We start from the raw sequence: 72,089 nt of genomic DNA, 5'->3' as shown, positions 1-72,089 counted from the left end.
GTAGATCAACTCTTGTAATACTCATATCATCAAGAATAAATCAAGCAGGACGTAGGGTCTTACCTCCATCAAGAGGGCCCGAACCTGGGTAAAACATCGTGTCCCCTGCCTCCTATTACCATCCGCCTTAGACGCACAGTTCGGGACCCCTTACCCGAGATCCACCGGTTTTGACACCGACAAAGACCTTCTCACCCGTAGCAATGCTTAAGTCTGTTCGAATCATGTTAGCAATTGCCACATTTTGTGATTATGAAATCTAGCAAATGGACGTCAAAACTGCATTCCTTAATGGATTTCTTAAAGAAGAGTTGTATATGATGCAACTAGAAGGTTTTGTCAATCCTAAAGGTGCTAACAAAGTGTGCAAGCTCCAGCAATCCATTTATGGACTAGTGCAAGCATCTCGGAGTTGGAATATACGCTTTAATGAGGTGATCAAAGCATATGGTTTTATACAGACTTTCCGAGAAGCATGTATTTACAAGAAAGTGAGTGTGAGCTCTGTAGCATTTCCGATAGTATATGTGGATGACATATTGTTGATCAGAAATGATATGGAATTTCTGGATAGCATAAAAGGATACTTGAATAAGAATTTTTCAATGAAAGACCTTGGTGAAACTACTTAAATATTGGGCATCAAGATCTATAGGGATAGATCGAGATACTTAATAGGACTTTCACAAAGCAATACCTTGGCAAAAAAATTTGAAGAAGTTCAAAATAGATCAGTCAAAGAAAGGGTTCTTGTCTGTGTTGCAAGGTGTGAAGTTGAGTAAGACTCAAAACCCGACCACGGCAGAAGATAGAGAGAGAATGAAAGTCATTCCCTATGCCTCAACCATAGGTTCTATAAAGTATGCCATGCTGTGTACCTGAACTATTGTGTTTCTTACCATGAGTTTGACAAGGGGGTACAATAGTGATCCAAGAGTAGATCACTGCACAGCGGTCAAAATTATCCTTAGGTACCGAAAGAGGACTAAGGAAATGTTTCTCGGTTATGGAGGTGACAAAGAGTTTGTCGTAAAGAGTTACGTCAATGCAAGATTTGACACTGATCTAGATGACTCCAAGTCTCAATATAGATACATATTGAACATGGGAGAAATTAGCTAGAGTAGGTCCATGCAGAGCATTGTAGACATAGAAATTTGCAAAATACATACGGATCTGAATGTGGCAGACCCGTTGACTAAACTTCTCTCACAAGCAAAACATGATCACACCTTAGTACTCTTCGGGTGTTAATCACGTAGCGATGTGAACTAGATTATTGACTCTAGTAAACCCTTTTTGGTGTTGGTCACATGGCGATGTGAACTATGCTTGTTAATCACATAAAGATGTGAACTATTGGTGTCAAATCACATGGCGATGTGAACTAGATTATTGACTCTAGTGCAAGTGGGAGACTGAAGGAAATATGCCCTAGAGGCAATAATAAAGTTGTTATTTTATATTTCCTTATATCATGATAAATGTTTATTATGCATGCTAGAATTGTATTAGCCGGAAACTTGATACATGTGTGGATACATAGACAGAACACCGTGTCCCTAGTAAGCCTCTACTAGACTAGCTCGTTAATCAAAGATGGTTAAGCTTCCTAACCATAGACATGTGTTGTCATTTGATGAACAGGATCACATCACTAGGAGAATGATGTGATGTATAGGACCCATCCGTCAGCTTAGCATATTGATCGTTCAGTTTTATTGCTATTGCTTTCTTCATGTCAAATACATATTCCTTCGACTATGAGATTATGCAACTCCTAGATACCGGAGGAATACCTTGTGTTCTATCAAACGTCACAACATAACTGGGTGATTATAAATATGCTCTACATGTATCTCCGAAGATGTTTGTTGGGTTGGCATAGATCGGGATTAGGATTTGTCACTCCGACTATCGAAGAGGTATCTCTGGGCCCTCTCGGTAATACACATCATAAGAAGCCTTGCAAGCAATGTGACTAATGAGTTAGTTGCAGGATGATGTATTGCGGAATGAGTAAAGAGACTTGCCGGCAACAAGATTGAACTAGGTATGAAGATACCGATGATCATATCTCGGGCAAGTAACATACCGATGACAAAGGGAATAACGTATGTTGTCATTACGGTATGACCGATAAAGATCTAGAATATGTGGTAACCATGAGCATCCAGGTTCCGCTATTGGTTATTGACCAGAGAGGTGTCTCGGTCATGTCTACATAGTTCTCGAACCCGTAGGGTCCGCACGCTTAACGTTTGATGACGATTCTGTATTATATGAGTTATGTGATTTGATGACCGAATGTTGTTCGGAGTCCCGGATGAGATCAGGACATGACGAGGAGTCTCTAAATGGTCAAGAGGTAAAGATTCATATATTGGACGTTGATATTTGGACACCGGAAGTGTTCCTGGGGTACCGAGTACATATCTAGTCACCGGAAGGGGTTCCGGGCATCCCCCGGGCAACTACATGGGCCTAATGGGCCAAGAAGGGGATAGACCAGCCCCTAGGGGGCTGGTGCACCCCATGTAGGCCGAAATAAAGGGGAAGGAGAGAGAGGAAGAGAGAAAGGAAGGGGAGCAATTCGGCCTCCCCCTTCCTTCTCTCCTCCCTCCTCCTTCCTTCCCCCTCCGGATGAATATGGAAGGGGGGAGGCCGAATTGGGAGGCGCCCAAGTAGGATTCCTCCTACTTGGGGCGCCCCCTTGGCTGCCTCTCCTCCCCTCCAACCTATATATATGGGGGGCACTGCTAGAACATACAACAACATCTGTTAGCCGTGTGCGGCGCCCCCCTCCATGGCTTACGCCTCCGGTCATATTGTCGTAGTGCTTAGGCGAAGCCCTGCGCGGATCACTTCACCATCACCATCACCATGCCATCATGCTGACGAAACTCTCCCTCGACACTTTACTGGATCAAGAGTTCGAGGGACGTCATCAAGCTGAACGTGTGCAGAACTCGGAGGTGTCCTACGTTCGATGCTTGATCAGTCGGAACGAGAAGAAGTTCGACTACATCAACCGCGTTGTCAAACGCTTCCGCTTTCGGTCTACGAGGGTACGTGGACACACTCTCCCCCTCTCGTTGCTATACATCTCCTATATAGATCTTGCGCGAGCGTAGGATTTTTTTTTTGAAATTCCACGTTACGTTTCCCAACATTACCCTCCCGTGGCAGCAGGGTCCATAAGAAAACTAAGGGATATTAAGACCTCATTTTAATAGAGAACTAGAACAAAGCACTAACACATGGTGAATACATGAACTCCTTGGATTACAGTCATCCCCGAAGAGTATACCAACTATTGTCACTTTGGGGTTTATGGATCAGAATAATAACAAGTGCATATAACTAGCAGACATGATCAAGAACTCAAATATATTCATGAAAACATAGAGGGTTCAGATCTAAAATCGTGGCACTCGAGTCCTAGTGACAAGCATTAAGCATAGCAAAGTCATCGCAACATCAATCTCAGAACATAGTGGATACTAGGGATCAAGCACTAACAAATTGACTCGACTACATGACAAATCTCATCCAACTCCATTACCGTCCAGCAAGCCTACGAAGGAATTACTCACTCCCGGTGGTGAGCATCATGGAATTGTTGATGGAGAAGGGTTGATAATGATGATGGCGATGAATCCCCCTCTCTAGAGCCCCGAACGGACTCTAAACCAGCCCCCCTCTCCCGATGAAGAACAGGAGGTGGCGGGGGCTCCATATCGCAAAACGTGATGAAACTTCTTCTCTTATTTTTTCTCGGTAATACAGTATTTATGGAATTGAGATTAGGGTCAGCGGAGCCTCATGGGCCCCACAAGGTATCAGGGTGCGCCTAGGGGGTGGTCGCGCCCTGTTTCCTTGTGGGAAACTAGTGGCCCCTCTCCAGTGGAACTTCGTTCCAGTATTATGTTGGGGAACGCAGTAATTTCAAAAAAAAATCCTACACACACGCAAGATCATGGTGATGCACAGCAACTAGAGGGGAGAGTGTCGTCCACGTACCCTCGTAGACCGTAAGCGGAAGCGTTATGAGAACGCGGTTGATGTAGTCATACGTCTTCACGATCCGACCGATCCAAGTACCGAACGTACGACACCTCCGAGTTCAGCACACGTTCAGCTCGGTGAGGTCCCATGAACTTTGATCCAGAAGATCTTCGAGGGAGAGTTCCATTAGCACCACAGCGTGATGACGGTGATGATGATGCTACCGACGCAGGGCTTCGCCTAAGCACCGCTACGATATAACCGAGGTGGATTATGGTGGAGGGGGGCAACGCACACGGCTAAAAGATCAACTGATCAACTTGTGTGTCTATGGGGTGCCCCCCTCCCCCGTATATAAAGGAGTGGAGGAGGGGGAGAGGCCGGCCCTCCTAGGCACGCCCCAAGGGGAGTCCTACTCCCACCAGGAGTAGTACTCCAACCCTTCCAAGAGTAGGAGTAGGAGAGAGGGAAGGAGGAGAGAGGGGGAAGGAAAGCCCCCCCCCCCTCCTTGTCCAATTTGGACTAGAGGGAGAGGGCGTGCGCGGCCTGCCCTAGCCACCCCTCCTCTTCTCCACTAAGGCCCAACAGACCCATTACACTCCACAGGGGGTTCCAATAACCCCCCGGTACTCCGGTATTTGTCCGAACTTGCCCGGAACCCTTCCAAAGTCCAAACATAGTCATCCAATATATCGATCTTTATGTATCGACCATTTCGAGACTCCTCGTCATGTCCGTGATCATATCTGGGACTCTGAATTACCTTCGGTACATCAAAACACATAAACTCATAATACTGATCGTCACCGAATGTTAAGCGTGCGGACCCTACGGGTTCGAGAACTATGTAGACATGACCGAGACTCGTCTCCAGTCAATAACCAATAGCGGAACCTGGATGCTCATATTGGCTCCTACATATTCTACGAAGATCTTTATCGGTCAAACCGCATAACAATATAGGTTGTTCCCTTTGTCATCGGTATGTTACTTGCCCGAGATTTGATAGTCGGTATCTCAATACCTAGTTCAATCTCGTTATCGGCAAGTCTCTTTACTCGTTCCGTAATGCTACATCCAGTAACTAACTCATTAGCTACATTGCTTGCAAGGCTTATTGTGATGTGCATTACCGAGAGGGCCCAGAGATACCTCTCAGACAATCGAAGTCACAAATCCTAATCTTGATCTATGCCAACTCAACAAGTACCATCAGAGATACCTGTAGAGCACCTTTATAATCACCCAGTTACATTGTGATGTTTGGTAGCACACAAAGTGTTCCCCCGGTACTCGGGAGTTGCATAATCTCATAGTCATAGGAACATGTATAAGTCATGAAGAAAGCAATAGCAACAAACTAAATGATCATCGTGCTAACCTAACGGATGGGTCAAGTCAATCACATCATCCTCTAATGATGTGATCCCGTTAATTAAATGACAACCATGTCTATCATTAGGAAACATAACCATCATTGATTTAACGAGCTAGTCAAGTAGAGGCAAACTAGTGACAGTATGTTTGTCTATGTATTCACACATGTACTAAGTTTCCGGTTAATACAATTCTAGCATGAATGATAAACATTTATGGTGATATAAGGAAATATAAATAACAACTTTATTATTGCCTCTAGGGCATATTTCCTTTGGTCTCCCACTTGCACTAGAGTCAATAATCTAGATTACACAGTAATGATTCTAACACCCATGGAGTCTTGGTGCTGATCATGTTTGCTCGTGAGAGAGGCTTAGTCAACGGGTCTGCAACATTCAGATCCATATGTATTTTGCAAATCTCAATGTCTCCCTCCTTGACTTGATCGCGGATGGAATTGAAGCGTCTCTTGATGTGCTTGGTTCTTTTGTGAAATCAGGATTCCTTTGCCAAGGCAATTGCACCAGTATTGTCACAAAAGATTTCCATTGGACTCGATGCACTAGGTATGACACCTAGATCAGATATGAACTCCTTCATCCAGACTCCTTCATTTGCCGCTTCCGAAGCAGCTATGTACTTCGCTTCACAGGTAGATCTCACCACAATGCTTTGCTTAGAACTGCACCAACTGACAGCCCCACCGTTCAATATAAATATGTATCAGGTTTGTGACTTAGAGTCATCTGGATCAGTGTCAAAGCTTGCATCAACGTAACCATTTACGACAAGCTCTTTGTCACCTCCACAAACGAGAAACATATCCTTAGTCCTTTTCAGGTATTTCAGGATGTTCTTGACCGTTGTCCAGTGATCCACTCCTGGATTACTTTGGTACCTCCCTGCTAAACTAATAGCAAGGCACACATCAAGTCTGGTACACAGCATTGCATACATGATAGAGCCTTTGGCTGATGCATAGGGAACATCTTTCATTTTCTCTCTATCTTCTGCAGTGGCCGGGCATTGAGTCTAACTCAACTTCACACCTTGTAACACAGACAAGAACCCTTTCTTTGCTTGATCCATTTTGAACTTCTTCAAAACTTTATCAAGGTATGTGCTTTGTGAAAGTCCAATTAGGCGTCTTGATCTATCTCTATAGATCTTGATGCCCAATATATAAGCAGCTTCACCGAGGTCTTTCATTGAAAAACTCTTATTCAAGTATCCTTTTATGCTATCCAGAAATTCTATATCATTTCCAATCAACAATATGTCATCCACATATAATATTAGAAATGCTACAGAGCTCCCACTCACTTTCTTGTAAATACAGGCATCTCCAAAAGTCTATATAAAACCATATGCTTTGATCACACTATCAAAACGTTTATTCCAACTCCGAGATGCTTGCACCAGTCCATAGATGGATCGCTGGAGTTTGCACACTTTGTTAGCACCCTTTGGATCGATAAAACCTTCAGGTTGCATCATATACAACTCTTCTTCCAGAAATCCATTCAGGAATGCAGTCTTTACATCCATTTGCCAAATTTCATAATCATAAAATATGGCAATTGCTAACATGATTCGGACGGATTTAAGCATCGCTAGGGGTGAGAAGGTCTCATCATAGTCAACTCCTTGAACTTGTCGAAAACCTTTTGCAACAAGTCGAGCTTTGTAGACAATAACATTACCGTCAGCGTCGGTCTTCTTCTTGAAGATCCATTTATTCTCGATGGCTTGCTGATTATCGGGCAAGTCAACCAAAGTCCACACTTTGTTCTCATACATGGATCCACATCTCAGATTTCATGGCCTCAAGCCATTTTGCAGAATCTGGGCTCATCATCGCTTCCTCATAGTTCGTAGGTTCGTCATGGTCAAGTAATACAACAGTCTCCTTTGGGTATCCTATGAAGACACATTTCTCCGATTTGGGTTCGAGCTTATCAGGTTGAAGCTTTTTCACATAAGCATCGCAGCCCCAAACTTTAAGAAACGACAATTTTGGTTTCTTGCCAAACCACAGTTCATAAGGCGTCGTCTCAACGGATTTAGATGGTGCCCTATTTAACGTGAATGCAGCCGTCTCTAAAGCATAACCCCAAAACAATAGTGGTAAATCAGTAAGAGACATCATAGATCGTACCATATCTAGTAAAGTACGATTACGACATTCGAACGCACCATTACGTTGTGGTGTTCCGGGTGGCGTGATTTGTGAAACTATTCCGCATTGTTTCAAATGAAGACCAAACTCGTAACTCAAATATTCTCCTCCACGATCAGATCGTAGAAACTTTATTTTCTTGTTACGATGATTTTCCACTTCACTATGAAATTATTTGAACTTTTCAAATGTTTCAAACTTTGTTTCATCAAGTAGATATACCCATATCTACTCAAATCATCTGTGAAGGTGAGAAAATAATGATACCCGTTGCGAGCCTCAACATTCATCGAACCACACACATCAGTATGTATGATTTCCAACAAATCTGTTGCTCGCTCCATAGTTTCGGAGAATGGCGTTTTAGTCATCTTGCCCATGAGGCATGGTTCACAAGTACCAAGTGATTCATAATCAAGTGATTCCAAAAGTCCATCAGAATGGAGTTTCTTCATGCGCTTTATACCAATATGACCTAAACGGCAGTGCCACAAATAAGTTGCACTACCATTATTAACTCTGCATCTTTTAGCTTCAATATTATGAATATGTGTATCACTACTATCGAGATTCATCAAAAATAGACCACTCTTCAAGGGTGGATGACCATAAAAAATATTACTCATATAAATAGAACAACCATTATTCTCAGATTTAAATGGATAACCTCTCGCATCAAACAAGATCCAGATATAATGTTCATGCTCAACGCTGGCACCAAATAACAATTATTTAGGTCTAAAACTAATCCCGAAGGTAGATGTAGAGTTAGCGTGCCGACCGCGATCACATCGACTTTGGAACCATTTCCCACGCGCATCGTCACCTCGTCCTTAGCCAATCTTCGCTTAATTCGTAGCCCATGTTTCGAGCTGCAAATGTTAGCAACTGAACCAGTATCAAATACCCAGGCACTACTGCGAGCATTAGTAAGGTACACATCAATAACATGTATATCACATATACCTTTGTTCACCTTGCCATCCTTCTTATCCGCCAAATACTTGGGGCAATTCCGCTTCCAGTGACCAGTCCCTTAGTAGTAGAAGCACTCAGTCTTAGGCTTAGGTCCAGACTTGGGTTTCTTCACTTGAGCAGCAATTGGCTTGTTGTTATTCTTGAAGTTCCCCTTCTTCCCTTTACCCTTTTTCTTGAAACTGGTGGTCTTGTTGACCATCAACACTTGATGCTCCTTCTTGATTTCTACCTCCACAGCCTTTAGCATTGCGAAGAGCTCGGGAATCGTCTTATCCATCCCTTGCATATTATAGCTCATCACGAAGCTCTTGTAGCTTGGTGGCAGTGATTGAAGAACTCTATCAATGACACTATCATCGGGAAGATTAACTCCCAGTTGAGTCAAGTGGTTGTGGTACCCAGACATTCTGAGTATATTTTCACTGACAGAACTACTCTCCTCCATCTTGGAGTTGTAGAACTTATTGGAGACTTCATATCTCTCAATTCGGGCATTTGCTTGAAATATTAACTTCAACTCCTGGAACATCTCATATGCTCCATGACGTTCAAAACGTCGTTGAAGTCCCGGTTCTAAGCCATAAAGCATGGCACACTAAACTATCGAGTAGTCATCAGCTTTGCTCTGCCAGACGTTCATAACATCTGGCGTTGCTCCTGCAGCGGGTTTGGCACCTAGCAGTGCTTCCAGGATGTAATTCTTCTGTGCAGCAATGAGGATAATCCTCAAGTTACGGACCCAGTTCGTGTAATTTCTACCATCATCTTTCAACTTTGCTTTCTCAAGGAACGCATTAAAATTCAACGGAACAACAGCACGGGCCATCTATCTACAACAACATAGACATGCAAAATACTACCAGGTACTAAGTTCATGATAAATTAAAGTTCAATTAATCATATTACTTAAGAACTCCCACTTAGACAGACATCCCTCTAATCATCTAAGTGATCACGTGATCCACATCAACTAAACAATGTCCGATCATCATGTGAGATGGAGTAGTTTTCAATGGTGAACATCACTATGTTGATCATATCTACTATATGATTCAAGCTCGACCTTTCGGTCTTTTCAAGGTCATATATGCATATGCTAGGCTCGTCAAGTTTAACCCGAGTATTCTGCGTGTGCAAAACTGGCTTGCACCCATTGTATGTGAACGTAGAGCTTATCACACCCGATCATCACGTGGTGTCTCGGCACGACGAACTTTCGCAATGGTGCATACTCAGGGAGAATACTTATACCTTGAAATTTAGTGAGAGATCATCTTATAATGCTACCGTCGATCTAAGCAAAATAAGATGCATAAAAGATAAACATCACATGCAATCAATATAAATGATATGATATGGCCATCATCATCTTGTGCCTTTGAGCTCCACCTCTAAAGCACCGCCATGATCACCATCGTCACCGGCTTGACACCTTGATCTCCATCAAAGCATCGTTGTTGTCACGTCAACTATTGCCTCCACGATTATCGCTACAGCTTAGTGATAAAGTAAAGCAATTACATGGCGATTGCATTTCATACAATAAAGCGACAACCATATGGCTCCTGCTAGTTGCCGATAACTGTGTTACAAAACATGATCATCTCATACAATAAAATTTAGCATCATGTCTTGACCATATCACATCACAACATGCCCTGCAAAAATAAGTTAGACGTCCTCTGCTTTGTTGTTGCAAGTTTTACGTGGCTGCTACGGGCTGAGCAAGTGATAGAGGCGAGGGTGTCCCGATCGTTCGATGAGATGATAACTATCGATTTCGTGGAGACGACTTTGACGATCCGACTACAAACATGCATGACGTTGCGCCTTAGCAATCGCTAAACCAATCTCCTGAGGTTACTGACTATGCCGGAAGCACGGTCAGCCTGACCACGAAGGTCTATTCCTGCAAGCAATCGAAGAACGAGCAAGAATATGATAAAGCAATCCGAATATTGCGAATATATATGAAGTATTGATAATGGTGGGGATCCGTAAGCGGTCTTGGTCTGGTCGTTGGACACAAACGAAGTACACGAAGTTGCAATGGCTAACTTTTAACTAAACAAATCCCAAGGAAAAAGCTACTAGATGGATCTACTTATATAGGAGCAAGGGGTGGCGGCCAAGGAGGTGGGAGGACGTCCCAAGGCAGCCTAAAACTAACCCTAGGTCATACAAGGCTCATGGGCCCAAGTGGAGGTGATGCAACACCTTTGGGCTTGTAGTTTGACTCGGATTCTGCTGCAACATCAGATTGTTTCGTCCATAACTCAATGCTCCGGACGAATTTGAAGGTGAACCCAATTGGGTTGGAACGAGCATGAAATCTAGTTTCTAACAAATAAAGAATCACCCAATTCGGAGTCTGTATGAAAAAGTTGTTGGTGTTTTGAGTCAGGTATGTCTGTGCAGTCCGAATCTGAATCCAGAACGTGAGAGACTTGGACTCTATCTTCTCTTGGCCCAAAAGTGACGTGAGAGGACTTTTTGAATATAACCTAAACTTATCCTTTTCCCTTATCTTCATATGTGGATTGTACAAATGTCCCATACACCTGCAATTACACAAAACACAAAAGTGTGTGAAGTATTTTTGTTCTGGATAACATAAATAGATTATTGAATAGTTTGCATTAGAGATCACCTGACAAATATGCATGTATGCAATATTTTTGGTCGTATCCAAGGTAGTCATGTCCTCATCATCCTCCCCTTTTTGAAAACAAAGCCATCCTCGGCGTTGCTTAATCTGAAATGTGGCTAACAAAAGAGACAAGGTGTACATGATGTATATGTATATGTCATCCATTTTAACTTCCCTTGATTTTTGCACATATGACACATGTATACATGAGTAACTTTCATAGTTCATAAAATCTAAAGCCAATAAATTATCACAAGAAGTAGAAGGCATGAAAATATTGCAACTCAGTTTGCACATATAAGTGAAGCTCTTATTCATTTCAAAAGATTGGCAATGTTCATCATTAAACCATCCCAACTTTGGTGAATAAACCTTGCTTGCATAAAATTTACATGCTACAACATGCTTAAATAAGCAAACATGCAATAAGTCATTGGACACAGAATCATCACCAAGATTGGAGGTCATATCAAAATGATTAAACATTGGTTCTTTTGCATCAACAGTTAATTCAATGGGTGCACTCAAAATTGTTGATATTTCAGTTGTTTGATCACATGACGCATTCATGACAATAACAAGATTCTCTAAAATAGGTGGTGTGCTCAAATCAATAGGTAACTCAATACATGACGCATTCAAGTTAACTAGGCATGCATCATTCTCATGTGAAGTTATATCATCAATACCTTTACTGTTACCTTGTCGCAAAGATGTAGCTGATGTAGGTACGGACATTGACAATGTACCATACCCTTGAGATGATGCCGCGCTCATAATCCGAGGTGCAAGGGTGGAGGAACCAACCGGCGTTGGTGAGCATGAACTGGAATAGTAGTTGTTGTAGTCACCTAATGTATCCTCATGTATCTGTTTCTCAAAGGTACAAGCACGGACATACATACCAGTAATGCAACGAGGAATATACTGAAATCTTGCCTGCATATCATGGTTCAAACCACCAAAAAATCTATTCATTGTATCATTCTCAGATTCTTCTATGTCACAATGATGCATATAAGATTTGAACTCTTGGTAGTAAGCATGAACAGTGTTGTTGCCTTGTTTAAATTGTTCAAATTTGCGAAGCAATTCACGACGATACTAAGGAGGGAAAATTGTTGTCTCATTACAGCTTTCAAAACTTTCCAAGTTGTGGGTTGGTTATCAATGTTTTTCTTACAATGTACACTCCACCAAACAGAAGCAAAACCAGTAAATGCTCTAGTGGCTGCTCGCACTCGCTCAAGTTCAGGAAAGTCATGGTGACTAAAAACTTGTTCTACTTCAAGCTCCCAAGCTAGATAAGTAGTAGGATTAAATCTACCCTCAAATGACGGTAAAAAGATAACCTGAGCATGTGCTTGTGTGTGTTGTCCCAACTCTCGTGATGGTGAAGATGTGTCCGTCGTCCAAGAACTTCTATCTTCGGAACTTGTCATGATAAGTAGAAACAAGAAACAAAATTCAAGAATAATGTTCCTATGAACTACTAGGGTGTGGTGGTAAAGCACTCATAGTAAAGCAAATATCAATACTTACAAGTTCTTACCAAGCAGCAGGTGGTGACAGGCAATCAGCAGTGTCAAATAACTCTGAAGATTGTGTAAGGTGATTGCTAGGGGAACGTACGTATACACGGTATAGAAATATGTGGAGCTGGGTTGGCTATATATGGTAGCAAAAGATTAGAAATAATCAATTCAGAGATGCAATGTTGAATAAACGCTCAACGATGGTACTGTGCTGGTCCTAGGCTAGACCGTACTAGAGACGCGAGCCTAGAACACTAACAAAATCACGGCGTTGCACGTAAACAAGGGAGGAGCACACTTTGAATTTTTTTTCTCTTTTTTCACTTTTTTGCAATTTTTTTCTCTTTTTTCTCTTTTTTTCCTCACACTTTTTTCTTTTTCTTTCTCTCTTTTTTCTCTAACTTTTTTTTTCTCTTCTTTTGTTTTTTTCTCTCTCCCTCTTTCCAAAACAAACTAGATAAGATGCAGATTGGATCTAGGGAAGATGTGAACGACCTCAACTATGATTTAGATAATGAACGATGGGTAGCACGTGGTGGGAATTGATGAATGGGTGGTGGACAGTGAAAGGGATAACGATGCAGTGGCGGCGTGACTAGTGTGAACAGAACTCGAAACTCTAAACGAACAAAGACTAGCAACTCGACACGACGATGCAACCGATAATTCAACTATGCAAGCAATGAAAAGAAAATTGCAAAGGCTCGGACTGGCTTGGACAAAGGATGAATAGATCTAGCTTTTTTGTGGCTTTTTCTTGGACAATAGGTAAGAAAATAAATCTAATCTAGGAAAACTGGAATTTCTCACCGAGCAACCTGAAAACTGATACCACTTGATAGAGGCGAGGGTGTCCCGATCTTTCGATGAGATGATAACTATCGATTTCGTGGAGACGACTTTGACGATCCGACTACGAACGTGCGAGACGTCGCGCCTTAGCAATCGCTAAACCAAATTCCGAGGGTTATTGACCACGCCGGAGCACGATCAACCTGACCACGAGGGTCTGTTTCCTGCAAGCAAGCGAAGAACAAGCAAGAATATGGTAATGCAATCTGGATATTGCGAATATATATGAAGTATTGATAATGGTGGGGTTCCGTAAGCGGTCTTGGTCTGGTCGTTGAACACAAACAAAGTACACGAAGTTGCAGCTATGGCGAACTTTTAATCTAAACAAATCCCAAGGAAAAAGCTACTAGATGGATCTACTTATATAGGAGCAAGGGGTGGCGGCCAAGGAGGTGGGAGGATGTCCCAAGGCAGCCTAAAACTAACCCTAGGTTGTACAAGGCTCATGGGCCCAAGTGGAGGTGATGCAACACCTTTGGGCTTGTAGTTTGACTCGGATTCTGCTGCAACATCAGATTGTTTCGTCCATAACTCAACGCTCCGGACGAATTTGAAGGTGAATCCAATTGGGTTGGAACGAGCACGAAATCTAGTTTCCAACAAATAAAGAATCACCCAATTCGGTGTCCGTATGAAAACGTTGTTGGCGTTTTGAGTCAGGTATGTCTGTGCAGTCCGAATCTAAATCCAAAACGTGAGAGACTTGCACTCTATCTTCTCTTGGCCCAAAAGTGACGTGAGAGGACTTTTTGAACAGAACCTAAACTTCTCCTTTTCCCTTATCTTCATATGTGGATTGTACAAATGTCCCATACACCTGCAATTACACAAAACACAAAAGTGTGTGAAGTATTTTTGTTCTGGATAACATAAATAGATTATTGAATAGTTTGCATTAGAAATCACCTGACAAATATGCATGTATGCAATATTTTTGGTCGTATCCAAGGTAGTCATGTCCTCATCATCAAGAACCGTTCTTACCTACACATCAAAAACCACAACGCGATATAGTGATTGCTTTTTGATCTCCAGAAAGAACCCTGTTCATTGAATCCGATTCAACTAAAGCTGGACAAACAGACACCCACTAGCCACTTGTGTGCGAAGCACGTCGGTAGAACCAGTCTCGCGTAAGCGTACGCGTAATGACGGTCCGGGCTGCTGCATCCAACAATGCCGCTGAATCAAGAATCAACTAGTGACGGCAAGCAATATGTATATACCCACGCCCACAACTCCTTTCTGTTCTACTCATGCATATGACATCTACGCATAAACCTGGCTCGGATGCCACTATTGGGGAATGCAGTAATTTCAAAAAAATTCCTACGCACACGCAAGATCATGGTGATGCACAGCAACGAGAGGGGAGAGTGTTGTCCACGTACCCTCGTAGACCGTAAGCGGAAGCATTATGAGAACGCGGTTGATGTAGTCGTACGTCTTCACGATCCGACCGATCCAAGTACCAAACGTACGGCACCTCCAGGATCAGCACACGTTCAGCTCGGTGACGTCCCACGAACTCCGATCCAGCAAAGCTTCGAGGGAGAGTTCCGTCAGCAGACGGCGTGATGACGATGATGATGATGCTACCGACGCAGGGCTTCGCCTAAGCACCGCTACGATATGACCGAGGTGGATTATGGTGGAGGGGGGCACCGCACACGGCTAAAAGATCAATTGATCAACTTGTGTGTCTATGGGGTGCCCCCCTCCCCGTATATAAAGGAGTGGAGGAGGGGGAGAGGCCGGCCCTCCTAGGCGCGCCCCAAGGGGAGTCCTACTCCCACTGGGAGTAGGACTCCAACCCTTCCAAGAGTAGGAGTAGGAGAGAGGGAAGGAGGACAGAGGGGGAAGGAAAGGGGGGCGCACCCCCCCTCCTTGTCCAATTCGGACTAGAGGGAGAGAGGGTGCACGGCCTGCCCTGGCTGCCTCTCCTCTTCTCCACTAAGGCCCAACAGGCCCATTACACTCGCCGGGGGGTTTGGGTAACCCCCGGTACTCCGGTATTTGTCTGAACTTGCTCGGAACCCTTTCGAAGTCCAAACATAGTCATCCAATATATCGATATTTATGTTTCGACCATTTTGAGACTCCTCGTCATGTCCGTGATCATATCTGGGACTCCGAACTACCTTCGGTACATCAAAACACATAAACTCATAATATTGATCGTCACCGAACGTTAAGCGTGCGGACCCTACGGGTTCGAGAACTATGTAGACATGACCGAGACTCGTCTCCAGTCAATAACCAATAGCAGAACCTGGATGCTCATATTGTCTCCTACATACTCTACAAAGATCTTTATCGGTCAAACCGCATAACAACATACGTTGTTCCCTTTGTCATCGGTATGTTACTTGCGCGAGATTCGATCGTCGGTATCTCAATACCTAGTTCAATCTCGTTACCGGCAAGTCTCTTTACTCATTCTGTAATGCTACATCCCGTAACTAACTCATTAGCTACATTTCTTGCAAGGCTTATTGTGATGTGCATTACCGAGAGGGCCCAGAGATACCTCTCCGACAATCGGAGTGACAAATCCTAATCTCGATCTATACCAACTCAACAAGTACCATCGGAGACACCTGTAGAGCACCTTTATAATCACCTAGTTACGTTGTGACGTTTGGTAGCACAGAAAATGTTCCTCCGGTACTCGGCAGTTGCATAATCTCATAGTCATAGGAACATGTATAAGTCATGAAGAAAGCAATAGCAACAAACTAAACGATCATCGTGCTAAGCTAACGGATGGGTCAAGTCAATCACATCATCCTATAATGATGTGATCCCATTAATCAAATGACAACTCATGTCTATGGTTAGGAAACATAACCATCATTGATTTAATGAGCTAGTCAAGTAGAGGTAAACTAGTGACACTCTGTTTGTCTATGTATTCACACATGTACTAAGTTTCCGGTTAATAAAATTCTAGCATGAATAATAAACATTTATCATGATATAAGGAAATATAAATAACAACTTTATTATTGCCTCTAGGGCATATTTCCTTCATATTATTCTTTTATTCCATAAAAAATCTCCAAAAAGTTTCTTCCCATTCTGAGAACTTTTATTTCTGCACAAAAAATAACACCATGCTAGTTCTGCTAAAAACAGCAGCAGTTCGGGTTATTTTCATTCAAATCATGCAAATTAGAGTCCAAAACAAGAGCAAAAGTGTTTAGAAAAGTAGATACGACAGAGATGTATCAACAATTAATCGAGAATCTAGCCACTAATCACGCCGGCCCACTATGGTCAGAATCCCCAAAATAGGGTCTCCCCTTCAGTAGCCTCCCGCACATCACACTCAATCCCACGTTTGATAGGACATGTGTTTGTAGTGTTTTCCTATTTTTTTGTCATTGACTCATTGTTTGACATGTAATATGTTGTTATATGTATTGATGTAGTGTTGTCTCATTTAAAGGCTTAGTCACATTGATGGTTCTTTTCATTTTTACCTTATTAGTGCTCGAAACTTGAGAATTGCAAGCAAAAACTGACCGATTAATAGTCGTGTAATTTTTGATTAATCTCTAATCCCCAGCCAACCGAAACGTTAACAATAAGTGGTATCCTCAAATTGAAATCAATTTCACCGAATTTGTAGTTCATTAAAGTGTGTAAGTTTACTAAAATTTAGATTAACCGAATTTACAAACCGAACTTTGTACTCATACTACTCATTTACAAACTGAACTTGTGCATAACCTAGTAGTAGTATTACAGTAACCTAACAGTACACATCTTACAAACTGAACTTGTGCATAAACAATTTATACTCCAACAAACTGTTGGACTATAGTGACTAAATTTATACTCAAATTCTAAATGATTGGGTACAAAGTGGACTTGGACCTTGGTGGACTGGGGATACCATTATCCCTCTAACCATCCAACCACAGGTTGGTTCGCGATGGTGGAAGTACTTGAGTGGTAGAGATTTTGTGAAAAGTGTTAGAAAATAGAGATTTTGTGAGCTACTATTCCAGCCGAGAGTCCTAAAGGATCTTTCAGGGGAAGGGGTTGCTCGCCTTGCGGCTTCGGCTAATGCGGGTGACTCGGCTGCTGTGAGCAATCCTTTTAAGTTCAATGTTGTAAAAACTGCTAAGCAAGACCACCCTAAGAGGAAGGGGAGGAAAGATAAAAAAAGTAGGAGAGATGGGCAACTCTGAGAACGCTCGCAAGGAAATAATAGGTAAAAAAGGAGACACACAGTAGAGGCTCGCTCGACGGGTAGTGATATAGTTTTTTCTTTTGAAAAACATATGGATAGTTATGAGCACTTGTTGTATGATGATATGGATGTTTCATCCAAGCGAGTTTGTACGGGGAGAGTGGGAACAGTGACGGACAAATATGGTGTGGTCACACATGTAGCTAAGGAGATAGATGAAAAGGAAGAGGAATATGTGTAGAAGAAGAGGGAACCAGTTGGAGAAGAGAAAGGAGATGTTGGCGCATCGGCGAAGAGGGGGGTCGCCGGGCCAAATGAAAATACTAGGTTGGAACTGCCGTAGTATGCTCTCCCACACAACAACTTGCGAGCTCTTCGATCTACAAGGGCCCATCAAGGCTGAGTTAGTGTTTCTCTCAGAGTCTCATTTGAATAAATGTAAAGCCAATGAGCTACGTCGTGTTTTAAGTTTTGATTCGATGCTTGTAGTGGAGAGTGATGGTCGGGCCGGTGGCCTTGTTTTGTTTTATCAAAAGATGAATAAAGTTGTTTTGAACTATGTGTCGGCTCATTTTATTGATGTTCTGTTTATGAATGAAGATGTTGTACAGTGACATTTTACTGGTTTTTATGGTCACCCGAATTGGAATGAATGTTATCTATCTTGGGATCATACCCGCAATCTGCATAATAAGGGTGACCACCCCTGGGTCGTTTTGGGAGACTTTAATGAAATTTTACTTTCTTCGAAAAAAGAGGGAGGGAATGCGAGGCCTAATGCAATGATGAGAGAATTTCGTAATTGTTTGGGAGAGTGTGATCTAGAAGATATGGGCTATATCAGTGATCTATTCACTTGGAGGAGAAGCGAGATTAGGGAGAGACTTGATCGTGTGGTTTGTAATGTGGAGTGGGTGAATAAATTCCCTCGGTCTGCAATCATAAACGAAGAACATGTCCACTCTGATCATCGACCCCTTGTCCTGGACACGGAATATTATGATGGTAACATGTTTAATCAACCTGGAAGTTGATACGTCTCCAACGTGTCTATAATTTTTTTATTGTTCCATGCTATTATATTATCTGTTTTGGATGTTTTATATGCATTAATATGCTATTTTATATTATTTTTGGGACTAACCTATTAACCTAGAGCCCAGTGCCAGTTCCTTTTTTTCCTGTTTTTGAGTTTTGCGGAAAAGGAATACCAAACGGAATAAAACCTTCGCGATGATTTTTCTTGGACCAAAAGACAACCAGGAGACTTGGAGATGAAGTTGGAGGAGCCACAAGGCGGCCACAAGGACGGAGGGCGCGCCCAGGGGGTAGGGTGCGCCCCCACCCTTGTGGGCCCCTCATGCACCTCCTAACCTAATTCTTGCGCCTATATATTCCCATATATCCCCAAACCAACAGGGGCATCCACGAAAACACTTTTCCACCGCCGCAACCTTCTGTACCAGTGAGATCCCATCTAGGGACCTTTTCCGGCACCCTGCCGGAGGGGGATTCGATCACGGAGGGCTTCTACATCAACTCTATTGCCCTTCCGATGAAGCGTGAGTAGTTTACCACAGACCTATGGGTCCATAGGTAGTAGCTAGATGGCTTCTTCTCTCTCTCTTTGATTCTCAATACCATGTTCTCCTCGAAGTTCTTAGAGGTCTATTCGATGTAATGCCTTTTTGCGGTGTGTTTGCGGAGATCTGATGAATTGTGGATTTATGATGAGCTTATCTATGAATATTATTTGAATCTTCTCTGAATTCTTATATGAATGGTTTGATATCTTTGTAATTCTCTTCGAACTATCGGTTTGGTTTGGCCAACTAGATTGGTTTTTCTTGCAATGGGAGAAGTGCTTAGCTTTGGGTTCAATCTTGTGGTGCCCTTTCCCAGTGACAGTAGGGGCAGCAAGGTACGTATTGTATTGTTGCCATCGAGGATAAAAATATGGGGTTTTCATCATATTGCTTGATTTAATTCCTCTACATCATGTCATCTTGCTTAATGCGTTACTTCGTTCTTTATGAACTTAAAACTCTAGATGCATGCTAGATAGCGGTCGATGTGTGGAGTAATAGTAGTAGATGCAGAATCGTTTCGATCTACTTGACATGGACGTGATGCCTATATTCATGATCATTGCCTTAGATATCGTCATAACTTTGCGCTTTTCTATCAATTGCTCGGCAGTAATTTGTTCACCCATCGTATTATTTGCTATCATGAGAGAATCCTCTAGTGGAACCTATGGCCCCTGGGTCTATTTTCCATCATATAAGTTTCTGATCTACTATTTTGCAATCTTTTACTTTCCGATCTATAAACCAAAAATACCAAAAATATTTACTTTATCGTTTATCTATCTCTATCAGATCTCACTTTTGCAAGTAACCGTGAAGGATTGACAACCCCTTTATCGCATTGGGTGCAAGTTGTTTGATTGTTTTGCATGTATTCGGTGACTTGTGCGTTGTCTCCTACCGGATTGATACCTTGGTTCTCAAACTGAGGGAAATACTTGTCTTTACTTTGTTGCATCACCCTTTCCTCTTCAAGGGAAAAGCCAACGCAAGCTCAAGAAGTAGCAGGAAGAGTTTCTAGCGCCGTTGTCGGGGAGATCTACGCCAAGTCAAGACATACCATGTACCCATCATAAACTCTCATCTCTTGCATTACATTATTCGCCATTCGCCTCTCATTTTCCTCCCCCCACTTCTAAAACGATTTTCGAAAAGATTTACCTTTTCTTCGCCCTTCTTTCATTCGATCTTATGTTTGCTTGTGTTTCCATGCGCCTTCTATTTTGCTTTCATCTTTGCTTGCTGAAAATCTATTGATATGGATCCAATCAAAGTTTTCTACCTGGATCATCTTCGATCCATATGCGCTCATGCTGAAACCCCAACTAGTTTAGTTGAGGGAAAATCTTTAGATGAGCATGCTCACTTTGTGCGTCATTGTTTGTCTGAAAAAGGGAGACTTTTATGCAATCAAATAAATTGTTTGCTATGTTATGCTTGGAATCTTTGTGAACTTTGTGATTTCACTTGTTGCTCTAAGAACCCTAAGAAACACCTTCCCTACATGTGCGAGTTTAATAATAATGAAATCTTATCTTCTTATGAAAAGGGTGTTTATAGTTACTATGATACCGAACAAATTGAAGAATTTGTTGCTTTTAAGGGTGCTTATGAAGTTACTTCTTTGATTGAAAAGTATGATATTACTCTCTACAAATCTGAAAATTTTGACATGCTTAAATATTGCTATGAAAACAATGCTCATAATGTCTATGACAAAGAATTTTTTGAGAGAATGACCGTTGCTTTGGAAGAAAATAATGATATGCATGAATCTATAGATAATTATGATTTCGATGATTTGATTGAAATATCCCTTGATGAATGTGATGCTTGCTATTCTTATGGCCATGATGCCAATATTTATGGAGATGAATTTGTGATAGTTCCTTATGTTAAACATGAGATTATTGCTATTGCACCCATACTTGATAGTTCCTTGAATCAAAAGCATGATTGCAATGATGTTATTATAAATTATATTAGTGTCAATTTTGCTAATAATATGCAAAACCCCAAGCTTGGGGATGCTAGTTTTGCTGTGTCCCCTACTTACTGCAATGATCATGATTGGGGTGATAATGCTTCTTATGATCTTGAAAATTTATTTAGTCCTCATGATGAATATGTTTGCTATGATATTGAAAGTGGGTTTGGAAGAGTGTCAACTTTAGGAAATTATTATCCCACTACTTTGGAGATTGATAAATCTTGTGAATTTTTTGATAAAAGTGGGCTTGGAGAGGTCATGACTTTATTTTATGATAATCCCATGATTTTGGAAGAGTGTCAACTTTGCATGCATGTGGATCATAAAGAGAAAATTTTATGTGATAGCTATATTGTTGAATTTGATTATGATCCTACATGTAATTATTATGAGAGAGGAAAATATGGTTGTGAAAATCTTCATGTTACTAAATTACCTCTCGTTATGTTGCGATTGCTATTGTTTCTTTCTTCTTATTTGCATATGCTAGGATTTGCTTGCCTTGATAATTTGTTTGCCTATAAGATGCCTATGCATAGGAAGTATGTTAGACTTAAATATGTTTTTCAAGTACTATATGATGCTCTCTTTGTGCTTCAATTCTTTTCTTTAATGTGAGCATCATTAAAATAATACATTGCCTAGCTAAGGGCGCCAAACGATAGCGCTTGTTGGGAGGCAACCCAATTTTATTTTTGTTATTTGCTTTTTGGTTCTGTTTTGCAATAAATAATTCATCTAGCCTCTGGTTAGATGTGGTTTTTTGTGTTTTAATTAGTGTTTGAGCCAAGTAAGACCTTTGGGATGGCTTACGGTGATAGTTGATTTGATCTTGCTGAAAACAAGAAACTTTTACGCTCAGGAAAACAGTTCTCGTTTTTTAAAGAAGCGTGATAAAATACTAATTCTTTTTTCATAAGATTAATAAACAAATTCCTTAGGTTTTCCTAATTTTTCAGAATTTTTGGAGTTACATAAGTATCGTAATATCCCGATTGATACAGATTGTTCTGTTTTTGACAGATTCTGTTTTTTATGTGTTGTTTGCTTATTTTGCTGAATCTATGGGTAGTATCGGGGGGTATGAACCACGGAAAAGTTGGAATATAATATATATTACACCAATATAAATAAATAATGAATTCACAACAGTACCAAAAAAGCTGATTTATTTTCTTATACTAACGGAGCTTATGAGATTTTCTGTTGAGTTTTGTGTTGTGAAGTTTTCAAGTTTTGGGTAAGGATTTGATGGACTATGGAATAAGGAGTGGCAAGAGCCTAAGCTTGGGGATGCCCAAGGCACCCTAAGGTAATATTCAAAGACAACCAAGAGCATAAGCTTGGGGATGCCCCGGAAGGCATCCCCTCTTTCGTCTTCGTCTATTGGTAACTTCACTTGAGGCTATATTTTTATTCACCACATGATATGTGTTTTGCTTGGAGTGTCTTGTATGATTTCAGTATTTGCTTTTTAGTTTACCACAATCATCATTTCTGTACACACCTTTTGATAGAGACACGCATGAATCGTGATTTATTAGAATACTCTATGTGCTTCACTTATATCTTTTGAGCTAGGCAATATTGGTCTAGTGCTTCACTTATATCTTTTGAGCTAGGCAATATTGGTCTAGTGCTTCACTTATATCTTTTTAGAGCACGACGATGGTTTTATTTTACAAAAATTGTTGAACTCTCATGCTTCACTTATATTATTTTGAGAGTCTTTAAACAGCATGGTAATTTGCTTTGGTTATAAATTTAGTCCTAATATGATAGGCATCCAAGAGGGATATAATAAAAACTTTGATATTAAGTGCATTAAATACTATGAGAAGTTTGATTCCTTATGATTGTTTTGAGATATGAAGATGGTGATATTAGGTTCATGCTAGTAATTAATTGTGAAGTTGAGAAATACTTGTGTTAAAGTTTGTGATTCCCGTAGCATGCACATATGGTGAACCGTTATGTGATGAAGTTGGAGCATGATTTATTTATTGATTGTCTTCCTTATGAGTGGCGGTCGGGGATGAGCGATGGTCTTTTCCTACCAATCTATACCCCTAGGAGCACGCGTGTAGTACTTCATTTTGATAACTAATAGATTTTTGCAATAATTATGTGAGTTCTTTATGAATAATGTTGAGTGCATGGATTATACGCGCTATCACCCTTCCATCATTGCTAGCCTCTCTAGTGTCGAGCAACTTTCGTCGGTGCCATAAACCCACCATATACCTTCCTCAAAACAGCCACCATACGTCCATACCTACCTATTATGCATTTACATATCCATTTCGGGATATATTGCCATGCAACTGTCCACCATTCCGTTCATTATGACACGTTCCATCATTGTCATCTTGCTTTGCATGATCATGTAGTTGACATCGTATTTGTGGCAAAGTCATCGTTCATAATTATTTCATACATGTCACTCTTGATTCATTGCACATCCCGGTACATCGCCGGAGGCATTCATATAGAGTCATATTTTGTTCTAAGTATCGAGTTGTAATTCTTGAGTTGTAAGTAAATAAAAGTGTGATGATCTTCATTATTAAAGCATTGTCCCATGTGAGGAAAGGATGATGGAGACTATGATTTCGAGACTCCGAACGAAAAAAAGAGGCCAAAAAAATGAGAGAAGACCCAAATAAAAAAATGAGAGATAAGATAGAAGGGGCAATGCTAAACCACACTTGTGCTTCAAAGTAGCACCATGATCTTCATGATAGAGAGTCTCCTTTATTGTCACTTTCATATACTAGTGGGAATTTTCATTATAGAACTTGGATTGTATATTCCAATGATGGGCTTCCTCAAATTTCCCTAGGTTTTCGTGAGCAAGCGAGTTGGATGCACACCCACTTAGTTTCTTTTTGAGCTTTCATAAACTTATAGCTCTAGTGCATCCATTGCATGGCAATCCCTACTCACTCACATTGATATCTATTGATGGGCATCTCCATAGCCCGTTGATATGCCTAGTTCATGTGAGACTATCTCCTTCTTTTTGTCTTTGCCGCAACCACCTTCTATTCCACCTATAGTGTTGTGTCCATGGCTCACGCTCATGTATTGCGTGAAAGTTGAAAAAGTTTGAGAACACCAAAAGTATGAAACAATTGCTTGGCTTGTCATCGGGGTTGTGCATGATTTAAATATTTTGTGTGATGAAGATGGAGTATAGCCAGACTATATGATTTTGTAGGGATAAGCTTTCTTTGGCCATGTTATTTTGAGAAGACATAATTGCCTTGTTAGTATGCTTGAAGTATTACTATTTTTATGTCAATATTAAACTTTTGTTTTGAATCATACGGATCTGAACATTCATGCCACAATGAAATTACATGGATAAATATGTTAGGTAGCATTCCACATCAAAAATTTTGTTTTTATCATTTGACTACTCGAGGACGAGCAGGAATTAAGCTTGGGGATGCTTGATACGTCTCCAACGTATTTATAATTTTTGATTGTTCCATGCTATTATATTATCTGTTTTGGATGTTTTATATGCATTGATATGCTATTTTATATTATTTTTGGGACTAACCTATTAACCTAGAGCCTAGTGCCAGTTCCTGTTTTTTCCCTGTTTTTGAGTTTCGAGGAAAAGGAATACCAAAAGGATTCCAAACGGAATAAAACTTTTGCGGTGATTTTTCTTGGACCACAAGACAACCAGGAGACTTGGAGATGAAGTCGGAGGAGCCACGAGGCGGCCATAAGGACGGAGGGCGTGCCCAGGGGGGTAGGGCGCGCCCCCACCCTTGTGGGCCCCTCATGCACCTCCTGACCTAATTCTTGCGCCTATATATTCCCATATGTCCCCAAACCAACAGGGGCATCCATGAAAACACTTTTCCACCGCCGCAACCTTCTGTACCCATGAGATCGCATCTAGGGACCTTTTCCGACACCCTGCCGGAGGGGGATTCGATCAAGGAGGGCTTCTACATCAACTCTATCGCCCTTGTGATGAAGCGTGCGTAGTTTACCACAGACCTACGGGTTAATAGCTAGTAGCTAGATGGCTTCTTCTCTCTCTTTGATTCTCAATACCATGTTCTCCTCGATGTTCTTGGAGATCTGTTCGATGTAATGCCTCTTTGCCGTGTGTTTGCCGAGATCCGATGAATTGTGGATTTATGATCAACTTATCTATGAATATTATTTGAATCTTCTCTGAATTCTTATATGCATGATTTGATATCTTTGTAATTATCTTCGAACTATTGGTTTGGTTTGGCCAACTAGATTGGTTTTTCTTGCAATGGGAGAAGTGCTTAGCTTTGGGTTCAATCTTGCGGTGTACTTTCCTAGTGACAGTAGGGGCAGCAAGGCACGTATTGTATTGTTGCCATCGAGGATAAAAAGATGGGGTTTTCATCATATTGCTTGAGTTAATTCCTCTACATCATGTCATCTTGCTTAATGCATTACTCCGTTCTTTATGAACTTAATACTCTAGATGCATGCTGGATAGCGGTCGATGTGTGGAGTAATAGTAGTAGATCTACAATCATTTCGGTCTACTTGACACAGACGTGATGCCTATATTCATGATCATTGCCTTAGATATTGTCATAACTTTGCTCTTTTCTATCAATTGCTCGGCAGTAATTTGTTCACCCACCGTATTATTTGTTATCATGAGAGAAGCCTCTAGTGAAACCTATGGCCCCGGGTCTATTTTCCATCATATAAGTTTCTGATCTACTATTTTGCAATCTTTTACTTTCCGATCTATAAACCAAAAATACAAAAAATATTTACTTTATCATTTATCTATCTCTATCAGATCTCACTTTTGCAAGTAATCGTGAAGGGATTGACAACCCCTTTATCGCGTTGGGTGCAAGTTGTTTGATTGTTTGTGCGGGTATTCAGTGACTTGTGCGTTGTCTCCTGCTGGATTGATATCTTGGTTCTCAAACCGAGGGAAATACTTATCTCTACTTTGCTGCATCACCCTTTCCTCTTCAAGGGAAAAACCAACGCAAGCTCAAGAAGTAGCAGAAGTCGAGTGAAAAAGTTTGAAGCTCGATGGCTCAAAGAAGAGACAGTGGTAGAAATTGTACGCACAACATGGAAAAAGAGAAAATGTTGGGTATTGGACCGTCTCTCGCTGCACGTACTAGGACGGTGCATGCGGATTTGCGTACCTGGGATCGTGATGTACTGAAGGGACCAAAAATAAGAATAAATAAACTCAAAGATTTAGAAAAACTACAAAGGGGACCTATGAATGCGAAAACTCAAGTGCAACAAAAGGATACCCTACTTCTTACTGAAAATCTTTTGGAACAAGAAGAGATCTAGTGGTTACAACGGGGCCGAGCAAACTGGCTATTACATGGTCATCGTAACACCTATTTTTTTCACAATGCGGCAACGACTAGAAAGAAGAGAAATCAAATTAAAATATTGCTTGATGAGAATGTTGTTTGGGTGCAAGATACGGAGATGAAAAGCCACATTATGGGGTATTTTTCAAAGCTTTTCACCTCAGAAATGCCCAACCGAATTCGGAGGTTCTATCTCTTGTCAAAAGGAAAGTGATTGATGAAATGAATAATGCGCTTCTCGCACCTTATACGGAAGAGGAGGTTCGGAAGGCCCTCTTTGACATTGGAGACTTAAAAGCACCATGATGAGGACATGACTACCTTGGATACGACCAAAAATATTGCATACATGTATATTTGTTAGGTGATATCTAATGCAAACTATGAAATAATTTATTTATGTCATCCAAGACAAAAATACTTCACAGACTTTTGTGCCATGTCTAAATGCGGGTGTATGGGACATTTGAACAATCAACATATGAAGATAAGGGAAAAAGAGAAGTTTATGTGATGTTTAAAAAGTCCTCTCACGTCACTTTTGGGACAAGAGAAGATAGAGTCCAAGTCTCTCACGTTCTGGATGCAGATTCGGACTACACAGACATACCTGACTCAAAACACCAATAACTCTTTCATACGGACTCCGAATTGGGTGATTCTTTTTTTGTTGGAAAGTAGATTTCATGCACTTTACAGAACAATTGGATTCACCTTCAAATTCATCCGGAGCATTGAGTTATGTACGAAACAATCTGACGTTGCAGCAGAATCTGAGTCAAACTACAAGCCCAAAGGTGTTGCATCACCTCCACTTGGGCCCATGAGCCTTGTACGACCTAGGGTTAGTTTTAGGCTGCCTTGGGAGGTCCTCCCACCTCCTTGGCTGCCACCCCTTGCTCCTATATAAGTAGATCCATCTAGTAGCTTTTTGCTGGGGTTTTATTTAGATAAAAGTTAGCCATCGCTGCAACTTCGTGTACTTCGTTTGTGTCCAACAACCAGACCAAGACTGCTTATGAAACCCCACTTTTATCAATACTTCATCCGTACTCGCAATATTCAGATTGCTTAATCATATTCTCGCTTGTTCTTCGATTGCTTGCAGGAATAGACCTTCGTGGTCAGGTTGATCATGCTCCAGCGTGGTCAATAACCTCTCGGAGTTGGTTTAGTGATTGCTAAGGCGCAATGTCGTGCATGTTTGTAGTCGGATCATCAAAGTCGTCTCCACCAAATTGATAGTTATCATCTCATCGAAACATCGGGACACCTTCGCCTCTATCACACCAGGTCCGGATGGTCTGCATGCTATTTTTTTATAAAGATTTTGGTCCACGTTGGGGGATGACCTGACTAAAGAGGTACTTCAGACGGTAAATACTTGTTCTATTCCTGATGGCTGGAATGATACTATAATTATAATGATCCAAAAGGTGAATTCTCCAGAAAAGGTAACTCGGTTTAGACCAATAAGTTTGTGCAATGTGGTGTATAAGGTTATCTAAAAATGATTGCAGCTCGCTTGAACATAATCCTATCAGAAATTATTAGTACGAGTTAGAGTGCATCTGTGACCGGGTGTATGATTACTGATAATATTTTAGTGGCGTATGAGTGCTTCCATACAATAAAGAGAAAAATAATGGTAATGAAGGCATGTGCGCTATCAAACTGGACATGCACAAAAGCGCATGACCGAGTAGAGTGGCCTTTTCCGAAGGAAGGCAATTATGCTCAAATTGGGATTCAAAGAGAACTGGGTAAATCTGATTATGCAATGTGTATCCTCTGTGGAATACCGGGTTCATTTTAATACGGAAGAAACAGAGAGTTTTAAACCTACTAGAGGATTGAGGCAAGGAGAACCCCTCTCTCCATACTTATTCCTGGTATGTACAGAGGGACTGACTACCCTTTTAGAAAACACGGAGGAGGACAGAAATATATCTGGAATAAAGGTTAGTAGAGATGCACCCTCGGTTCAAACCCTCTCTTTGCTGATGATTCCCTAATCCTCATGAAAGCAAGTACTATGAAATCATAGGCTTTGAAACCAGTCTTGGATTCATATTGTGCCTCCTCGGGGCAAATGGTAAGTGTTGAGAAGTCTAGTATATTCTTTAGTCCCAATACAAAGGTGGAAGACAAGGCGCAAATATGTACAATTATGAATATTATGACTGAAGCACTCAATGATAAATATTTGGGTTTGCCTACAAATGTGGGTATGGACAAAAGTGATTGCTTCCAATTCTTGATTGATTGAATTATCATGAAAAAAAGTGGATGGAAAGGAAAATTGTTATTCGTTGGAGGAAAGAAAATATTTCTCAAATCTTTTGTACAAGCTATCCCAACTTATGCCATGTCCGTCTTCAAAATTCCTAAAAAAAATTGTAAAGGAATCATTGACGTGATGTCATAGTTTTGGTGGGGTGACGAGGACAACAAGAAGGGGATGCATTGGATGGCGTGGTGGAAGATGTGTGTCCCAAAAAATTATGAAGGTATGGGTTTCAGAGATATACATTGTTCCAATCTGGCTTTGTTAGCTAAACAAGCATGGTGATGAGGACATCAATACCATTGTTACACCCACAGCCCCTACTGCTACATATACTGGACCAATTACTATAGCTCGCGCACGCTAATTAAATTATCAGGTACTTTCATTTCTTGGTAATGATTCTAATGTTCATGAGAATATGATGTTGCCTAAATTGGATACATTTGTTTTGCTTACAAATGAAGGGCCTAGCATGGATAAGCAGGATGAACACTGGAGCAAGACCAAGCATGGAGATGATGGCATGTGCAAGGGGAACAAGAACGGAGTTACAAGTGATGATTTCAGGACTTTGAAGCCACCATAAGGAGTGCATGAAGCCTTGGATGAAATATACAAGATGCCACTTCATAAATTTCGTCCAAAGGCTATTCTAGGTGCCGCGTCACCTTATTATTGGGCCATGCCCATGTAATTTCGAAATACTTAAGTATAGGCTGTTTTTAGAGTCCATATGTGTGGGGAAACAAGAGTTAGGGTTGGTTTCGGACCCCTCCTCCAAGGGCCACGAAATTCCCCCCTCTTCCTCCATATATACAACCCTTAGGGCATCGTTTAGACTTTGGGTTTTGTTTAGATTAAAAGTTCACCATAGCTGCAACTTCATGTACTTTGTTTGTGTTCAACGACCAGACCAAGACGTCACGGAACCCCACCTTCATTAATAAAGCTTTCCTCTTATATTCGCAATATCCAAATTGCAATTTCAGTTTCTTACTTGTTCTTCGTTTGCTTACAGGAAATAGACCTTCATGGTCAGGTTGATCATGCTCCGGCGTGGTCAATAACCCCTTGGAGTTGGTTTAGCGATTGCTAAGGTGCGACGTCCTCGCATGATCGTAGTCGGATCGTCAAAGTCTACTCCACCGAAAAAATGATAGCCACCATCTCATTGAAAGACGGGACACCTTGGACCCTATCAAGTGGTATCAGATTTCCAGGTTGCTCAGTGAGATTTTACAGTTTTTCGTGGTTTAGATCGAGTATGTTCTTCATACCTACAGTCCACGAAAAGCCACAAAAGAATTAGGGTTAGTTCATTATATCCGAACCAGTCTAAGCCTTTGCATAGTCTGTTCAGTATTTTGCTTTGTTGAATTTGCGGTTGCATCGTCGTGTCTAGTTGCTGGTCTTAGAGTCTAGTCTTTTAGAGTTTCGAGTTCTGGCCATAAGTTGTCATGCCGCCGCCCCACCATCATCATCGGCCCTGCCATCTACCACCACCGCTTATCCGCCACCGATCTGTATCCATATACCACCACCATATCCATATACCACCACCGCTGCCATATCTTACCATCATATATCCACCACCAATCTGAGTTCTTTTTACATTAGGTTTGCTTTCAAGATCCATCTATTTTCCGATTCGCGTTTCCTTGCCTAAGTAGGTTTCGAAAAAAAAGAGTTTGGAGACCCCCGGGCAGTTTTTAGGCCAAAATTTTGGCAGCCGAATTTTTTTCCCTATCCTGTTTTTAGGTTTTTCTAAGTCTTTTGAGACACTCGCCATCATAGTGATTTTTTGTCGCACTTTTTCATCGTCGCTGCCCTGATTTCCGAAAAAAAATGTTAAAAAAATCCCGTGCCTATCCTGTTAGTTTGACTTGGGAAGAGTTTTGAGACACTCGCCATTATAGTGATTTTTCGCAAAAAAAAGAGGAGCGCAAAAAAGAGCGAAAAGAAAATTCAGAGTGTGCTTTTCCCTTGTTTACGTGCCGCACCGTGATTTTGTTCGTGTTCTAGGCTCACGTCTCTAGTACGGTCTAGCCTAGGACCAGCACAGTACTGTCGTTGAGTGTTTATTCAACTTTGCATCTCTGAACTGATTATGCTATCAATCCTCATGGTTTATATATGCCTTTGTCTGTACCTAGTGTTCCTTGGGAGGATATATCTATGGACTTTGTTTTAGGTTTACCTCGAACAAAGAAGGGGAAGGATAGCATATTTGTTGTCGTGGATAGGTTCTCGAAAATGACACACTTTATACCATGCCATAAAAGCGATGATGCTGTTAATGTTGCTGATTTGTTCTTTCGTGAAATTATTCGCTTGCATGGTGTGCCAAATACAATTGTTTCAGATCGTGATACTAAATTTCTTAGCCACTTTTGGAGATGTTTATGGGCTAAGTTGGGGACTAAATTGCTTTTCAGTACTACATGTCACCCCAAACTGATGGCCAAACTGAAGTAGTCAATAGAACATTGTCTACTATGCTTAGGGTTGTTTTGAAGAATAACAAGAAAACGTGGGAAGAATGCTTGCCTCATATTGAATTTGCTTATAATCGTTCATTGCATTCTACTACTAAGATGTGTCCTTTTAAAATTGTGTATGGTTTCCTTCCTCATGCACTTATTGATTTGTTGCCTCTTCCATCTTCAGAGAAGGTTAATTTTGATGCATAACAACGTGCTGAATTGATCTTAAAAATGCATGAGCTAACTAAGGAGAACATTGAGTGTATGAATGCTAAATATAAACCTGCTGGAGATAAGGGTAGAAAACGTGTTGACTTTGCACCTGAAGATCTTGTTTGGTTACATTTGCGTAAGGATAGATTTCCTAATTTGCGCAAATCAAATCTAATGCCACGTGATGATGGTCCATTTAAGGTGTTAGAGAAAATAAATGATAATGCATATAAACTTGAGCTGTCTGCAGATTTTGGGGTTAGTCCCACTTTTAACATTGCAGTTTTGAAGCCTTATTTGGGTGAGGAAGATGAGCTTCCGTCGAGGATGACTTCATTTCAAGAAGGGGAGGATGATGAGGACATCAATACCATTGTTACACCCACAACCCCTACTGCTACATATACTGGACCAATTACTAGAGCTCGCACACGCCAATTAAATTATCAGGTACTTTCGTTTCTTGGTAATGATTCTAATGTTCATGAGAATATGATGCTACCTAAATTGGATACATTTGTTTTGATTACAAAGGCCTGGCATGGATAAGAGGGATGAACACTGGAGCAAGACCAAGTGTGCAGATGATGGCATGCGCAAGGGGAACAAGAACGGAGTTACAAGTGATGATTTCAGGACTTTGAAGTCACCATAAGGAGTGCATGAAGCCTTGGACGAAATATACTAGATGTCACTTCATAAATTACGTCCAGAGACTATTCTAGGTACTGCGCCACCTTATTATTGGGCCAGGGCCATGTAATTTTGAAATACTTAAGTATAGGCTGTTATTATAGTCCGTATGTGTGGGGAAACAAGAGTTAGGGTTGGTTTCGGACCCCTCCTCCAAAGGCCACGAAATTCCCCCCTCTTCCTCCATATATACAACCCTTAGGGCATTGTTTAGACTTTGGATTTTGTTTAGATTAAAAGTTCGCCATAGCTGCAATTTCGCGTACTTCGTTTGTGTTCAACGACCATACCAAGACATCACAGAACCCCACCTTCATTAATAAACCTTTCCTCTTATATTCGCAATTTCCAGATTGCAATTTCAGTTTCTTGCTTGTTTTTCATTTGCTTGCAGGAAATAGACCTTCGTGGTCAGGTTGATCGTGCTCCTGCATGGTGAATAACCCCTTGGAGTTGGTTTAGCGATTGCTAAGACACGACGTCCTCACACGATCGTAGTTGGATCGTCAAAGTATACTCCACCAAAAAACGATAGCCACCATCTTATCGAAAGACGGGACACCTTGACCCCTATCACATGGCGTCTGATTGATAATCCCGACTCCTTATGTGCTTTTATATTGAGAGCTAAATATTTCCCGGAAGGGGATTTAATGGCAAACCTAAAAAAGGTTCCTCTTTTACTTGGCAAAGTATTATGGCGGGAGTGGATTCTCTACAAAATGGTTATATCCGGTGGGTTGGAAATGGACAAAATATTGATATTTGGAGAGATGCATGGATTCCAAATTGTGTGAATAGGAGTCATTACTCCTAGAAGAGGGCATCTTTTGCAAAAGGTTTCTGATCTCCTTGATCCAGTCACGAGTTCTTGGGATGAAGATTTGGTGAGACAAACGTTGTGACCAATTTTTTCGATAAAGGGCGTTTTATTATATAAAAAATGTAGCATCAAGCGAATACAAAAGCGTTATGAGTGACACCCGGCCTCTGCATAATTAAGATGCACACAACCAATTCTAAAAAGTTTAACAGAAAGAAAAGAAACAAAACCGACAAAACATTATGGCCAATTGATGCTCAAAGGGTGCTCGCAATCCCCCTCCGATGCATAATATGTTGGATTTCATTGCTTGGAGCTATAGAAAAAAAAATGACCTTTTCACTGTACGATCGGCTTATTTGGAGGAATGGAACAAATAAGGGCGGAGCTTCGTTGGGGCCAAACCTGCCATGGCCCGCCCAGGAATCTCATGATTGTGTTTATACATATGCTTTGTTTGGTAGCCCACTCAACCTAGTTACGAACTTACGATCGATCCAAGTCTCGAGGTTTGGCACGAGCACACCACCTGCCTGCAACTCGCGCAGCTCATATCTTGCGTCAGAGAGCCAGCGCTCATCCCCCTTCCAGGCTCCAAGTCCCACCTTTGGCCCTTCCCCGGCCGCACATATCGCACAGCCTCGCTGCTAAATACACACTTCCTGCCGCCTGCTCCATGGCTCCACCCACCTTCTCGTGACCTCGCCATGGCGCCATCCTTCCTTTGGCCCTTCCTTCCAGGCTCCGGCATCCACACCGGCCAGTTCTGTCCCTGGCCGTCGGGATGATTCCACTATGCCGCCTAGATGCCTCCGACCCTTCCTCCTCTGACCACTGCAGTACACTGTGCTACCAACCAACTAGGTTCGCCGGTCCGCTGTCGAGTGCCAACGCTGAGTAGAGCTCAACACTATGTTCACCTCCTGATGACGCTGTTGCTGGGTAGTTTCTAATTATGTCTAGAGCAACATGCTTTTGTTATGAATTGAGCAGCATTAATGCATTTTATTATCAATTCATATGTAGAATTACATAATAAAGAGATATTTTTTCTTTGTGCCTGACATGTAATATTTTTTGATAAGTGCATTTTAGTGTAGGAAGATCATTGAAACAATGCATAATAAGTTACAAGATGAGTCTCTTAGCAGTAACTTGTTTGCTAACATACTGGGTGAAAATTGAACTAGAACAAAAGGGACCAACAAGTGGCTAATGCCTACAAAAATTCAGGCTTTTCCTTAGCTTGGCCCGCCCAACTTTTTCTTCCAAGCTCCGCCACTGGGAACAAACAACATGGGATAAAATTGCAACATGCAAATGGTATGGGAAGAACCAATGTTAATCCTATTTGGGGTAAGATTTGGAAACTATCTTATCCTGCAAAGGTAAAAAATTTAATCTGGCATACTTTGCATGGAACCCTCCTATGTCGTGCTACGCTTGCTAATAGGCACATGAAAGTATCACCCATTTGCCCATCATGCTCAAAAGGGACAGAAAATACAAAACACGTCTTATTTATGTGTCGAAAGGCAAAAAAGGTGTGGGACAAGTTAGGATTACATGAGGCGATCAGTAAAGCTTGAGCTGTTGATCATGCGGGGGAGACGGTATTGGAATTCTTACTTCTTATGCCAGATCAAGATTTAATGATAGCGGGTTCTCAAAATGCACGTGAATTGATTGCTATTACAACTTAGTATTTATGGTGGGACAGACGTAAACTGGTACATGAAGGAAAATTTTAAGATGCACACCAACACGCGGATGGAGCAGATCTCCTATGAGTTTTATTAAGTTGAACGTAGATGCCTCTTTCAATTGCTTCCGGGCAAGCTGGGGCTATCCCCATAAATGACAAAGTAAGATTCATTGTTGGTGAAAACTGAAGGATTGATTAGTGTGCTGATACTTTAACAGCAGAAGTTTTGGCTCTAAGATTCGGCCCATCCCTTGCACAGAAGGCGGGATGCAATCGCCTTGTCGTGAATTCTGACAATATGGAGGTGGTTGACACAATGAAGAATGAAGGACATTCGGCGGGAGCGGCAGCGGCAGTGTTCGACGATTGCTATTTCATAGCTTCTGATTTTCCTTTTGTTAGGTTGGAATATTGTAATAGGGAAGCAAATAAGGTGGCTAATGAATTTGCTAGGCTAGCGAATTTTTTCGTCACTAGGGATTGGTTTGAGAAACCTTGATATTGTACCTTTTCCCATTGACGATGTATAACTATTATTCCTAATTAATAAAATTGAGGTTTTTTTTTTGAGATTTTGTGAAAAAAAAGAGCGTCACGACTGAAAGGGAAACAAACCAGACAGCAACGCGAGCAAGAACAAACGCTCCGACTGACTGAGCTGGCCTGCTTGCCTGCCTAGCTAGCACACCACCGAAGCCTAGTCGCTGGTCGCAGCTGCTGCGCGGCGTCCATCGTGTCCTCGTCGTCTTCCTCTCTCCAAACCGGAAGACCTCTCTCGCCACGCCATACCCCTACTACTTTACCCTCTCCTGCCGCTCTACTCCAGATCTCGAGGTCCACCGCGCGGGTCCGCTTGCCGTCCGAGAGGTACCCGACGTTCGTATCGCCCGCCTCGCCGGATCTGGCCGTTGGCCTTTAAAATTATATTACGCAGCGGTGGTAATTTCCTTGGTCTGGGTGATTTTTGTTGGTAGTTTGGAGTCGGGGGTTCCCGAGTTTGGGCCTCTGATTTTGGTCGGAGCGAGGGTGAAGGGTGCTAGGGTTTATCTGTAATTCGCGGCGAGATAGTGTCTACCTGATGCGAGACTTGTGAGACCTGGCTAGATTTTTTTTTTGGTCTCGGGAGCATAGCCCCTTTGGTACAGGTTTCGAGTTTAGGCGTTGGATTTTAAATATAGTAGCTAGGGTTTTGTTAGGTGTAGTTTGTGCTTAAGAATTGGCCTTCTTTAGTAGGAAACCTGACAGGCGCGGTAGGTATTTTTTATTAGAGGTTGCTTCAAGCCTTCAAGATTCTTTGTATGTAGTTTATGTTAATGCTTCACTCCTCGCTGTGTTTCCAATCGTCATGTTGGGATGTAGGTTTTGAAGATTTGGATGGTTCATGGGTTTATATTTTTCACCATTCTATTTTGGGGGATCTACTAGGGTTTTGTTGGTGCTTTATTGAGTTTGCATATGTGGCTGGTAGCACCTGGAACTAGTTTTAAAACACCACATGTTACTGTTTTTGTAGATTTTGGGTAGTATAATGCAGCGCTGTAGTAGAATTGTAGCTGTTGGGTTTATGGCAAATTTGCTGTTTCTTTTTTTTGAGGGTTCAAATTTGCTGTTTCTAAAAGGTTTAAATTCTGTGGTCCATGGGATTTTCTGCGTTTTTTTGAGAGAGCATTGGCTTGTCTGTTCTATGAAGGACATGAACCACAAACTGTGTAATCTGAAGGTAACTCGACCAGTACTTTGTGATAAAAGGATACTAAGTTAACTGTGTTGCAATTGTGTTGTGGTCACCTTGACGAAAATCAAGCTAATATTTTTAACAAAGGAGCTTTATAGTTATTTTGAGCAGTTAAGTTGGCCTTCATTATTGTAATTTGTTAAACCAAGTCGGTTTTGTACACTACTATTTCTTGAAGCCTTTTATACTTCCTTCCCAACTGTTGGAAGAATTTGAGATCATGAAATAGATGGGATCTTGAGAAAGTGGCTGACGTAATCAAGGTTTAAAAAAAACGCTAGGCATAAGTAGGTTGCCTTTGCCTAGCACCTAGGTGGAGCTTACGCGCCCTAGGCGCAGCCTAGTCGGTCATACAGTTTTGACTAGCAGGGTTGTATTTGGGGTATTATATGCGTATAGACATTAATTTAGAGCATGAAGTGAGTAAACTACCAGCTATTGCCATCTGAAAATGGTCCATTTGGCCTGTCAGTGTGACATGGCATGATTTCTTGCTGGAGTGGACAATTTCTTACTTGCCCTGCCTAGACTTTCACTTATGCTCTAGGTGAGGCGTTTGTCTGTCACCTAGCGTGCCTAGCACCTTTTCCAATCGAGGACGTAATACAGTTTTGCTAAATTTTAGCTTACTTATGTTCTTTGTATGGCCAATTCAGGTTTCACTTTATGCCACTTTGTGTGACTGTGGACAATGGAGTGATTGCTGCCCTCTTTCTGTGAGTCACCATGGGAAGCAGTGAAGCAGAGACACCTGCTAAGGCAAACAAGGCATCTGCACCTCAGGTTTTCAATGCTGGAATTGTGGCATTATCTCTGTAGTCTGTACCAAAAATAGTGAATGTGTCTTCCTAAAAATTTGTCCTTCCCTGTAACAGGAGCAGCAGCCACCTGCTACTTCGAGTATTGCAACACCGACAGTTTACCCAGATTGGACCAGCTTTCAGGTGAGGAAGTTCTCTTCCCTGTTTTGGAGATGGATGACTCAAAACATGTATCCCTCTTGTGTGAAAACACAAGGAAAGTGGGAAATAAGTACGTAGGCAGCGACATTTTTTCGATAATAATTGCAAATACAACTACCCACCCTCAATTTTGAGGATCATTACTGATTTTGGCTGCAATGTGGTCGTTCTATTTTTTCCCTTTTGTTAATTCTGGTTACAATTGACAAAATAGCTTTCTCGTGTGTCATATTATTTTCTCGTTGCACTTATTTCCCTTCTTGATTCACACATATCAATATATCTATCATTAATACATAGATCACATGTACTATCTACCCTAGGCTGCTCATCATGTTCTCCATTGGTTTTTTCAGGGATATCCTCCAATTCCACCACATGGGTTCTTTCCCTCTCCTGTGGTGTCAAACCCACAGGGTCATCCATACATGTGGGGACCTCAGGTAAGGTTTCATGTTTCTTTTATAATGGTAGTTAACTACTCTATAGTTTTGTTCCCCTATTCTCTGTCTGTGGTATTACCTCAGAAGATAGAGCACAGAGCCTCTAAAGATATGTAATTCTTCATCATAGGGAAAGATCAAATGTGGGTCAAACTTTTGCTAGGAGGAGGATTTTCTATCAACCTTTGCTAGAGAAATAGCTGTGGGAATAGTTGGCATCCGGCTCGCGATTCGAACCGTTGGCTGGGTTCCTTTTCCATCCGATTTGGTGAATTATTGGAGATAGATGTTAGACCACTATTGGTGCTGACAGAAACCTGCGTCAGGTGGTCACAGTCCACGCGTTTGGTTGAATCGCTGTCACGAACGTGTCTAGAATAGGTTCCACATCTTCAAAATGCAGGTGTGCATGTTCTGCAATGTATGGAACACATCACGGCCCTCTTTTTACCCATGTGGTACCCGACATCCCGCAAATAACAGTTTGGTCCAGCTAAGACGACGGATCCAAACACTCCATCCAATTGAACCTATAGCTACTAGGTGCAGAACCTCTTTGTTTTGGTCTTGGGCCACACTCTTTGCCCCGTGCTAGAATGCCATGTACGAAGCGATTCTACACACATTCAGAGGTGAGAAGTTACACATGGATGAACAAGAAGTCATTGTTTTTCAGTTCCATACATACTTAGGTTGATATAGGACCAAGTCTTAATTGATGCCCAATCTTCACAATTTTGAGGTGACCAAGGGGAAAAACACAAGTAACTCTAAACTAGACGAACAAGTTTCCATCACACATGTTCTCTCAAAACATCCAAAACAAGAGATACATATAGACCCACAATCAACAAAGGAGAAGGTAAAAGGATAGAGTTCTTCCCAAATCGTTAAGAGAGATGGGGCCTTGAGAGATGTTCTTCTCCAAACCCTGGTTGTTCTTGATCCTGTGGAGAATCCTTCTCCCTTAGGAGGTCTTGATCCTCTAGGAGGTGGCAAGATGAGCAAAGCTCTCCCAAGGTCTAGATATATGCTTTGCTAACTCTAATATGGGTCCATGGTACGGTTTATATATAGCTAAGAGGCGAAAGGGTAGGTGAGAGGGGATACATGGCCTCTTGGCCAGACCTGCATGCAGGCAGTGGTCGGACAGTCCGGGTTGGTGGCCGTATAGTCCCGGCTGGTGGTCGGACAATCCGGGTTGCTAGCTGGACAGTCCGGCTGCTGACGCAGGCTTGGGTCCGGGTTGGCGAAGTCTTCGGGAGCAGAGCAATCTCCAAGGGCCGGATAGTCTGGGTTGCTACCCAGACAGTCCGGCTGATGGCCAGATGAAGAGCTGGATGAAAGGTCAGAGGACTTTGCCCGGCTTCGATTTGTGGGTACTGATGTTCCGGGCACTTCATGTCGGGCAATTCGGGTTGGTAGCTAGACAGTTCGGCTGCTAAAGCTGTGGATCATTTCTTCCTCTTCTCCTCCATGATGCGGCCTTCTTCCGCCGCTCCTTCATGGAAGGATCCTTGGTATCTGAGTATGCATAGGGTCTTGGATTGAAGTAGTAGCCAGGTCCCGAGTGAATGCATAGGAAGTTTGAAGAGGAAAGTGTTCACCTCGTATTCAATGGTAAAGGCATGGGCTCCAGCATTGGTCCAATTGGCGCTTGGGGTGTTGTTGGAGGATCCATGGTGATGTCCATGGGCTGCTCCACACCATCCCCTCCTCCCTCCCCTCGGGGAAGATCCGTCCTCGGAACCAAAACCTCATCACGATGGAATGGAACCAAGTCGAAGACGTTGAAGGTGTCTCTCACTGAGTACTTGTTGAGTGGATTGTCGATCTTGTAAGCGTTGTTGTTGATCCTTTGTAGCACCTTGAAGGGTCCATTGACTCCTAGAAGCAATTTGGATTTGTGCTCTTCCGGAAAGCGGTCTTTGTGAATGTGGAGTCAAACAAGATCTCTGAGTTGGAACACCATGGGCTTCTTGTTGGTGTGACCTTGGAGGCATGCCTTTGGACTTGCCGATGGCGGTCCTTTTATCTGCATGCATCTTTCTCATGAACTCAGCTTGGTCATTGGCGTCCATGTTGACTCGCTCTTGTAGAGGAAGTGAAGTGCAACTTCGAATGAACAACCTGCCGTGAATTTAACACACAAACACGACCATGGTATTATACTATGATCATTGTCCGACGTTCTGAACATGGCACATTCATGGCTATCCAACGCCATGGCATGCAAACATGCATAAATCATCCAAGACAAACATAATACAAACTAGTACTGTGTACGGCCAGTGCCAACCGCACATAAATATAGAGTGATTAACAAGTCTGGACTTTTTAGTCACGAACATGAATATACAGTGCTTACAGGAAAGGAGTATGAAGTTTATACAATACTTTATGTTGGAAGTAGTATGGAGATAAACATTTGTAGTGGTGTACGTCTAGTTGAGATATTTGATATAAACTACATGACACGGCATGTACATGCGCCATACATATGTGATGGTACGCATTCATCCACACGTACTGAGGCAGGCACCCTTGCAGCAGCAATGGCTTCTCATGTCCACCACTATAGCCTAGGTGATAACAAGATCATAGTGGCTAGAGCCTGCCGATGACAGATGAGTTCGACATCGGAGTATCATGTGTAGACGCCACTATAATGTCATGATTCCACTGCCGTCGAGTATCAATCACGGACGAGGTGAAATGTCTTTGCTTCAGCGTGCGTGCTCGGCACCTGCATTGCTCCACCTTGGGATCCCGGCGACCATTGTCATGCAGTTGATGGCATGACGCATGACTGCAGATTTGCAAAAGGAAAATGAGTGTGATAAGACACCAGTTAGCAAGCTGCACATCCTCGCGTTTTAATCAACCAGTGCCTTCCAAACATACATGCATGCTCCAGTACCAGATATGATGTTTGCAACACCAATGGAGAGAGCAAAACATCAAGTTTAGACCGTCTCACCGGGGAGATCAGCGTTCATCTGGCACACGGCCATTGCCATGTCCACCTAATCCGATGGTATATTTTCCGGGAGACGCGCAAGACCAATGCCTAGCAGGGTGTCCATCTAAAATTAAAAAGGCAATTAGCAAGACACATGTATAGAAATGAATCACATAAATTCGTACTACCTCTTTTGTTGCTCACATCGTTCACAATCCAATTGTTTTGCCGGCACTGGTTTTGGTTCATGGGAGAGAGAGAAGAGAGAGAAACAGAAATAAATAGCGCTGAGAGATAGAATTGTTTAGATTGCATGCAGATCCAGTTAATTTTACAGCTACGATAGACAGGATCGGAATGACCAAGAAAATAGGAAGACCCGTGGGCCAACTAATCAGGCAAAGAAAGATCACTTTTCCTGTGCATGCGACCTGTTTAAAAACATTCAAGATCTGAATAAGATCAGAAGGTAGTAATTGTGGGGGTAACTACCCTTGGTTGTAGGATTTATTTTCCCGGACATCTCTTTTGTACTCCCTAGGAGTACATACTCCCACCCAGATAGTTTGAGTTGGATATACCCAATAAAAAACTAACCGAGAGAAAAAAGTCAACCTGCTGTGTGTGCATGGCGGCATGCGACTACTTGATCTTATTATCAAGGAAGTATATGGGTTTTCAATCAAAAAAATATGGCGATGATTTGTACTACGTAACACGCACCTACTCTCCTTTTTAAATATGGTGATGGGGAATTTATATTGAATTATATGAGATATTGAGCATTACCGTACAAAATTTTGGTATATATATTGCCATGGGGGGTATATACTGTTTTTTAAGTAGTATATACTACTACTCCCTCCGTTCACAATTATAAGATGTTCTAACTTTTTTGTGAATTGGATGTGTATATATGGTTGTGTGTTTGTTCACTCATTTCGGTCCGTATGTAGTCCATATTGAAATATCTAAAACATCTTATGTTTGTGAACGGAGGGAGTACTTTTTAAAAGAGTATATGGTAAACCTTTTCAAAGAAGTATATATTTTTCATCATGGTAATTACTATCTACTCTCTCCGTCCGGAAATGCTTGTCATCAAGATGAATAAAAGAGGATGTATCTAGATGTATTTTAGTTCTAGATACATTCTTTTTTATCCATTTTGATGACAAGTATTTTTGGACGGAGGGAGTACTAGTTTCTGTAAAGTAGTATATAATGTTTTTTTTCTTCTCAAAGGAGTATATGCTGAATTTTTTCCGAAGGAATATATACTGAAATTGTCTAATGGAGTGTAGAATATTTCTGTTTAAGGAGTATGTACTGGTGTTTTGTAAGGAGTATATATTAAAACAAGTACTAGTATATTCAACCGATGGAGACGTATATTCATGCCCAAGATAGAGTACATATGTGCATCAGAAGGAGTATATATTCTCGATTGTACATTCGATTGTACAAGTGCAAAAGAAACACCATTTACGTACTAGCCACATGGATGTGATGTATGTTTGGACTCTGAAATAAACTGAACTTGGCTAAATATCTGAAGTGTCGTTACATACATCCGACAACAGCAACAAACAAGATTCCAATTGATACGAGTATGTGTGTATTTTAGACCACAACACGAGTTCACAGGCTGCACATAAGAGATGTGTCAGTCATGTGTCGTGCAGTCCCATCACGAGCACACCGCACCATCCGGCCAAACAAGCCGCTGTCGTCGAACACCACCGGAGCCGCAACGATCCATCATGCCGATCAAATGATTGTCGTCGTGTGGGAGGAGTTCAATTGACACACTAGGCACAGAAAAGAAGCAGATGTGTCTGCCAAAGACTGATGTATCTTGGGCCGAAGATGCTTGATGTGCTTCACTGTGGTAGTGCTGTTATCTTAGTCGACCATCCTGGTTGGGCAATCCTGCGTGCATGCATATATAAATTAATAGGAGCGAGAAAGCTATTCCTTATGATAACCAGGGATGCAAAAGTTTTACATTGACGAGAGTTGGGCGGCGCTCTTGTTCCGTCCATGGAGTTGGCTGTCGCCGTAGCCGGATATGAGATGCATCTGCTCATTGCCCACCGGTGCAGAGTGTATGCCGGTCTTTAACCGTGGTGAAAGCAAGGGATGAGTTGCTGGCTGCCGGTCGTCATCGTCGCCGCTGCTATGTCCACTGGGATTGTGTTACCGGAGGATGAGATAATTAACCATCTAATATAATTTGTGGAACTTCTCTGCAATCGGTCACCAAAACAAAGGAGACTGTTAATATGGTCCAACACTAATGTGTAGCTGTTGTAATACTCTGCATGCACTTTAAAGAGTATTTTTTTCTCATGAGTTTCTTGTTGCCTTTTGTCAGCCTATGATGCCACCATATGGGACTCCACCATATGTCATATACCCTCCTGGAGGAATTTATGCTCACCCATCAATGCGACCGGTATGCTTCAGCATGTTGCTGTAGTTTTCAGTATATACCTAAAATGGTACTGCTTAGAGTCTGACATTTGCTGAGTCATTGCATAATCCTGCAGGGTGCACACCCATTTGCTCCCTATACCATGACTTCTCCAAACGGCAATCCTGATGCTGCTGTAAGACGAGGCATTCTTAGATTGACTGATCTTCTCTTTCATTGTGGAGTCTAATGGACCTAATATTTCAGGGAACTACCACCACTGCTGCTACTGCTGGTGGTGAAACAAATGGCAAATCCTCTGAAGGAAAAGAAAAAAGTCCCATTAAAAGATCCAAAGGAAGTTTGGGTAGCTTGAACATGATTACAGGGAAAAACTGTGTCGAACATGGTAAGACCTCAGGGGCATCAGTCAATGGAACCATCTCTCAAAGGTTAGTGTGTGGTCAATTTCAGTAATAACGAGACTTCCTCCTTGTTTGCAACATTCAGTTTGTGTTACCTCTTTTCTTGCAGTGGGGAAAGTGGAAGTGAAAGTTCAAGTGAGGGAAGTGAAGCGAATTCTCAGAATGTAAGCTATGGTTCTGCAGCGTTTAATCTTTTTTGATCAGACGTGCATACTTGCCTGTACATTTTTAGGCAGCATATGCACCTTGAGTTTAAATTTGCGGCATTTATGATTCCAGACACGCTATACCATTTCATGTTTATTTCTTGTGAGAAGTCTTAATATCTTTGCATTTTTGAGTAATCTTTACAGGATTCACAACACAAGGAAAGTGGACAAGAACAAGATGGAGGTATGCCGATGGAAATTCTTATGGTTCTTGCTTTCATGTTTGCACTTTATGAAGCTTCTTAACTTTGTTGTGCGTGCTATCAGATGTCCGAAGTTCCCAGAATGGTGTATCACCTTCACCATCCCAGGCGCAGTTGAAGCAAACTTTGGCAATTATGCAAATGCCATCAAGTGGTCCAGTGCCTGGCCCAACAACAAACTTGAACATAGGAATGGACTACTGGGCAAATACAGCAAGCTCCTCTCCTGCATTGCATGGTAAAGTGACCCCAACTGCAATTCCAGGGGCTGTGGCCCCAACAGAGCCGTGGATGCAGGTTTCTTCTAAGACCTTATCCTGGGAATTATAGATTATACCCTTCCCTATTTTTGTAGCCTCTACTTCTCTGCTTCATAAATACTTTTGTATTGCTTGGTTTGTAGCCAATATACCAATTTTTTGGCTATGACCAAAACTTTGGTCTTGGTTTGGATGGTTGCCAACTTTTTGGCCATGCCAGTTGCTCCTTTCCAACTCTGCTCCGTCTTTTTAGCCAAAGTTGCCCAACTCTTGGGCACACATAACCTTGACCAAGATTTTGGCTAGCCAAGTATTTGGTGGGGCAACCGTAGACTCAAACCATACACACCCTTTGTGCCCAACCTTGTATATTTTGTCAGACCAAGAAATAAATCTTTTGCGATACAGGTATCTATCCGAAAGATCTCTGTGTTTAGGATAACTTCATACTTCTGTACTAGGAATATAATTGGACATAGGCTGTGTTAGCATTGTGGTGGATTACCATAATCGCATTTGCCCCACCCGCTTTTGCCTATTTTAGTGCTTGTTTGACCCGCTTTTGCCTACTTTTGTGGCTAATCTTCAACAGCAGATTTTAAAAATAAGCACAGCTCATCACAGTTCAGCAAGCTCAAACTGTGAGCCATAACTACTTTACTCATCATGAATTTTATTTACTTTCCCCATCTTGCATACCATGCACTGTAGGAGGTTTATCACCCTTTTTTCTTGTCTAGTAAATACTAAATAGTAATGATAATTATTTGTCAGATTGCAGTTACCTAAAATATAAAACCATTGCTACTTTATTGAAATATACCAATAAACAAAATAAATCCATAATTCAGTTTTAAGACTATTGAAGAGGCACTTCAGTATCAGTAGTTTCGTGGATAAAAATCTGAAATCTTAGTTTGGCAAATGGAGAAACTAAATATTTTGACTACCCATTATCCAGGATGAACGTGAACTGAAAAGGCAGAAAAGAAAGCAGTCAAACAGGGATTCTGCTCGCAGATCTAGGCTGCGCAAGCAGGTATTTTGTTTGTTCATCTCAAGACATACACTTTTGTCCCCTCCAGTTGATGAAGCAACTGTGTATTTTTGCAGGCTGAATGTGAGGAGTTGGCTCAGCGCGCTGAAGTATTGAAACAGGAAAATGCTTCACTTAAAGATGAAGTGAGCCGGATCAGAAAGGAGTACGATGAACTTCTGTCAAAGAATAGCTCACTGAAGGTTTGTCTTCCACTTTTTTCCTAGTTTGATACTCTGAAGCATGTTTGTTAACATTTGAGTTTTGTTTTATTTCTTCTTCTTTTCGTTTGTTGCTCTGTAGGATAACGTTGGAGACAAACAACACAAAACTGATGAGGCAGGACTTGACAATAAGCTGCAACATTCTGGCGATGACAGCCAGAAGGACACTAATTGAGCTATCATGCAATGCTATCAGATCATAGCCCTAACTAGATTGTTGCTGGCGCAGTTGTAGTATGCGTATTGACTCCATACTTATTGCATTTAATTATTACCAGGTCGTGGTAAATCTTAATGCCAGCCTCGTGTGCTGGTTCCTGTTTCACACATGTCTTGGCTTATCTTTTAGAAGTCAAGATGTGACTGAAAATGTAGGTTGTGAACCAGTTCACTGTATCTGTTAGAAATTGTTGGTACTTTCAACCTTACAGATCTGTATTGCTGATTGTTATTGTTATGTATACCTGAAGAAATATCAGTCTTTTAATTGTCAGGTTGCCGTTTGGCTAGGCTTGACGGGTGCATAGGTTATGTTAAATATGAATGCATCAATCTTTCTCACACATTTGATATGATATAGTGAACAAATGGAGGACTTCTGCTTTGCCGAGTGTCTCAAACGTTGTAACTATCAGAGACTATCTTTTTTTGTTTCAATTTTTTAGTTTTGCTTCTTTCAATTCACCTGAGTTGTGCTGTGGGTATGCTAAATTTTGGAGTGGTGATCAGAATATTCGTTTCAAGCTCATAAACTGCTTTGCCATATGCACTGTTGGTAAAAAAAAATGTGTTCTTAATTCTCACTGATAACAATTTGTTTTGACCTTTATGTGTTGGGAGTAGTATTTAGCTCAAATTTTGTGATTGCCATGCTCCACATAAAATGTTTACCATTCAGCACCTCTCCTTAACAGTTGTATTCAGTTTGTGTGCAGGAATGAAGTTCTAGGAACATGATGGAAATTTCTCTCATGGAATAAGCTGTGCTTAGCATAGGTATGTCTGCCCTACAAGGAAATAGTTTATTTGGGAGTTCTGTTTGTATAAGTTGTCAATTATGATCTCTTGACTAATGTTTTATTGCAAGTGTCTCGTATAGTACTCCAGAAAGAGTTCTTTTATCCATAACAAGCCAAAACGCTAGTAGGTTGAACTAGTCGTTGGGGAAAGGAGGCATCTGTTGAGCATGGATCTGCCCCTGGATCCTAGAAAATGGAGAACATCAAAACTATCATCAAGGTAGTACAAGATGATCGAGGTTGTAATGCACAACTGTCTGAGTTCTGTGGGCATTCTGCTGATTCCAGAGTAGGACTTCTGGCAGAACCCTCACGCTGCGAGATGTTTGCAGCAGAAGCTGCTTCTAGTGCTATAGTTTTTTTTTGACGAGTGCTATAGTTGTTGGAGCTGTGTAGGAGGGGTATGCTGAACTATTCCTCTTCGTGTCACTGTTGGCCTTAAAAGTCCATCTATTCCGTGGCACCTCAAGTTCCTCAGCGGCAGATTTCTGGACTGGTGAGCTCAATGTTGTTCAAGTAAAGCTTCTGGTGCTCCCTGTTGGTTACTGTGATCATCTGGTTTGTGTGGTGTGTGCGAAGTATCATTCTGTTGGGAAGCCGGCTGAGGTCATTGAACATGAGAGGCGCTGGGATGGATTGCCGCAGCCGGAGTGTAGGCAGTAGCAGAAGGTATGGGCTCTGAGGTTTGCTCCTCTACAATCCACTATTATGGGTGTTGAACAGGATGAGTGTACTGCCCATGCACTTATTTCCAGCTTGAACTACTACTGCGGCACAGGCTTTGCGCATGTTGAGAGGTTGGTGCACCGTCAGCTGTTAAGGTGGCGCTAACTGTTCTAGTGTGTAGGCTGAAACATCATGCGATTGATTTCATCAGTTAGTCTAACTAATGATAACTCAGCAAATGAAGGTGGTCTCACATCGCGCTGTAGCCTTGGGAGTTTGGTTGAATGAATTGAGTTTGGTTGCCAACAAAGTTTCCACGTACTAAGAGTCTGTTTGGGTGCTCTTGTCCGCGGCTCCAACCAAACAAACACCTATTTTTTGGTGGAGCAACTAGTTTAGAGGCAATTAACGAACCAACATGTGTGCCTGCTCGAGGATGATGTACCAGCTTTCGCCAATTTTAGTTCAAAATTTGAATTGTGCCATGGAATATTACAATTTAGACCTTTTACTCCACCAATTTGTTGATTTCTACTGTTTTTTCTTTTTAAGGAAGTTTGTTCCTGATGTGGATCATCCCACGGTCATCTCCACGGACCCACCGTTGTCTTATCAAGCACCAAGTGGACTGATGACAATAGCTCGTGCGAACATTCGGCCTAGGGCCCGGACATTTGGGGTCTTTCGTCGGGCTGGACATCTGCCCCCAACCTTGTCACCCGGCACCTGTGCGTGCACAACCGGGCCAGAGGCTTCATGTATCCCCTCTCCTCTCTTATTTCGTGGAACACTATATATAGACCCGCTCCATCTAGTTAGGATCAGCAAACATTATGATGAATTAAAGGGGAGCTTTGCTCATCCACCCTTCTTCTTGGAGAATCAAGACCTCTTGGAGAAGATCCCTCGAGGATATTGGCCTCCTTAAGGAGAAGATCCCCCAAGTGGATATCAACACCTCAACTTCTTCAAGGATTGGGATGAACTAGTTCGTCTCTACCTTTTTGTGTTGGATTTAGACCTTTTGTATCCCTCTATGTGTATGTGAATTTAGCACACATGTGATTGGATCTTGATCAATTGAGTATTTTTGTGTTTGTCTCTTGATTTGCTCCTTTCCTGACCTCCAAGTGTGAAAACATCATGAACCAAGGTTTCACCCTACAATATCCATGAATCAGAGCAATGTTGATTCACATCTTGGGAGTCCTATCCCCCACTTTCTAGCATGATTTTGTTTGCTTTTGCCCAATTTCGAAAATTCCCACAAAAATAGCCAAACCATTTTTTTATGATTTGTTGGTTTGATGATGTATCGTTGATTTTGATCCATATTTGAAGTGTTGCAGGTGGATCTAGCTTCTTCACACCAACCCCACCATTTCCATGCACAAAATTTGTCCAATTTTGGCAAAAAAGAATTCTTCTCCAAGTTCATCTCCCCGAGAGTTCTTCCACGGATCTCAGCAGCCAAAAATCCGGCCCGACGCCTGGACATCCGGCACGTCGCAGCCAACACCTCCACCTTTCCCAATTTTGGCCGTTTTCCCAACATGATGAGGACATCAATACCACAATTACACTCATGACCCCTGCTGTTACATACATGGGACTAATCACTAGAGCTCACGCACGCCAATTAAATTACTAGGTACTTTCGTTTCTTGGTAACGATTCTAATATTCATGAGAATACGATGCTGTCCAAATTAGATACATTTGTTTTGCTTACAAATGAAGTGCCTAGCTTACACAAGAGGGATGAACATTGGAGCATGATCAAGCATGGAGATGATGAAATGCGCAAAGGGAACAAGAACAGAGTTTTTGGTGGAGTTTTCAGCATTTTTGAGCCACCATGATGACGTACAAGTGCATGGACGAAATATGCAAGATGTCCTTTCATAAATTTCGTCCATAGCTTAATATAGGTGCTGCATCACCTTATTTTTGGGCTAGGCCCATGTAATTTCGAAATACTACATATATGCTATTTTTAGAGTTTGTATTATAGGGGAAACGACTCAGGAGGTGTTTTAGTCACACCTTGCCAAGGAGGGACGAAATTCCTATCTTTCTCCCTACAAATACAACCCTTAAGGCATCGTTTAGGCTTTGGGTTTTGTTTAGATTAAAGTTCGCCATAGCTGTAACTCGCGTACTTCGTTTATGTTCAACGATCAGACCAAGACGTCACAGAACCCCACTTTCATCTTATATCTGCAATATCTAGATTGCAATCTTAGTTTCTTGCTTGTTCTTCGTTTGCCTGCAGGAATAGACCCTCGTGGTCAGGTTGATCGTGCTCCGTCATGGTCAATAACCTCTCGGAGTTAGTTTAGCGATTGCTAAGGCGCGACGTCTTCACACATTCGTAGTCGGATCGTCAAAGTCTACTCCACCAAACGATAGCCACCATCTCATTAAAAGATGGGCCACCTTTGCCTCTATTAAGTGGTATCAGGTTGTTCGGTGATAATTTCTAGTTTTTCGTACTTAGATCGCTTCTGTTTTGTAGGATCGAAAGTATGTCTAGAGGGAGGGGGGGTGATTAGACTACTTGACCAAATAAAACTTATCCTTTTCCCAATTTTAGTTCTTGGCAGATTTTAGCAACTTTGGACAAGTCAAGCAATCTTAACACAATTTAAGCAAGCATGCAAAGAGTATATGAGCAACGGAAAGTAAAGCATGCAACTTGCAAGAATATAAAGGGAAGGGTTTGGAGGATTCAAACGCAATAGGAGACATGGATGTTTTTGTCGTGGTTTCAGTGCTATCGTACATCCACGTTGATGGAGACTTCAACCCACGAAGGGTAACGGCTGCGCGAGTCCACGGAGGGCTCCACCCACGAAGGGTCAACGAAGAAGCAACCTTGTCTATCCCACCATGGCCGTCGCCCACGAAGGACTTGCCTCACTAGCAGTAGATCTTCATGAAGTAGGCGATCTCCTTGCCCTTACAAACTCCTTGGTTCAACTCCACAATCTTGTCGGAGGCTCCCAAGTGACACCTAGCCAATCTAGGAGACAGCACTCTCCAAGAAGTAACAAATGGTGTGTTGATGATGAACTCCTTGCTCTTGTGCTTCAAATGATAGTCTCCCCAACACTCAACTCTCTCTCACAGGATATGGATTTGGTGGAAAGAAGATTTGAGTGGAAAGCAACTTGGAGAAGGCTAGAGATCAAGATTCATATGGTAGGAATGGAATATCTTGGCCTCAACACAAGTGTAGGTGGTTCTCTCTCAGAAAAAGTAAGTTGGAAGTGTAGGTTTGTTCTGATGGCTCTCTCCACGAATGAACAGGAGGTGGAGGGGTATATATAGCCTCCACACAAAATCTAACCGTTACACACAACTTGCCAATCTCGGTGGGACCGGATTGATAAACTCGGTCGGACCGATTCAGCAAATCTAGTGACCGTTAGGATTTTCGGTGGGACCGACATGCAACTCGGTAGGACCGATATGGTTAGGATTAGGGCATAACGTAATCTCGCTGAGACCGATTACACAAACTCGGTGAGACCGATTTTGGTAATAAGCTAACCAGAGAGTTGGTCAGGTAAACTCGGTGGGACCAATTCGCTCATTTCGGTGAGACCGAAATGTTACGAAAGGGAAACAGAGAGTTTACATTGCAATCTCGGTGGGACCGATCACTCATCTCAGTGGGATCGAAACGTTACGAAGGGAAACAGAGAGATTACAATCCCATCTCGGTGAGACCGAGATCCCTATCGGTGAGACCGATTTGCCTAGGGTTTGTGGCAGTGGCTATGACATCTGAACTCGGTGGCGCCGGATAGAAAGAATCGGTGGGGCCGAGTTTGACTTTTGGTTTAGGTCATATGTGGATGTGAGAAAGTAGTTGAGGGTTTTGGAGCATATCACTAAGCATTTTGAGCAAGAGCCTCATTAAGCAACACCTCGTCCCTCCTTGATAGTATTGGCTTTTCCTATAGACTCAATGTGATCTTGGATCACTAAAATAGAAAATGTAGAGTCTTGAGCTTTGAGCTTGAACCAATCCTTTTGTCCTTAGCATTTTGAGGGGTCCACTTTTCTCATCCATGCCATGCCAATCATTGAGCTTTCCTGAAATATTAATCTTGAAATAGCATTAGCTCAATGAGCTATATGTTGTTAGGAATTACCAAAACCACCTAGGGATAGTTGCACTTTCATGTTTTCATACTTACATTCCACAAAACAAAAACCAAAAAAATTAGCGTTAGTTCATCGTATTCAAACCAATCTGAGCCTTTACATAATTTTTGTGTGTTTTGCTTTGTTGAATTTGCGGTTGCATCGTCGTGTCGAGTTGCTGGTCTTAGCGTCTAGTTAGCTTAGAGTTTTGAGTTCTTGTCACAGGTTTTTACGTCGCCGCCGCACCATCTTCACCGCCGCCGCCATATACCGTCACCAAATATCCGTTGCCAATCTGAGTCCATATACATCCACCGCATATCCGCCAACAATCCGAGTCCATATACACCACCACATATCCGCCACTATCACGCCAATCCAAGTCCACCTCCATCACAGATTCTCCACCAGTCTGTGTTCCACCGCCCCTACATATATTATATCCGCCACTAGTTCGAGTTCCACCAGATTCATCTTTGCCACAAGTCCTAGTCCGAGTCCAGTATGTGTCTCTTTGTAATTGATTTCTAGATCACGCCCTAGTATGAGTCGTGCCAAAGTCGGACTCCCCAACTTCAGTGCCCCCTTACAAGAAAAATAGTTCTAGTTAAAAAAAACTAAGTCTGGAAAATTCTGGCTAAGCAGTTTTTAGACCATTTGTAGACTTTTTCGGAAAAATTGTTGCGTAGCAAAAAAAGGATTTTTTTTTGCAAAAAGTGAAAAAAGGAAAAAAAGATTTAGAGTGTGCTCCTCCCTTGTTTACGTGCAGCGCCGTGATTTTGTTAGTGTTCTAGGCTCGCGTCTCTAGCATGTTCTAGCCTAGGACCAGCACAATATCGTCGTTGAGCGTTTATTCAACGTTGCATCTCTGAATTGATTATTGCTGGCCTTTTTTTTGCTACCATATTATAAGCCTTCCCAGCTTCACATACATCTATGTCGTGCGTTTGACACCACATGCCAATCGCTTTATCCAAGTTTTCAGAGTTTTGACTACCACGGTTGCCGATCATCGCCTGCTGGGTAAGAACTGGTAAGAAATTGAGTTTCGCTTGATGGATTTGTGACTCCAACACACCACTTCCTAGAAGTCTGTAGGATCATATTATTGTGTGTTTCTATTGCTACTAACCATGACAGGATCACAAGACGATGAGGATGACTGGGAGAACATGACGAACATGGCATTACATGATAAATTTCAGCAAATGATGACTGAACATGTGCAAGATATGCTGGACAAATTTGAAGAGTCTATGGAGAAGATCGATGGCATTGAGAAGACGTTCGAAACAAAGCTCCATGGCAAGTTTAATGAACTGCTCGCGCGTCTTCCACAAGCACCACCGGCTACACCTGTCGCACCTCTGCAACAACGACAACAACAACATCGCCTTCCAAATCAAGTGGGACAAGCAATGCGCGTTCCCCTTGAGCCTGGCCAAACTCCTGGTGCTGCTGCACCTACTGTTGATGCTTCTGTGGCTGCTGCTGCTGCTGAGGAGGATTACGATTACGAGGGCAATTATTAGGAAGACGTTGATGGAAATCAGGACTACGTGCAACCACCAGCACAAGCACCAGGCCGTCCACATGCATTCCATCGCAACGGTATGGCTACACCACCACCTTAGGTACGAGATTACGACCATGTTCCTAAATTGAAATTGAATATTCCACCGTTTGAGGGTAGATACATTCCTGATGTCTATCTTACGTGGCAGTTAGAAACTGAACAATGTTTCACATGCTTACAATATCCTGAGGATAAATGTGTTGCTACTGCTGTTTGTGAATTCACTAGTTTTGCTTCTATTTGGTGGTCTGAATATTGTAGATTATATCATGATAATATTCCAACTACTTGGACTGCTTTGAAAACCGCTATGTGTCCATCATATTATCAACGTGAATTACTTCAAAAATTGCAACGTTTAAGACAAGGGAAAAATTCTGTAGAGGAATATTATCAGGAATTACAAATTGTCATGATTAGATGTGGTATTGTTGAGGATAACGAAGCTATGCTTGCACGTTTTATGGGTGGGTCAAATAGAGAGATTCATACCATTTTAGAGTATAAGGAGTATAACAATATCAATCGTTTATTCCATCTTGCTTGCAAAGCTGAACGTGAAGTGCAAGATCGACATGCACTGGCGCGAACTAATTTTTCTATAGGTCGATCTTCATCATGGACACCACGTCCATCCTCTACTTCCACACGTCCTACTACAGCACCACCTACTTCAGCTGCCAATTCGAACCGAGATACAAGAAAACATGCACCGCCATCACCATCTGCAGGAGCACACCTTCTGGTCCCGCACAGAGCTCTTCTTCATCCATGACATTAACAGGGCAAACACATGAGGTTATTAAAGGAAATATGCCCTAGAGGCAATAATAAAGTTGTTATTTATATTTCCTTATGTCATGAGAAATGTCTATTATTCATGCTAGAATTGTATTAACCGGAAACTTGATACATGTGTGAATACATAGACAAAACAAAGTGTCCCTAGTATGCCTCTACTTGACTAGCTCGTTAATCAAAGATGGTTAAGTTTCCTAACCATAGACATGCGTTGTCATTTGATGAACGGGATCACATCATTAGGAGAATGATCTGATGGACAAGACCCACCCGTTAGCTTAGCATAATGATCTTTAAGTTTTATTGCTATTGCTTTCTTCATGACTTATACATATTCCTTTGACTATGAGATTATGCAACTCCCGAATACCGGAGGAACACCTTGTGTGCTATCAAACTTCACAACGTAACTGGGTGATTATAAAGATGTTCTACAGGTGTCTCTGAAGGTGTTTGTCGGGTTGGCATAGATCAAGATTAGGATTTTTCACTCCAAGTATCGGAGAGGTATCTCTGGGCCCTCTCGGTAATGCACATCATGATAAGCCTTGCAAGCAATGTGACTAATGAGTTAGTTGCGGGATGATGTATTACAGAACAAGTAAAGAGACTTGCCAGTAATGAGATTGAACTAGGTATGAAGATACCGACGATCAAATCTCGGGCAAGTAACATACCGATGACAAAGGGAATAACGTATGTTGTCATTGTGGTTTGACCGATAAAGGTCTTTGCAGAATATGTTGGAACCAATATGAGCATCCAGGTTCCGCCATTGGTTATTGATCGGAGATGTGTCTCGGTCATGTCTACATAGTTCTCGAACCCGTAGGGCCCGCACGCTTAACGTTCGATGACGATTCATATTATGAGTTATGTGTTTTGGTGACCGCAGATTGTTCGGAGTCCCAGATGAGATCACGGACATGATGAGGAGTCTCGAAATGGTCGAGAGGTAAAGGTTAATATATTGGACGATGGTATTCGGACACCAGAATGGTTCCAGAGTGTTTCGGGTATTTATCGGAGTACCGGGAGGTTATCGGAACCCCCCGGGGAAAGTAATGGGCCAACATGGGCCATAGGGGAGAGAGAGGGCAGCCCACAAGGGATGGCATGCGCCCCCCCTTGGGACTCCGAATTGGACAAGGGGAGGGGGCACGGCCCCCCTTTCCTTCTCCCTCTCCTTCCCCTTTCCCCCTCTGAAAGAAAGGAAGGGGGGGACTAGGACTAGGAGTCCAAGTCGGTTTCCCCACATGGCGCGCCCCTAGGGCCGGCCTCCTCCCTCCCCTCCTTTATATACGGGGGTAGGGGGCACCCCAAAGCACATCAATTGTTCTCTTAGCCGTGTGCGGTGGCCCCCTCCACAGTTTACACCTCCGGTCATATTGTCGTAGTGCTTAGGCGAAGCCCTGCGCAGATCACATCACCATCACCGTCACCACGCTGTCCTGCTGACGAAACTCTCCCTCAACACTTTGCTGGATCAAGAGTTCGAGGGACATCATCGAGATGAACGTGTGCTGAACTCGGAGGTGCCGTACGTTTGGCGCTTGATCGGTTGGATCGTGAAGACGGTCGACTACATCAACCGCGTTAAGCTAACGCTTCCGCTTTCGGTGTACGAGGGTACGTGGACACACTCTCCCCCTTTCGTTGCTATTGCATCTCCTAGATATATCTTGCGTGATCATAGGATTTTTTTTTTGAAATTGCATGTTGCGTTCCCCAACAGTGGCATCCGAGCCAGGTCTATGCGTAGATGATATGCACGAGTAGATCACAAAGAGTTGTCGGCGATCATAGTCATACTGCTTACCACCAATGTCTTATTTTGATTCGGCGGTATTGTTGGATGAAGGGGCCCGGACCAACCTTACATGACCACATTCATGAGACCGGTTCCACCAAAAAAAATGCAACTTGTTTTGCATAAAGGTGGCTAGCGGGTGTCTGTTTCTCCAACTTTAGTTGAATCGATTTTGACTACGGCCGGTCCTTGTTGAAGGTTAAAACAACACACTTGACGAAAAATCGTTGTGGTTTTAATGCGTAGGTAAGAAGGGTTCTTACTAGAAGCCCGTAGCAGCCACGTAAAACTTGCAACAACAAAGTAGAGAATGTCTAACTTGTTTTTGGAGGGCATGTTGTGATGTGATATGGTTAAGACATGATGTGATATACGTTATTGTATGAGATGATCATGTTTTGTAAAAGTTATCGACAACTAGCAGAAGCCTTATGGTTCTCGCTTTATGGTATGAAATGCAATCGCCATGTAATTGCTTTATTTTATCACTATGCGTTAGCGATAGTTGTAGAAGCAATAGTTGGCGAGACGACAACGACGCTACGATGGAGATCAAGGTGTCAAGCCGGTGACGATGGAGATCATGACGGTGCTTTGGAGATGGAGATCAAAGGCACAAGATGATGATGGCCATATCATGTCACATATTTTGATTTCATGTGATGTTTATCTTTTATGCATCTTATTTTGCTTAGTACGGCGGTAGCATTATACGATGATCCCTCACTAAATTTCAAGGTATAAGTGTTCTCCCTGAGTATGCATCGTTGCGACAGTTCGTCGTGCCGAGATACCACGTGATGATCGGGTGTGATAAGCTCTACGTTCACATACAAGGGGTGCAAGCCAGTTTTGCACGTGCAGAATACTTGGGTTAAACTTGACAAGCCTAGCATATGCAGATATGGCCTCGGAACACTGAGACCGAAAGGTCAAACGTGAATCATATAGTAGATATGATCAACATAGTGATGTTCACCATTGAAAACTACTCCATCTCACCTGATGATCGGACATGGTTTAGTTGATATGGATCACGTGATCATTTAGATGACTAGAGGGATGTCTATCTAAGTGGGAGTTCTTTAGTAATATGATTAATTGAACTTTAATTTATCATGAACTTCATACCTGATAGTTTTTGCATATTTATGTTGTTGTAGATCAATGGCCCGTGCTATCGTTCCCTTTAATTTTAATGCATTCCTAGAGAAAGCTAAGTTGAAAGATGATGGTAGCAACTACACGGACTGGGTCCATAACTTGAGGATTATCCTCATTGCTGCACAAAAGAATTATGTCCTTGATGCACCGCTAGGTGCAAGGCCTGCTGCAGGAGCAACTTCGGACGTTATGAACGCCTGGCAAGCTAATCTGATGACTACTCGATAGTTTAGTGTGCCATGCTTTACAACTTAGAATCGGGACTTCAAAGACGTTTTGAACGTCATGGAGCATATGAGATGTTCCAGGAGTTGAAGTTAATATTTCAAGAAAATGCCCGAGTTGAGAGATATGAAGTCTCCAACAAGTTCTATAGCTGCAAGATGGAGGAGAACAATTCTGTCAGTGAACACATACTCAGAATGTCTAGGTACCATAACCACTTGACTTAGCTGGGAGTTAATCTTCCGGATGATAGTGTCATTGGCAGATTTCTTCAATCACTACCACCAAGCTATAAAGGCTTCGTGATGAACTATAATATGAAAGGGATGAACAAAACGATTCTCGAGCTCTTCGCAATGCTCAAGGCCGTGGAGGTATAAATCAAGAAGGAGCATCAAGTGTTGATGGTTAACAAGACCACTAGTTTGAAGAAAAAGGGCAAAGGGAAGAAGGGGAACTTCAAGAAGAATAGCAAGCAAGTTACTGCTCCCGGGAAGAAGCCCAAGTCTCGACCTAAGCCCGAAACTGAGTGCTTATACTTCAAAGGGACTGGTCACTGGAAGCGGAATTGCCCCAAGTATTTGGCGGATAAGAAGGATGGAAAAGTGAAAGGTATATTTGATATACATGTTATTGATGTGTACCTTACTAATGCTCGTAGTAGCGCCTGGGTATTTGATACTAGTTCTGTTGCTCATATTTGCAACTCGGAACAGGGGCTACGGAATAAACGAAGATTGGCTAAGGAGGAGGTGACGATGCGCGTCGTAAATGGTTCCAAGGTGGATGTGATCGCCGTCGGCACGTGTAACGCCCCGAGACCGTTGCGCCAGGTGTCGTCCTGTTATTCGCTGTTGTTGCCATGTCATTCGCTTGCGTGTTGCATCTTGTCATGTCATCATGTGCATTGCATCATCATGTTTTCAAAACTTGCATCCGTCCCGGTCTTCTCGTTCCGTCCGTTGTCCGTTCTGAGCCCAGACACACTTGCACGCGCCCGCGGCATGTCCGAAATATTATTTTATAAGTGGCCAAAAAATGTTCTCGGAATGGGGTGAAAGTTGGCATGCGGTCTTGTTATGGTGTAGGTATGCTGCCTGCCAAGTTTCATCGCATTCGGAGTCCGTTTGACGCCCCAACGGATAACTATAGCGGCAATATAGCCGGTCTAACGTCGGACGTTTTCGGTCTCCGAAAACAGATGCCGGCCCCCCTCTCTCTCTTCTCCCCTCTCAGCCTCGCCACAGCCCACCTAGGCCATCCTCCTTCCCCTCTTCGCTTCTGGAGTTGTCCGATACGACCGCACGGTCCGAAACCCTCTCTGCACAGTGCATCGAACCCCTCACGTGAGCGTCCGAAAGTTGTCCCAGACCCGACCCGAAGTGTCGCCACCGTTGTGTCCGGATCATCCCCAAACGTCTACAAAACGTCACCGTTTTCTTATTTGGACTTCCTAGCTATTTTATTCGCGATCGTCCGATTGCGATCGTAGGGTCGAGATAGCCCCTAACCTAATCCGTGATGTATATTTATAGTCCACCCCTAGTCTAATTTCAGACCAAATCCCTAAATTCTAGGGATCCTCCCAGCCGCCGCCGCCGCCGCACTCTTTCCCCAACATCGGGATCCCCATCGCTCGAACCAAATCCATCTCCTCCTCGTTTTCACCACAAGCCCAACCAGCGAGCTCCTCCTCCTCTCGATCCATCCCCACGCCCCTCCGCGGTTGGGCCCGAGCAGGATCACCCAGAGCCGCAGCTCTGCCGCCATCAGGCCAGGACCTCCCGTCGCCCGCAGCCTCCTCGATCTGTTCTGGATCGGGAAAAGAGCTCCCAGGTCGCTCAATCCAGGAGGCCTGGCCTCCCATCGCTCGCTGGCGCCTCAACCGGACCAGAACCCCGTCGCCCTGCCTTTCTCCTTCCTCCCTTCGCCTCCTCCTCTCATCTTCCTCGTTCTTCTCCTGCAACAGGTGCTCCTTGCGCCATGGATGCCGCCATGGAGGCCAACCTTCTCCACCGCACTGTGACGAGCCTCCCCGTGCTCCTCCACCTCGCATCCTCGGGCGCCCGCGCCTACCGCCGGCCGTCCACGGCCAGGTCGCCTCGCCTCCTCTCGATCTCACTCCGGCCCTCTCTCTGTCCCTGCCTCGTGACTGATTTTTTCCCTGCCAGGGCCCTGTCGTTCCTCCCCGCCTCGGAGCTCCCTTGCACCACCGGATCCGAGACCCCCTCGCCCGGTCCTGCCCGTTCCCGACGCTCGCGTCGTCGTCAGCCACCGTCGCCGGAGTTCCTTGTCGGTTCGCGTGCCGACCTGCAAGTCCCACGCCGCCGCTGCTCTGCTTCTGTTTCTGCTTCCTGTCGAGAAGAGGACACGCCTCCTCTGCATCGGACAGGGCCGCTCCAACGCCCGCTGACTCCTCCAGCTCAGGCCGGCCCAGCCCAGCGAGCCTCCTCAGCCTGGCAGCGACCGGCCCAGCCACCTGCCTCATCCATCCCAGCACCAACCGGGCCAAGCCCAATGTGATAAGCCCCCCTCCAGCCCCTGTGCATTGTTGGGCTTGTCCCAAATTTCAGCCCAGTAGTATTTTTTTTCCAGCGCCTGCGACTTTAGTATTTGCTCCAGAGAACGCAGTTTTACGGAAAAGTCCCCCTAGTTCATGCATTTAATAACTCACTAACCGTGCATCGGATTAAAATGATTTATATATGAAACTTGCTTAGAATTTTGTCTAGATTCATAATATGAAACTTTCATCCATGTTTAAAATGTTTAAATTGATGTTTGGTTAAATTTGCTCCTATGCCATGTTAAAATGATTTAATTCATAACTATTCAACCGTAGCTCCAAATCTAACAAACTTTATATGTAAATGGGGTAGAAAAATGCCTAGTTTAACATGGTGACCTTTATTTGCATGTTAAACAACTCTAAAATTGTGTTTAGGGCAGAACAGTACCAAATCTATAATATGCTCATGAGGAGTTTCCGGAATTGTTGTTCGTTGCTTCCGGCCTCATTTAACCTTGACTAGATAGGTAGTTTTCATTTGCTTCACCTCTTGCCATGCTAACAACATTTAATCTTGTTGGGTACATAAACAAGAGAGAACTAAATAAGTCATGTGGTTTTTTCGTCAATATGCAACTCGTTGCATATTGAGCTCCACTTAATTTGTAGTGTTGTTTGTTGCATTTTGCCATGCCATGCCCTCTTTAAACCGGACATGCATCATTCTTGTTTGCGCATCATGCCATGTCTATGTCGTGGTTGATTACTATATTGTTTGCTTTCTTTCCGGTGTTGCTTCTTCGGGTTGGTTCCGATTACGTCGTGATTGTGAGGACCCGTTCGTCTACGTCCGTTTGTCTTCTTCATGGACTCGTTCTTCTTCCGTGCGGGATCTCAGGCAAGATGACCATACCCTCGAAATCACTTCTATCTTTGCTTGCTAGTTGCTCGCTCTTTTGCTATGCCTATGCTGCGATACCTACCACTTGCTTATCATGCCTCCCATATTGTTGAACCAAGCCTCTAACCCACCTTGTCCTAGCAAACCGTTGATTGGCTATGTTACCGCTTTGCTCAGCCCCTCTTATAGCGTTGTTAGTTGCAGGTGAAGATTGAAGTTTGTTCCTTGTTGGAACATGGAGATGTTGTTCCTTGTTGGAACATGTTTACTTGTTGGGATATCACAATATATCTTATTTAATTAATGCATCTATATACTTGGTAAAGGGTGGAAGGCTCGGCCTTATGCCTGGTGTTTTGTTCCACTCTTGCCGCCCTAGTTTTCCGTCATATCGGTGTTATGTTCCCAGATTTTGCGTTCCTTACACGGTTGGGTTATAATGGAAACCCCTTGACAGTTCGCTTTGAATAAAACTCCTCCAGCAAGGCCCAACCTTGGTTTTACCATTCGCCACCTAGCCTTTTTCCCTTGGGAGTCGCCCGTCCCGAGGGTCATCTTTATTTTAACCCCCCCGGGCCAGTGCTTGTCTAAGTGTTGGTCCAAACTAGAGCCACTTGCGGCGCCACCTCGGGGAAACTTGAGGGCTGGTTTTAGCTGTACGTAGTGTTCATCCGGTGTTGCCCTGAGAACAAGATATGTGCAGCTCCTATCAGGATGTCGGCGCATCGGGCGGTCTTGCTGGTCTTGTTTTACCATTGTCGAGGATGTCTTATTGTACCGGGATACCGAGTCTGATCGAAATGTCTCGGGAGGAGGTCTATTCCTTCGTTGACCGTGAGAGCTTGTGATGGGCTAAGTTGGGACACCCCTACAGGGATTTGAACTTTCGAAAGCCGTGCCCGCAGTTATGGGCAGATGGGAATTTGTTAACGTCCGGTTGTAGAAAACTTGAAGTTGACCTTAATTAAAATGCATCAACCGCGTGTGTAACCGTGATGGTCTCTTTCCGGCGGAGTCCGGGAAGTGAACACGGTTGTTGGAGTTATGCTTGACGTAGGTTGTTCTAGGATCACTTCTGGATCATAGTTGTTCGAACGTGCTTTGCCTTCTCTTCTCGCTCTCTTTTGCGTATGTTAGCCACCATATATGCTAGTCGCTTGCTGCAGCTCCACCTCATACCTTTTACCTTACCCATAAGCTTAAATAGTCTTGATCGCGAGGGTGCGAGATTGCTGAGTCCCCGTGACTCACAGATACTTCCAAAAACCAGCTTGCAGGTGCCGATGAGTCCGTGCAGATGACGCAACCAAGCTCAGGAGGAGCTCGATGAAGATCTTGTCCTTTGTGTTGCTTCGTTCTAGTTGATCAGTAGTGGAGCCCAGTTGGGGTCGATCGGGGACCTTGTCGCATTTGGGGTTCTTCTTTTATTGTGGTTCCATAGTCGGACCTTGATTGTATTTGGATGATGTAATGCTTTATTCTTGTAATTGTGTGAAGTGGCGATTGTAAGCCAACTATGTAACTTCTTCCCCTATTTTATTACATGGGTTGTGTGAAGATTACCTCACTTGCGACATTGCTTTAAATGCGGTTATGCCTCTAAGTCGTGCTTCGACACGTGGGAGATATAGCCGCATCGAGGGCGTTACAGCACGCTACCTCTACATCTACCTTCGGGATTAGTTTTAGACCTGAACAATTGTTATTTAGTGCCAGCGTTGAGCATGAACATTATATCTGGATCTTGTTTAATGCAAGACGGTTATTCATTTAAATCAGAGAATAATGGTTGTTCTATTTATATCAGTAATATATTTTATGGTCATGCACCCTTGATGAGTGGTCTATTTTTGTTGAATCTCGATTGTGGTGATACACATATTCATAATATTGATGCCAAAAGAAGCAAAATTAATAATGATAGTGTAACTTATTTGTGACACTGCCGTTTAGGTCATATTGGTGTAAAGCGTATGAAGAAACTCCATACAGATGGGCTTTCGGAATCACTTGATGCATGTGAACCATGCCTCATGGGCAAGACGACTAAGACTCCGTTCTCCGGAACAATGGAGCGAGCCACTGACTTATTGGAAATAATACATACTGATGTATGCGGTCCGATGAGTGTTGAGGCTCGTGGCGGGTATCGTTATTTTCTGAGCTTCACAGATGATTTGAGCAGATATGGGTATATCTACTTAATGAAACATAAGTCTGAAACATTTGAAAACTTCAAAGAATTTCAGAGTGAAGTGGAAAATCCTCGTAACAAAAAAATAAAAGTTTCTACAATTTGATCGCGGAGGCGAATATTTGAGTTACGAGTTTGGTCTTTATTTAAAACAATGTGGAATAGTTTCGCAACTCGCGCCACCTGGAACACCACAACGTAATGGTGTGGCTGAATGTCGTAACCGTACTTTATTAGATATGGTGCGATCTATGATGTCTCTTACCGATTTACCACTACCATTTTGGGGTTATCCATTAGAGACAACTGCATTAACGTTAAATAGGGCACCATCCAAATCCATTGAGACAACACCATATTAACTTTGGTTTGGCAAGAAACCGAAGTTATCGTTTCTTAAAGTTTGGGGTTGCGATGCTTATGTGAAAAAGCTTCAGCCTGATAAGCTCGAACCCAAATTAGAGAAGTGCGTCTTCATAGGATACCCAAAAGAAACTGTTGGGTACACCTTCTATCACAGATCCAAAGGCAAGATATTTGTTGCTAAGAATGGGTCCTTTCTAGAGAAGGATTTTCTCTCAAGAGAAGTGAGTGGGAGGAAAGTAAAACTTGATGAGGTAGTTTTACCTTCTCTCGAACTGGAAAGTAGTTCATCACAGAAATCAGTACCTGTGATGCCTACACCAATTAGTGAGGAAGCTAATGATGATGATCATGAAACTTCAGATCAAGTTATTACCGAACCTCGTAGGTCAGCCAGAGTACGTTCCGCACCAGAGTGGTACGGTAATCCTGTTCTAGAAGCCATGTTACTAGACCATGACGAACCTACAAACTATGAGGAAGCCATGATGCGCCCAGATTCCATGAAATGGCTTGAGGCCATGAAATCTGAGATGCGATCCATGTATGAGAACAAAGTATGGACTTTGGTTGACTTGCTCGATGATCGGCAAGCCATAGAAAATAAATGGATCTTCAAGAAGAAGACTGACTCTGATGGTAATGTTCCTGTCTACAAAGCTCGACTTGTTGCAAAAGGTTTTCGACAAGTTCAAGGAGTTGACTACGATGAGACCTTCTCACCCATAGCGATGCTTAAGTTTGTCCGAATCATGTCAGCAATTGCCGCATTTTATGATTATGAAATTTGGCAAATGGATGTCAAAACTGCATTCCTTAATGGATTTCTTAAAGAAGAGTTGTATATGATGCAACTAGAAGGTTTTGTCGATCCTAAAGGTGCTAACAAAGTATGCAAGCTCCAGCGATCCATTTATGGACTAGTGCAAGCCTCTCGGAGTTGGAATATACGCTTTGATAGTGTGATCAAAGCATATGGTTTTATACAGACTTTTGGAGAAGCCTGTATTTACAAGAAAGTGAGTGGGAGGTCTGTAGCATTTCTAATATTATATGTGGATGCCATATTGTTGATTGGAAATGATATAGAATTTCTGGATAGCATAAAAGGATACTTGAATAAGAATTTTTCAATGCAAGACGTCGGTGAAGCTACTTATATATTGGGCATCAAGATCTATAGAGATAGATCAAGATGCTTAATTGGACTTTCACAAAGCATATACCTTGATAAAGTTTTGAAGAAGTTCAAAATGGATTAGTCAAAGAAAGGGTTCTTGCCTGTGTTACAAGGTGTGAAGTTGAGTCAGACTCAATGCCTGACCACTGCAGAAGATTGAGAGAAAATGAAAGTCATTCCCTATGCCTCAGCCATAGGTTCTATCATGTATGCAATGCTGTGTACCAGACCTGATGTGTGCCTTGCTATAAGTTTAGGAGGGAGGTACCAAAGTAATCGAGGAGTGGATCACTGGACAACGGTCAAGAACATGTTGAAATACCTGAAAAGGACTAAGGATATGTTTCTTGTTTATGGAGGTGACAAAGAGCTTGTCATAAATGGTTACGTCGATGCTAGCTTTGACACTGATCTGGATGACTCTAAGTCGCAAACCGGATACATATTTATATTGAATGGTGGATCTGTCAGTTGGTGCAGTTCCAAGCAGAGCGTCGTGGCGGGATCTATGTGTTAAGCGGAGTACATAGCTGCTTCGGAAGCAGCAAATGAAGGAGTCTGCATGAAGGAGTTCATATCCGATCTAGGTGTAATACCTAGTGCATCGGTTCCAACGAAAATCTTTTGTGACAATACTGGAGCAATTGCCTTAGCGAAGGAATCTAGATTTCACAAGAGAACCAAACACATCAAGAGACGCTTCAGCTCCATCCACGATCAAGTCAAGGAGGGAGACATATAAATTTGCAAAATACATACAGATCTGAATGTTGCAGACCCATTGACTAAGCCTCTTCCATGAGCAAAACATGCTCAACACCAAGACTCCATGGGTGTTAGAATCATTACAATGTAATCTAGATTATTGACTCTAGTGCAAGTGGGAGATTGAAGGAAATATGCCGTAGAGGCAATAATAAACTTGTTATTTATATTTCCTTATGTCATGATAAATGTTTATTATTCATGCTAGAATTGTATTAACCGGAAACTTGATACATGTGTGAATACATAGATAAAACAAAGTGTCCCAAGTATGCCTCTACTTGACTAGCTCGTTAATCAAAGATGGTTAAGTTTCCTGACCATAGACATGTGTTGTCATTTGATGAACAGGATCACATCATTAGGAGAATGATGTGATGGACAAGACCCATCCGTTAGCTTAGCATAATGATCTTTAAGTTTTATTGCTATTGCTTTCTTCATGACTTATACATATTCCTTTGACTATGAGATTATGCAACTCCCGAATACCGGAGGAACACCTTGTGTGCTATCAAACGTTACAATGTAACTGGGTGATTATAAAGATGCTCTACAGGTGTCTCCGAAGGTGTTTGTTGGGTTGGCATAGATCAGGATTAGGATTCGTCACTCCGAGTATCGGAGAGGTATCTCTGGTCCCGCTCGGTAATGCACATCATGATAAGCCTTGCAAGCAATGTGACTAATGAGTTAGTTGCGGGATGATGTATTACGGAACGAGTAAAGAGACTTGCCAATAACAAGATTGAACTAGGTATGAAGATACCGACGATCGAATCTCGGGCAAGTAACATACCGATGACAAAGGAAATAACGTATGTTGTCATTGCGGTTTGACAGATAAAGATCTTTGTAGAATATGTAGGAACCAATATGAGCATCCAGGTTACGCTGTTGGTTATTGATCAGAGATGTGTCTCGGTCATGTCTACATAGTTCTCGAATCCGTAGGGTCCACACGCTTAACGTTCGATGACGATTTGTATTATGAGTTATGTGTTTTGGTGACCAAAGATTGTTCGGAGTCCCATATGAGATCACGGACATGATGATGAGTCTCGAAATGGTCGAGAGGTAAAGATTCATATATTGGACGATGGTATTCGGACACCTAAATGGTTTCGGAGTGTTTCGGGTATTTATTGGAGTACCGAGAGGTTACCGGAACCCCCAGGGAAAGTAATGGGCCAACATGGGCCATAGGGGAGAGAGAGGGCAGCCCACAAGGGGTGCCCCCCCATGGGAGTCTGAATTGGACAAGGGGAGGGGGCGCAGCCCCCCTTTCCTTCCCCTTCCCCCCTCCGAAAGAAAGGAAGGGGGGGGGGCGACTAGGACTAGGATTCCAAGTCAGTTTCCCCCCATGGTGCGCGCCTAGGGCCGGCCTCCTGCCTCTCCTCCTTTATATACGAGGGCAGGGGGGCACACTAAAGCACATCAATTGTTCTCTTAGCCGTGTGCGGTGCCCCCTCCACAGTTTACACCTCCGGTCATATTGTCGTAGTGCTTAGGCGAAGCCCTGCACGGATCACATTACCATCACCGTCACCACGCCGTCGTGCTCACGAAACTCTCCCTCGACACTTTGCTGGATCAAGAGTTCGAGGAACGTCATCGAGTTGAACGTGTGCTGAACTCGGAGGTGCCGTATGTTCGGTGCTTGATCGGTTGGATCGCGAAGACGTTCGACTACATCAACCACGTTAAGCTAACGCTCCCGCTTTTGGTGTACAAGGGTACATGGACACACTCTCCCCCTCTCGTTGCTATGCATCTCCTAGATATATCTTGCGTGATTGTAGGATTTTTTTTTGAAATTGCGTGATGCGTTACCCAACAGTTATATGCCGTCGTTGCAAGGGTGGAGGTCACTATGCGAGCAAATGTCCATATCCGCGTGTGATGATTGTTACTGAGGATGGTGGGTATGAGTCGCTAGTGACTATGATGAGGAGACTTTGGCTCATATTGCTAGTGAAGAGCAGGGTGGGCATGATTCTAAACAAGACACACAATAGATGGCTGCTGAAGACGCTGACAGGTATGGAACTTTAGTTGCTCAACGTGTTTTGAGTGTGCAGGTAACACAAGTTGAGAAAAATTAGATGTACAATTTGTTCCATACAAAGGGATTTGTGAAGGAACGTTCTGTCCACATCATCATTGATGGAGGGAGCTGCAACAACTTGGCTAGCATGGAGATGGTGGAGAAGCTGTCTCTCACCACAAGACCACATCCACATCCTTACTAAATCCAGCGGTTTAACAATAGCGACAAGGTTAAGGTAACACATACTGTTCGTGTGCATTTTAGTGTCGCTACATATGCCGATTATGTTGATTGTGATGTGGTACCCATGCAAACATGTTTCTTATTACTTGGTAGACCATGGCAATTTGATAAAAATTCTCTACACCATGGTAGAAACAATCTGTATACTCTTGTTCATAAGGATAAACATATTACTTTGCTTCCTATGTCTCCATATTCCATTTTGAAAGATGATATTAACATAGCTAGTAAAGCAAAACAGGAGCAAAGTAAGATCGAAAATCACATTGTGGCAAAAGAATTTGAGCAACAAATGAAGCCTCATAACAAACCATCATCTCATGTTGCCTTCTAAATTAAATTGAAAAGTGGATGTTTACTTGCCACAAAATCTGATATAGATGATTTAGATTTCACCAAATCTGTTTGCTATGCTTTTGTGTGCAAAGAGGCATTATTTTCATTCGAGGACGTGCCTTGCTCTTTGCCTCCTACTGTCACTAACATTTTGCAGGAGTTCACTGACATCTTTCCACAAGACATGCCACCGGAATTACCACCTATTCGAGGGATTGAGCATCAAATTGATTTAATTCCCAGTGCATCGCTACCCAACCGTGCACCATACCGTACCAATCCGGAGAAGATGAAGGAGATTATGCGTCAATTACAGGAGCTGCTCGACAAGAGTTATATACGCGAATCTCTTAGTCCTTGTGCTATTCCTATTATACTAGTTTCAAAAAAGGATGGTACATCGCGTATGTGTGTTGATTGTAGAGGCATTAATAATATTACTATTCGTTATCGTCATCCTATACCTAGGCTAGATGATATGCTTGATGAATTGAGTGGCTCTACAATATTCTCCAAAGTTGATTTGCGTAGTGGATACCATCAAATTCGTATGAAATTGGGAGATGAATGGAAAACAACATTTACACTAAATTTGGATTATATGAGTGCTTAGTCATGCCTTTTGGGTTAACTAATGCACCTAGTACTTTCATGAGTTTAATGAACGAAGTTTTACGTGCTTTCATTGGATGATTTGTGGTAGTTTACTTTGATGATATACTGATATATAACAGATCTTTGGAGGAACATTTGGAACATTTACGTGTTGTTTTTATTGCTCGACGTGATGCATGTTTGTTTGGTAACCTTGGGAAGTGCACCTTTTGCACCAACCGAGTATCTTTTCTTGGCTATGTTGTTGCCCCACAGAGAATTGAAGTTGATAAAGACAAGATTAAAGCTATTGAGTGTTGGCTGCAGCCCAAAATGGTCACACAAGTGAGGAGTTTTCTTGGACTCCCTGGTTCCTATAGGCTTTTTGTGAGAGATTTCAACACCATTGCTGCACCTCTCAATGTGCTTACAAAGAAGGATGTGCCTTTTGTTTGGGGTACTGCACAGGAAGAAGCCTTCATGGTATTGAAAGATAAGTCGACACATGCTCCATTACTCCAACTTATTGATTTTAATAAGACTTTTGAGCTTGAATGTGATGCCAGTGCAATTGGATTAGGAGGTGTGTTATTACAAGATGGTAAACCTGTTGCATACTTTTCTAAAAAATTGAATGGGCCTAGTCTGAATTATTCTACTTATGATAAAGAATTATATGCTCTTGTTCGGACTTTAGAAAAAAGCAACATTATTTATGGCCCAAAGAATTTGTTATACATTCTGATCATGAATCTTTGAAACATATTAAAAGTCAAGCCAAACTAAATCGCAGGCATGCTAAATGGGTTAAATTCATTGAGACTTTCCCTTATGTCATTAAACACAAGAAGGGTAAAGAAAATGTTATTGCTGATGCATTGTCTCGTCGCTATACTATGCTTTCCCAATTTGACTTTAAAATATTTGGTTTGGAGACCATCAAAGATCAATATGTGCATGATGTTGATTTTAGAGATGTAATGCAGAATTGTAAAGAAGGAAGAACATGGAACAAGTTTGTTGTTAATGATGGACTTTTTGTTTCGTGCTAACAAGATATGCATTCCATCTAGTTCTGTTCATCTTTTGTTGTCACAGGAGGCGCATGGAGGAGGATTAATGGGACACTTTGGCATGAAGAATAAAGAGGATGTACTTGCTACACATTTCTTTTGGCCAAAGATGAGATGGGATGTTGAGCGTTTGTTGCTCGCTGCACTACATGTCAAAAAGCTAAGTCATGACTCAATCCTCATGGTTTATATATGCCTTCGCCTATACCTAGTGTTCCTTGGAAGGATATATCTATGGACTTTGTTTTAGGTTTACCTCAAACAAAGAAGGGGATGGATAGCATATTTGCTATCGTGGATAGATTTTCGGAAATGACACACTTTATACCATGTCATAAAAGCGCTGCTGCTGCTAATCTTGTTGAGTTGTTCTTTCGTGAAATGATTCGCTTGCATGGTGTGCGAAATACTATTGTTTCAGATCATGATACTATGTTTCTTAGTCACTTTTGGAGATGTTTATGGGCTGAGTTGGGGACTAAACTGCCTTTTAGCACTACTTGTAACCCCAAACCGATGGACAAACTGAAGTAGTCAATAGAGCATTGTCTACTATGCTAAGGACAGTTTTGAAGACTGACCTTAAAATATGGTAAGAATGCTTGCCTCATATTGAATTTGCTTATAACCGTTCACTGCATTCTACTACTAAGATGTGCCCTTTTGAGATTGTGTATGGTTTCCTATCTCATGCACCCATTGATTTGTTGCCTCTTCCATCTTCAGAGAAGGTTAATTTTGATGCTAAACAACATGCTGAATTGATTTAAAAAAATGCATGAGTTAACTAAGGAAAATATTGAGCACATGAATGCTAAATATAAACTTGTTGGAGATAAGGGCAGCAAGAGTGTTGTCTTTGCACCTGGAGATCTTGTTTGGTTACATTTGCGTAAAGATAGGTTTCCTGATTTGTGCAAGTCAAAGCTAATGCCACGTGCTGATGGTCCTTTTAAGGTGTTAGAAAAAATAAATGATAATGCATATAAACTTGAGCTACCTGCAGATTTTGGGGTTAGTCCCACTTTTAACATTGCAGATTTGAAGCTTTATTTGGGCAAGGAAGATGAGCTTCCATCGAGGATGACTTAAATTCAAGAAGGGGAGGATGATGAGTACATCAATACCACAGTTACACCCATGACCCCTGCTGTTACATAGCTGGGACCAATTACCAGAGCTCGCACACACCAATTAAATTACCAGGTACTTTCGTTTCTTGGTAACGATTCTAAGGTTCACGATAATATGATGCTGCCTAAATTGGATACATTTGTTTTGCTCACAAATGAAGGGCCTAGGTTGGACAATAGGGATGAACATTGGAGCATGATCAAGCATGGAGATGGTGGCATGCGCAAGGGGAACAAGAATGGAGTTTCTAGTGGAGTTTTCAGCATTTTGGAGCCACCATGATGACGTACAAGTGCATGGATGAAATACACAAGATACTCTTTCATAAATTTCTTCCATATCTTAATATAGGTGATGTGCTACCTTATTTTTGGGCCGGGCCCATGTAATTTCGAAATACTACATGTAGGCTACTTTTTAGAGTCTGTATTGTAGGGGAAACGACTCATGAGGTGTTTTAGTCCCACCTTGCCAAGGGGGGACGAAATTCCCTCTATTTCCCCCTAAAAATACAACCCTCAAGGCACCGTTTAGACTTTGGGTTTTGTTTAGATTAAAGTTCGCCATAGCTGCAACTTGCGTACTTCGTTTGTGTTCAATGACCAAACCAAGACGTCATAGAACCCCACTTTCATCAATAAAGCTTTCATCTTATATCTACAATATCCAGATTGCAATCTCAGTTTCTTGCTTGTTCTTCATTTGCCTGCAGGAAACAGACCCTCATGGTCAGGTTGATCGTGCTCTGGCGTGGTCAATAACCTCTTGGAGTTGGTTTAGTGGTTGCTAAGGCGCGATGTTTTTGCACGTTCGTAGTCGGATCATCAAAGTCTACTCCACCAAATGATAGCCACCACTCATCGAAAGACGGGACACCTTTGCCTCTATCACACCATTCCTTCCGCAAACTACCACCGACTTCCACAACCAACCACAATTTTTACACATTTGCCATTTGCCATTTGAGAATTTGAGTTTGCAGTTTTCTGTTTCCTAACTTGTTTCGGCTACTTACGAACGGTTCTTCATCGACATCACCTCCACTCAACTTCGCCACAGACTCAACATCGACAATGACAACTTCACCATTTTGACATCCCGACCGTAATCAAGGATGGTAACCGCGACGACATCATTGTACATTTTCCTTGGCTTTGCATTGTTAACCCCGGGCCACACTACTTGTGCACTTTACTGATACGCATTCCACATAGCTTTCATTGCGTGCATTTCTCATCGTATCATCTCTTGTGTCATCACATTGTTCCCGCATATACATAATTGCCATCTTGGTTTGAGCATTCCGCATAGTGGCCATATAAAAAAAGGAGAGAAAATCTTTTAAGTAGAGAAAAAAAGAGCTTGTAAGCAACAGCCACAAAATTAGGCCACATTGCATGCCATATTGCCATCATTGATCATCTTGGATCATCATGAGCGAGTTCACCGGGAAACATACTAAATAACATACTTGGAATAGAAAATTGACACGTTTTGTCTCTCATAGGTTGTGCACAAGTTT

General features: G+C 42.4%; 1 protein-coding gene across 2 annotated transcripts; it reads left to right on the top strand.

Annotated features, from left to right (window-relative positions):
- The first annotated feature begins 35,569 nt into the window (after positions 1-35,569).
- On the top strand, positions 35,570-46,373 carry LOC125508409 (bZIP transcription factor 1-A). Of its 2 annotated transcripts, none has more exons than XM_048673113.2 (13): positions 35,570-35,802; positions 37,327-37,453; positions 37,546-37,614; positions 37,989-38,075; positions 43,415-43,495; positions 43,590-43,649; positions 43,721-43,905; positions 43,988-44,042; positions 44,232-44,271; positions 44,355-44,587; positions 45,512-45,589; positions 45,664-45,789; positions 45,890-46,373. In XM_048673113.2, exons 2-13 carry the CDS (start codon positions 37,397-37,399, stop codon positions 45,983-45,985), a joined length of 1,167 nt encoding a protein of 388 aa, XP_048529070.1. In that variant the 5' UTR covers positions 35,570-35,802; positions 37,327-37,396; the 3' UTR covers positions 45,986-46,373. The 2 variants fall into 2 exon arrangements, with proteins under 2 accessions (XP_048529070.1, XP_048529071.1); XM_048673114.2 differs by having other exon boundaries at positions 35,582-35,811.
- Positions 46,374-72,089: the final 25,716 nt, after the last annotated feature.

This window comes from Triticum urartu, chromosome 5A, assembly GCF_056163025.1.
Source record: "Triticum urartu cultivar PI428250 chromosome 5A, HENAU_Tu73, whole genome shotgun sequence".
NCBI classification, from domain to species: Eukaryota; Viridiplantae; Streptophyta; class Magnoliopsida; order Poales; family Poaceae; genus Triticum; species Triticum urartu.
This window is presented reverse-complemented; position numbering and strand designations above follow the sequence as displayed.

What these genes read in the sequence shown, in the direction of transcription:
- LOC125508409 (XM_048673113.2), top strand. Translation starts at nt 37,397, where the DNA reads ATGGGAAGCAGTGAAGCAGAGACACCTGCTAAGGCAAACAAGGCATCT. An exon ending in TGGACAAGAACAAGATGGAG is followed by an intron (nt 44,272 to 44,354) that starts GTATGCCGATGG and finishes GCGTGCTATCAG; the next exon opens with ATGTCCGAAGTTCCCAGAAT. An exon ending in CAACAGAGCCGTGGATGCAG is followed by an intron (nt 44,588 to 45,511) that starts GTTTCTTCTAAG and finishes CCCATTATCCAG; the next exon opens with GATGAACGTGAACTGAAAAG.